Genomic DNA, 72,089 nt, shown 5'->3' on the forward strand with positions numbered 1-72,089 from the left:
ACTGCTCTGCTCAGCTCAACTCAGCTAGCTCAGCTAAAAGAGCTGACCACTCCCCAATCATTATACAGGTCACTTCTAAAGCATAACTACTTTGGCCTGAAGTTTCATCTGTTTACATATAAATAAAAGGCCTCTGAAAATCCTTTTCGTGTCTGTACAAAACCAGACTGATCGGAGCCCGTCCCGTTTATTGCCCCTCCGAAAACATCAAGGACAGAGTCTCCTTGAGCGAATGAACAGCTTTTAGCAAAAAAAAAAGGATTGGTTTGTGACAAAGAAGACAGGATAGTGTCCTGTATGGAGACCAGAAGCTGGTGGGAATGCCGAGCTCTGTCAGAGTGTGGCTGCTGACAGGTTGTGAACAACATTACGTTCAGTGCAGAGTCACACACCAACCGCACATCGAGTCTGTGAGAGTTCATTCAGAACCTGCAGCTCTCTCTCAACCAACATGGGGGATCTACAGAACTCTGTAAATGATCATAGAGTCACAGAATCCTATAGCAAAGAGAAGGCCCTTTAGCCCACACTAGTTCATTCTGACCAAAATGTCCATCCATGCTAACCCCATTTCTCTGTGTTTGGTCCATATCCTTCTAAATCTTTCCGATCTTCGTACTTGCCTAAATGTGAAGACACGTATCACGGAAAGCATGTTATATTTAATACTATGGAAATAATGAGTGGTGATTCATAATACTCAAGTGTTAATGCAATCACTTTTTATTCTTTTTCATCGTGTTAAAGATTAAACATTCATTTCCTTCACACTCTCCCCATGGTACCATCACCGCAGGGAGTCGTCTGATGAAACGCCATTACACTGTCTCTCTGTAGCAAGGAGATCATTCATTATAAAGGAGAGAAAATACTGTCTCAAATACACTCTACAACTGCAGGACGGTGTCTTCACACTTATACGTTAATCATTTTGCAATGAAGGACACTACTCATTTATTGTGCTGATTACTTGCTGAGTCATAGAGTCATAGAGGTGTACAGCATGGAAACAGACCTCCGGTCCAATCCGTCCATGCTGATCTGATATCCCAACCTAATCTAGTCCCACCTGCTAGCACCCGGCTGTTCCGTATGAATTCTGTTAGTGACTCATACCCATGGACATCCAGCTCCATTTCACAAAGAGCACTTCCCATCACCTCGCCTTCCCGTAAATACAAAATGAGAAGGATGGTATGTTTTGCCAAATCATTTATTTGACTTATGAGACAAAGTCACACCAACAACAACACCACTATTGCCATTCGAGTTGATTGGTGATGCTGAGGAGGCGATGGCTTAGCTGTTTTATCTCCGGAATATTAATCCAAGGAATCAGACTCCGGATCCGAATCCAACCACGTCAAATGTTGGAATTTAAATTCAATAAAATATCAGGAGTTAAGAATCAAATGAAACAATGAAACCATTGTCGATTGTCCGCGGCTTTTAGGGACGGAAATCTACTATCTTCACCTCGTCGGGCTTACATGTGACTCCAGACCCACAGCAATGTGGTCAACTTTCAGTTGCAGTTTGAAGTGGCCAAGCCAGCCACTCAGTTATATCACTCACTTCGAAGCCTCAAAGAAATGATATGCATGGACCTCAGCACTGACTACTTACAGCCCACGGACTGCAGTGGTTCAGGAAGGCAGCTCACCAACTCCTTCTCAAGAACAATGGGGAAAGGGAATTAAATCCAGGCCCAGCATCCCACTAATGAATAAAGGAAGATGATCATACTCAGGGAAGAGAGAAAAATCTACATAAATCACTTTAAACAGGGACTTTAATGTATACCTTACATGGTCATGATTTTCAGAAATATAGGAACAGGAGAAAAATAAATAAGATTAATCTCATTTTTAATTTCCATCCCAGCTAATCATCAACAATCCCTTTGTTTGCTCTTTCTCTCTCTATCTTTTTCCATCTATTCAACTCAGTCCTTCTCCCCTTCATAACAGATGTCGCAGTCACCAAATTCAATCACACTATTTCCCAATTGTGTTCAGTTCTGAACTATGGTCACTAGAATCGAATTGCCAATTCTGTTTTTCTCTCGACCCGAGGCTGCCAAATCTGCTCAGTTTCTCTGGCATTTTTCGTTCTTTATTGTTTCTGAACTATTGCATCACTCTTGGTTGTATTTAATCTTCAATTTTGATATTATTTGGAATGTCTGCATCGCTGACAGGGGCAGCATTGTTCACCTTACCAAATGCCCTTTACTGTGAGGTCATTCTTTCAGGCAGTACAGAACCAAGCACATTGCTGTGGGTCTGATATCAGTCTTACGCCAGACCAGGTAATAACGCTAGTTTTCTTTACCAAAGGACATCAGTGAAATAGATAAACGCATTGACAAAGTGCTGGAGATGTTATGGTTGTTATTCGTAAAACTTGCTTTTATTTCCAATTCCTGTCATTTGAATTTACTTTCTGACATCATCTGTGTAGGGTGTGGAAGAGTGTCTTTCTGTGCAATAACCTGTGCCTCTGAATTGCATTTCTTCCGACATTATTGCTCTGACACAGTGTTCCTGTCATTAAGTTAAATTAGAGACAAGAACAAGGTTGTGATCAAAATATTTGCAACTGAAAGTGTGCTTAGAGGAGACGTGGAACCATAACGTCTGAACTTTACCAAGGCATAAATAACGGGTTATTAAGCGTCAGCATTAATGCCATGATGGTGCCTGGGGATATAATCGAGATGATAGTGGATAGAATACCGAGACGTAAATGAATTCAGGGAAAAAAGGTACTTCGGTCTTCTGAACAGTCTCGTTCTCAGATGCTGGTGAGGGCGGAGGTGTGGGCGGTTCTGAAATTTGTGGGGAATGAATGGAATTTGCATTTGAAACTGAAGACAATAGTTGTCAAATATAGATAACAGAAATAGCAAAGAAGTTTGCCATGGTTAAAGAGATTAATAAATGGATAGAGATGAAGAAATTTACCAGGAACACTAACAATAGCGAGGATAGGATAGTAACCCACCTTAATAATCATCAGTGCACCATATATCCGATATGGTAATGTTGACCAAGGCCAGGAAAACAAGAAAAACCCAAGGATAAACTCCTGTCCATTGTTGAAGCTTTCCAGTCTAATGTTCTCAGATTCTGATCAATTAATGGATCATTCCAGTCTCTTCTCAGATGTTTATCTCTCCTTTTCGTGTCTCTGCAGCTGCAGATCCCGGTGAACGTTGAAGGTGATGCATCTGCTGTTTAATGGCATAAAGCATTGCAAGAAGCCCCTTACTAACACGAGAGGGATACCATCCAGTTGCATCATTTGGTGGGCGGCACGGTGGCACAGTGGTTAGCACTGCTGCCTCACAGCGCTGGAGACCCGGGTTCAATTCCTGCCTCAGGCGACTGACTGTGGAGTTTGCACGTTCTCCCCGTGTCTGCGTGGGTTTCCTCCGGGTGCTCCGGTTTCCTCCCACAGTCCAAAGATGTGCAAGTCAGGTGAATTGGCCATGCTAAATTGCCCGTAACCTTGAGTAAGGGGTAAATGTAGGGGTATGGGTGGGTTGCGCTTCGGCGGGTCGGTGTGGACTTGTTGGGTCAGAGGGCCTGTTTCCACACTGTAATGTAATCTAATGTAATCAAATCTAATTAGAATCCATGTAGTCCGCCATCAATTAGTGTCACTGAATAAACAGATCCAGGTAACACCTTTCAGTACGGTTCCTTCAGTTCACAAAAATAACTGGACTGGATTGATTGTTGGCATCGCTGACTATTGGTCAAATCATCAATTGCTTCCGTGAAGTTAGTTGTTAGAGAGAATAGTGGATGTTTACTTATCCCAGGCGAGATGATTCTGCTCTGTTGTCCGTTTGCAATACTGTAAGGGCCTGAACCTCCCACTATCACCACCCTCAAAAACCACAATCTGGATGTTGTTACCGTGCCGATCTGTCCTCGACTAGAACAGCCACCACCCAATATATTTACAGTGGATATATTTGCACTCCAATACACAGGAAATGTGGATTTGCCTAGGCATTCCTTTAATTGATCTAATGAGGCACTTTCGTATCTCCAACACTCAATATGCTTCAGCACTTTTCTTATATAAACTCACAAGCACTTTAACACACTCTCCCCTTCCTTCTGTCCTTCCGACCTCATAACCTGTAAGCTTTTTGTATCAGATTTACTGTTTGTGATAAAGCGTTTGTTTATTGGGATTTTTGCAAGTATTTTGGAACAATATCCTAAACTCGCGATAGTCTCTCGGTTGGATATGATACGTTAGTTGGGTATTCTAGTTTCAGTTCATGTGCTTCATTCCGTAATTTGGTGAATAAAGTCTGTTTGTTTAAAACTCAGCAGTCTGACCAGCTAATTCACTCTGTTAATATCCACTATACACCAACCTTCAACAAATACCAAAGTTACGACTGGTCTATCTGCTTAAAAATGTTTTGAGGGGTCGGGCCTGGTCCATAACAGTTTGGGGGGACTTTGCGGAATTAAGGCAGCGAGTGGAAGGTGTTAGTGTCTCTTTGTTCGTGTGTGGCTTTGGTGTGTAAATAGAGCTTCAGATAGCAATAACTCCTACAGTCACAAAGGATGTTTTGGAGATGGGAGAATCGACCTTGGGAGTTTCACAAAATGGACAAAAGTCCAAGCTGCGGGAATTAGTAGACAAGCTGGAGTTGAAGCTACCTCCTAATGTGAAGAAAGATGAGATGATTGCAGCAATAGTTTGGCATTCCAATTCGCTGGAAACTCCATTGGGGTATGTAGAAATGAGTAAACTTCAATCGAAAATAAAGCAGCTTGAGTCAGAAGCTGAAATGAAACAGTTTGCGTTACGACTAAAATTAAAAGAAAAACAAAGAGAACGAATTGGTTGTATCCAGGAAAGAGAAAAAAAAAAGAATGGCTTTAGCAGGAGAGAAACAAAAAGAGAGAGGGTTTGAGCTTCAGAGATGGACACTGAGAGTGGAAAGTCAGCTGAAAACGATGGAGATGAAGGCTGAATATAAGCTTAGTGAGGAGCAGCATGAGGATGAGCAAATCCATGATAGTCAAAAGCCTGGTGAGATACGTTTTAAGTATATTCACGCCTTGTCTAAATTTGATGAGTAGGTTATATAAATCTTTTGCATCTCATTTGAAGAAGTGCCTAAACAATTGTAGTGGCCAGCGGTAGAACTAGTGAAGTATCCGCAACAATATCAGAGGAAGGATCTAAAGGAGCTAAAAAGCTCTGATGTTTTCGTTGCAATCAATTAGGTCACAGGAAATCACTCTGTTGGTGGGCTAGGAAAAAAACAGACAGATGTAAGAAAACAGGATCAGCCTGGGAGTTTTATTGGAGCAGTAACAGAAAGCACAGTCGAGGCTAGAAAGCTGCATCACAGTGTACAAGTTGATCGGAGGTTGGTCAAGGAGGAAGTGCCAGATCTGCTTATAAAATATACCTGCAAAGGAAAGTGTATTCACATAAGTCAGGGTAGCAGATAAAGAGAATGCACTATTAAGAAACACAGGATCCTCTCAGTGTGGGATGCTGGAAGAGTCGAAGGTATGTATTCCTGAAGGACTATTTCCAGAAAAGGTACTGCTAAAGTGAATTCATGTGAGACAAAAAGCACACAGTTATGTAAAGCGGGGATGGAGTGTCCAGTAAAGTGTCGCGAAATTGTGGTGGGAGTATTGGACAAACTTTCAGCTCCAGGAATACAATTTGTCCTTGTAAAGTATATAGCTGATTCATCGGTAGAAGTGCTGTCTGCTCTGGTTGAAAGGCCAGTGGAATCACAGGCAACTGAAGCAATGCAAGAGCCTTATCATGGAATCTCTCCTGAATGTGGGGTAACAAGGTCCCAATGTCACCAGTTGAAACAGGAGAGATCATAAATGTAAAGACGAGGAAGCTGAAATGGCATTGGCAGAGACGTTGTTTCATCAGATAGTTGAAACAAAACAAGAATAAATATGTGATTATGGAAATATGTTTGCATTAGCTAAACTAATTGAGTTACAGCATTAAATTGAACATATAAAGCAGTTAGGTCCCATGGAATCCAGGGAAATTTAACCAATTGGATGTAAAATTGTCTTCAAGGTAACAGATTATTTTCCAGACTGGAGGCCTGTGGCTAGTGGGTGCTGAAAAAATCAGTGTTAAGCTTACTTCTTTTCATCATGTATATACACAACTTGGATGTGAATATCAGAGGCATGATTAGTATGTTTACTGATAACAGCAAAATGTGGTGCAGTGGACAGTGAGGAAGTTTATCTCAGAGTACAAGAGCATCCATGGAAGCGGGTATAATTACACATTAAAAATATACCTGGATAAATACATAAATAAGAATGGTTCAGAGGTATATTGGCAAAATGCTGGAAAATGGGACTAGATCAGATTAGGATGTCTGGTCAGCATGGACAATTTGGACAAAAATGTCTGTTTCCGTGGTGTCTGACTCTCTGATTCGAAAAGATGGATCAGGAAAATTTCTAAAGGCCTTTTGAGTGGAAATTCTCTTCCCCAAAAGATTGTGGTGCTTCTTTGTTTACATTTATTCAAAGATGTATTAATTAAGTATTTGTCCATGAAGTGAATCATGGATAATTGGATGCAGACAGGAAAGTGGGGCTGAGACCACAACCTGATCAGCCACAATCTTAGTGCCTGGTGGAGAAGGCTCACAGTGTGTAATGACCCACTACTGTTCCTCAGTCCCATGTTTTTGTGTTCCATTCAGCCCCTGAAAGCTGCAAGACAAGAGCACTGGGAGGCTACGTACTGCTATCACCTCGTGCACAGAAACAGAGGAGACCATTCAGTCCCTCAATACTTTCCCACACGGTTTAGGTGCTTTGAAAAATGTAATTGGAAAACCCAGACTGAGTATCAAAGAGGCCCCTCATCTCTCTTTACAGGGATTCCCCTTTCTGCAAAATGTGCTCCGTTTGTTGGTCACGTTATCGAACCAGGTTTACTGTGAATACAGCTCGAACACATCACCCAGAGATGGCTCAGAAAATCCTCTGGACACCCTGACTATAACATTCAATAACCAAACTTCAGGAAAATAACATCCTGTAACATTCCAATAATAGAACGTAGAAACTGAAACAAGTTGTTCGCTCCCTACCCTCACCCCTCAACATTGCCTTGCCCTTCAGTCAGATCATGGCTGATCTTCTCTCGGTCTCAAGTCCCCTTTCATGCCTAATTATTCATAGCACTCAATTCTCTGACAGGTCAAAATCCTTCTAAAGCCTCTTTAAATACTTTCGTAGAACAGAGAACATAGGACATTACAGCACAGTACAGGCCCTTCGGTCCTCGATGTTGTGCTGATCTTTTATCCTTCTCGACTCATCGACATACTTTCGTGCATTATCTTTCATGTGCCTATCCAAGCATCTCTTCAATGTCCCTCAGGTATCTGATTCGACTAACATTGCTGGCAGTGCATTCCATGCACACAAAACTCTCTATGTAAAGAACCGAACGTTGACATCTCCCCGAAACCGTCCTCCAATCACTTTAATTCTCGTTCCCTCGTTAGAGATATTTTTGCTGGGGGGAAAAGGTATCTGGCTATTCACTCTATCTATGCCTCTCATCATCTTGTACACCTGTATCCAATCACCTCTCATCCTGCTTCACTCCAATGAGAAAGGCCCTAACTCCCTCAATCTTTCTTCAGAAGACCTGATCTCCAATCCAGTCAGCATCCTGGTAAGTTCCCTCTGCACCCTCTCTAAAGCTTCCTCATCCTTCCTAGAATGAGGTGACCAGAACTGAACACAATATTCCAAGTGTGGTCTAGCCAAGGCGCTATAGAGCTGCAATGTAACCTTGTGGCTTTTAAACTCAATCCCCTGTTAATCAAAACTGAAGTACTATATGCCTTCTTAACAACCCTATCACAATTTGGGTAGCAAACGTAAGGGATTTATGGACATGGACCCCAAGATCCATCTGTTTCTCCACACTGCCAACAATCCTGCCTTTGACACTGTATTCTGCATTCACATTCGAGCTTGCAAAGAGAATCACTTCACACTTTTCCAGGTTGAACTCTATTTGCCACTTCTCAGCCCAGTTCTGCATCCTGTGAATGCCCATTGCAACCGACAACAGCCCTCCATACTATGTACCACTCCACAAACCTTCGCGTCATCGGCAAACTTACTAACCCATCTTTCCGCTTCTTCATCCAAATCATTTATAAAAATCACAACAAGCAGCGGTCCCACAACCGATCTCTGCAGGACACCACTGGTCCCTTTCAGTTATCTAGCTCCCTTAACTCGCTGTGTCAGAAAATTCCTGACAATCACGTTATTCTGTTTGAAGACACCAGTCTCTACTTCTACACCATGACCTATTGATATGAACAATAGAGGGAACACAGGGGCTTAGGAAAGAGAGACTGGCCCTGTACTCAAGGCAGTATTAGACTGAGGATGGCATCAAGGAGCCTGAGCAAAATCGCAGAAATCAGAATCGATTGTGACCTCTCCACTGCTCGGAGTTATTCACAGCACAAGGGAAGATATTTACTCTCGGTGGGCATCAATCATCTCAGCCGTGGCGTATCACTGCAGGAGATTCTCAGGGTATCTCCCTCAGCCCAGGCATCTGCAGTTGACCAGCGGGGAATCCCTGCAGTGTGGAAACAGTCCATTGAGTTCACAACAATCCGATGTGGGGATATTCACTGAAGACTACACAATGTTCAGAAAAAAAAGTCAGCACTCAGATTCTGAAGCCATCTGTGTCCATGTGCGACAAGACGCAGACAATATTCAAACTTGTGCTGTTAAAGTCTGGGGAACATTCACGTAACAGACAAAACACATTACCCTAGAAAAAAAAGAAAAAGGTCATTCAGTACCTCAATCTGGTTTCACAAGAATATGGGCAAGTCATTCAATCCATCAAAACTACTCGGCAAGAAAAGGGATAGCCCAATCAGTCCCTGCTGCCTATTCCATAGGAGGACAAGGAGACCGCTCACTTCCATGCATCATTTACATGGGATCAGAAAGAGGCCATTTCAAATCTGGAGCCATTTACAAAGCTACAGGAAGTGGTCATTCAGCTTCTTCGGTCACTGACACAGGAAGAGGAAGGTGTCAGAGATGCTCCAATATCACAAACAAATGGTGCATTGGCTGCACAGACAGACTGCTCTAACTTGTTCCACATTGCTAAATTACTCATAGTACATATGTGTTATTATAAAATGGTTTTCTGGCAGTGGGAATGAAGACAACATTTTTGCCCATTCACCAACGTGTTGTCTATTCCAAGAAGTTAGACGCATGGTCTCTATGGAGGTCAGAAGCTGGTGGGGAATGGCCAACTGTTTCAGAATGAAGGTATTGCAGATGCTGACAATGTTGCATTCAGTGCAAGGTCACACAGCAACTGTACAGTAAAGTTCATTCAGAGTCTTTACTTATCTGTCAATAGACATGGGGCTCTGCATAGGCATGGAAACTACCGGGACACAAGCATCCAATGAGAAGGATGGAGTCTTCACCCTATTCAGTTGCTGGGGACAGAAGGAGTGTCCAACCATAACCATCAAGTTTCAACTTCTTATTCCCTCACAGTGCTACATATTACACACAAGTTTCTCCTCATGGTAACACCATGCCAGGGTTTAGTCTGGTGAAATCCCTTTGGACTGTATCGCTCACAAGATCATTATTTATAAAGCATTTCCAACGTGTACACAATACCCTAAATAGTCTCTAAACATAACAATACCATTGGGAAAGATTCATTTACTCTGGTACTTTAATCATTTTACAAGAAGAGCCACATATCATTTACTTCTAGCTGATTAAACATTCTGTCAGTGATTTATGACCAAGCACATCCAGGTCTGTTTCAACAACAGCACTTCGCAACCTCTAACTATTTCATGAACATAAATGTGAATGATGATATTTGTTGTTCCCATCTGTAACATTTTATTTCTTCTGATCCTTCAGATACCCCAAAGCCTTCACTCCAGATAAAAACACAACTCTCTTCATTCTCTCGATTATCCAACTTTTAAGGCATTCGATGTATTCCACCCCTAAATACCCATGGCTGTAAATTTCTGTACTCACCTGTATTCAACCATGACAACGTCTGCTGAAAATGCAAATAGTCCACTCCCATTGATTCTCAATTGTCGATGTCACAACGCACAACCTCCACAAAATCCAGCAGGTTGATCAAAGATAATTTCCCTTTCCTGAATCAAGATTGACTCGACCAAATTATGTCATTATTTTCCAAGTGTCGAGTTGTCACATTCCTCACAAAAGGTTCCATTGTTTTTCTCACAGTTGATACCAAGCTAACTACAATTTAGTTTTCTGATTTTCCTCTCCGTCGTGTTTTAAATACTTAGGTTTACAATAGCTGCTTTCCAGTCTGCAGGATCCTTTTCAGAATCAAACCAGCTTTGAAAAATAATCAGTAATTCTTTCTTTAGCTCTACTGCCACCTCCTCATTACTCTGGGATGTAGCTCATCTGATGCAGCAACATACCGACCTTCAGTTCAATGAGATTTTCAAAGACACACCTTTTATTAATTGTAATTTCCTGCTGTTCTTAATTTAACCAGTCACTCTTTCCCTACTGTTTCTGGAAGTTTGTTTCTGTACCTTCTTCAGGGAGATGGATTCAATGTATTGCACTCAGCAGACAGGTGACTTCTGTCAGCCAGTGAATACATCGGAGGACTGCACTTCGGTGATGATGGATATGTTACTCACTCCTGCCTGGAAAGTTCTAGAATTTATCCAGTTTATTTCATGGTGAGCATCAGCACTGTCCTGTCCCTGGCTTGAGGCTAAATGGTAAACTGAAGGAGGAGACACAGCTCAGTGACCACCTCAATTTTGAAACAAACTGGTTTCAAACCTTACACCTGGTCCAGCTGAGACAAATATCCCGGGAAATCTCAGGGAAGATAGTGCACTGTCCTGCTCCACCTTATTTATAGAGCTTTCCTTCTGTGGAGTCTCATCTCCATTTGTTTACCATGGACCCAGACACTGTAAATGCAGTGCAAAGAGTGCGGTTACCAGATCCAGCAACTGACAATACAAACCTGAGATAAGCATCCACAGAAGCTCCACTGATTTTCCAATGATAGGAACAAGTCAATGTCCCACACGGAAGGTGCACGCGTTCAGCGTTGAAATCTATTTCCACTTCTGAGTTTCTTTTCCTGGCTGAGAAAGCCGTTCAAACTCCGTACAGCCCCACAGTAACAGTTTCTCTCTCCAAAGAAGCAGTTGACAGTGTAACATTACCTTTCTCTGTATCTCAGTATTGCCAATGGATTTGATCATAACACTCAGAGAAGAGAGATAGAGGGAACCGAACTTACTTTAAACAGGAATATATATAAATGGACGTGATATTCAGGAATATGGGAAATGGGGAAATGTGAGTATAACTTGCCATTTTGTTTTCCTTTCAGTTCATCATCAGCAATCCCTTTGCTCACTTTTGATTTCTTTTCCTCTCTTTTTCTGGCCATTTCTCTGTCCATTCTATTTAAACCTGGCTCCCACCTCTCTCTCCAACCCAACCATCCCCGATTACAGGATAAATAATATTATTTCACAGTTCGCTTTCAGTTGTGAAGCATCGTAACTGGACTCAAACCGTTACCTGCGTTTCTCCTGACAGAGGCTGCCATACCTTCTTAGATTCTCCAACACTTTCAAACGCCGGAGAGTTTTATTTTCGATCTCTAGCACCCACCATTCCTTGGTTTATTTCACCTTTAAAGTTGTTGTTTTCCAGGATGCCAGCATCACGGGCAAAGGCAGCATTTGTTGCCCATCACTAATAATCCTTGACCACGCGGCCATTTGTCAAGATAAAATGAAGCCAAGAATTTTGTTGTGGGTCTGGAGTCACACTGAGATCAGACTGGGCAATAATGTTAAGATTCTTTACCAAAGACTATCAGTGAAATAATAAAAATAAATCCTGACGGTTTCTGGTTTCCATGAGTGAAGTTAGGTTTCATTCCAATTTTTGTCATTCGAATTTAAGCTCTGACATCGGCTGTCGTAGGAGTTTAAACACTTTATGGGAAGCACAGCCCTTTCCATTGAATTAATCGTCTGGTTACATTATCACTCTGATACAGAGTCCTTGTTGCCTAGTCCGTATTCCCTCGTCCCTGCCAGAGAGAGATGGTGGGGAAATCAGTTTAGCTACCAACAATCAAAAGGATTTGGGGGGAAAAAAAGAAAGGGAGTTTGAGAGACACTTTCATGTAAGGCCATAGATTTCAGAATGCTGAAATGAAGACATTTCGACAGCATTCTGCAAGATGAGCCAGTATTCCTAGGAATGATAGCTGAAGGGTATATTGGTGCCAGTAAAGATGATGGAGAGTTTTGGATGAGCATTTGTTCTGCAACATTGTAACTGGATGTGGGGTCAGCAGAGTCTTCGATTCATTGGGCTGCATCTAACAATAATTTGTTTCAGTGACAGTTTTATTAATTGTGACAGAGGGATTGTCTGTACGAGGCTGACCTAATATCTTGGTGCTATCTTATCGAACTCACCTCATTAACTACCCACTCGATCTCATAGTATTCCTCTCATTCAATGCCAACCGTTTCTTCAACCCATCATGGCTGGAGTGAGTCACCATTGCACTGGTGCCCCGGATATTCCGTGATCACTGGCATTGGTCGCATCTTTCAAAGGTCAATGGGCACACTGTTGAACTTTCTCAGTTTCGAGGACTCTTCACAGTTGACCCCGCGCATGGCAGATAAGGGGAATTAACACGACGATTTTTCATCTCTCTCTCTCTCTCTCTCTCTCTCTCTCTACATATGCACTTATTTTATATCCAATCACAATTATTAATTCTGGCTATTTCACGTTGTCTCACGTTATAGTATTCAGCAAAAAACCGCTTCTAAACACTTGTCCCGTTCTGAAATACAATTTCTAATACGGGACTTTTTATCCTCAACTGTTATCTTGAACGTTATTTGAAATGTACCACTTTCTTTGTTATGAAGTTTCTTTTCCACTTTATCTGTGACTGTCTGTAACAATCACACAGTCTACCACTCAGTTGGCTGGACGGCTGGTTTGTGATGCAGAGGGATGCCAACATCGCAGGTTCAATTCCCCCAAACTGACAGAGGTTAAAATGAAGAGGACGCTCTCTCAACAATGGGCAATATAGCATAGTCAATCCACTCCGAGCTGCACACACCTTTGAACTCTGGGAGTAAACTGGAGCATTGGAAGGAAACCCATACAAATACGTGGAGAATGTTCAAACTCACCTGAGTTTGGAATTGAACCCAGCTCCTTGGTGATCTAAGCCAGCAGTGCTAACCACATATCCATCATACTCCTCAGTTAGTTCTATTAATTACTTGTAGCTGACTAACGAAATCTAATTGACTTGTTCTGATAATTGAACCTGACCCAGTCTTAAACCTTTATCTTCAGCCATATCACCAACCTGGTTACATTTAAAATTTGTTGTGAGCGGTGGAGCAGTGGGACTAGAAATTGAAACAGTGACATCCTCCGACCTCAGTCAGAACTGGAGTGAAGAGAAATTCACAAAGTGGGAATTCATTCTAGTGGGAATTCTCTTTCCCAGAAGGTTTGGAGGGCTGAATCTGTATATTATATCGAGGCTGACTTTGTCTGGTTTTCCATAGATAGGTGAATCAGGGATAATGGTGCAATGAGACGAAAGTGCAGCTGGGAACACAATGGGATGAGCCATGACCTTATTGACTGGACGAATAGTGTCAAAGGGCCTAATGGCCCAGTTGTGTCCGTCAGCCCTGTGCTCTCATGTTCCATTCAGCTCTTTGCTCCTGCAGTACAGGAGCAGACTGAGGCCACTCCGATGGTTTGATGCAGTTTGGGAAATGTACTTGGACATTCCAGGCTGGGTCAGGAAGTGACACCCCCTCCCCCCAAATCCCTGTTTCCAGGCTTCCCCTCTCTGGAACTTCTGCTCCAGATGTGGCTCATGTTACAGACCCAGATTCGCAGTTAATAAAGCCCCCATGCATCACACAGGGTCAACTCAGACAAATCATCTGCTGTCCCTGAATGCAACATTTTACATCATGAAAATAACCAGTTATTTTCCAAAAGCATAAATAAGAACGTAAGCAATAGGAACAGGAGCAGGCTATTTGGCCCCTCAAACCTTCTCTGACATTCAATAAGAACATGGCTGATCTACTCCACGGCTCAACCCCACTTCCCGCTAACCCTTTGCATCCCTCAACACGCTGAAATATCACAAACCAATCAACCCCGCATGTAAATACATTCAGTGACCCAGCTTCCACACAACTCTGGGTTAGGAAATTCCAGCCATTCACTAACTTCTGAAAGAAGACATTTCTTTACAGCTCAGTTTGAAATCGATATTGCTTTTTCTGTGTCTACATCCCTGAGTTCGAGACTCTGCCCTGGTGTGGAACCACATTCTCAAAACTTACCTTGTCAAGCCCCCTCTGTATCTTGTCCGCTTCATTAATGTCACCCTCATTCATTTAAACCACAATGAAGAATCGCCTCGGCATTTTTGCGTTATTCAGGAATTCTACCCTTTCATCCCAGGAACCAGTCTAATGAACCAACATTTCTGCATCAGCATGCTGACGTTACGTTTCATAGACAGGAACAGTCCAATCCGTTGTACTGCTCCTTTTTTGGGAGTCCTCTCCATGAAATAACAGCCTGCTTTTGGTTGTCAGTGTCATCCACAAACTCGGATGTATATTGCACTCAGCTCCCGCCGTCAGGTTATCAGTATAGATTGTAAACAGCTCTTGCCATCGGACTGATATTTGTGGTACTCCATAAGATACATTTTTTTTAATCTTTATTTTGTGATATCTTGTGGAAAATCTATGGAAAGCCTCATGTTTAAAGAGAGTTTAAAGGGAGTTTAAGGTTTACTGCGGATGAAATCTGCCCTAAATGCTGTTGGATGCGAATCTTATCAGATGGAGTGGATCGGTTGGAGAAACATACAGAAGCGATGAGGAATTTGCAACAGCAACAGGATATGATGGATGGCAATTATAGGAAGGGGGGAAAGTCTCAGATAAAGTCACATAGATGGACTAACTCCAGGAAGGGTAAGAGAGGTAGGCACCTAGGGTAGGAGTCTTTTGTGGATATACCCATTTCAAACAGGCATGCTGTTTTGGAAAATGTAGAGTGTAATGGATTATCAGGGGAACGAAGCACGAACAGTTAATTTTCTGGTATTGAGGCTGGCTCTAATGCAACGAGGGGTACGTCGGCTTCCAAGAGATCAATTGTGTTAGGGGATTCTGTAGTCAGAGGTACAGACAGACGTTTCTGTGGCCAGCAGAGGAAAAGCAAAATGGTGTGTTGTTTCCCTGGCGCCAGGATCAAGGATGTCTCAAAGAGGGTGTAGAATGTTCTCACGGGGGAGAGGGACCAGTAAGAGGTCATTGTCCACATTGGAACCAACGATATAGGAAGGGAAAAAGTTGAGATTCTGAAGGGAGATTACAGAGAGTTAGGTAGAATTTTAAAAAGGAGGTCCTCAAGGGTAGTAATATCTGGATTACTCCCAGTGATACGAGCGAGTGGGGGCAGGAATAGGAGGATAGAGCAGATGAATGCATGGCACAGGAGCTGGTGTATGGGAGAAGGACTCATATTTTTGGATCATTGGAATCTCTTTTGGTGGAGAAGTGACCTGTACAAGAAGGACGGATTGCACCTAAATTGGAAGGGGACTAATATACTAGCAGGGAAATTTTTAGAACTGCTTGGGAGGATCTAAAGTAGTAACGTGGGGGTGGGGTGGGGAGGGGTGTTTGGGACCCAGGGAGGTAGTGAGTAAAGAGAGCAGTCTGAGACTGGTACAGCTGAGAACAGAAGAGAGTCAGACAGTCAGGGCAGGCAGGGGCAAGGTAGGACTAACAAAGTAAACTGCATTTATTTCAATGCAAGGCGCCTAACAGGAAAGGCAGATGAACTCAGGGCATGGTTAGGAACATGGGACTGGGATATCATAGCAATTACAGAAACATGGCTCGGGGATGGGCAGGACTGGCAACTTAATATTCCTGGATACAAATGCTACAGGAACGATGGAAAGGTTGGCAAGAGAGGAGGGGAAGTGGCATTTTTAATAAGCGTATACCATTACAGCTGTGCTGAGGGAGGATATTCCTGGAAATACATCCAGGGAAGTTATTTGGGTGGAATTGAAAAAAAGAAAGGCATGATCACCTTATTAGGATTGTATTATAGATCCCCTAATAGTCAGAGGGAAATTGAGAAACAAACTTGTAAGGAGATCTCAGCTATCTGTAAGGATAATAGGGTAGTTATGATAGGGGACTTTAACTTTCCAAAAGTCGACTGGGACTGCAATAGTATTAAAGGTTTATATGGAGAGGAATTTCTTAAGTGTGTACAAGACATTTTTCTGATTCAGTATGTGGGTGTAACTATGAGAGAAGGTGCAAACCTTGCCCTACTCTTGGGAAATAAAGCAGAGCAGGTGACTGAGGTATCAGTGGGGGAACACTTTGGGTCCAGCGACCATAATTCCATTCGTTTTGCAATAGTGATGGAAAAGGATAGACCAGATCTAAACGCTGAAGTTCGAAATTGGAGAAAGGCCAATTTGGACGGTATTAGGCAAGAACTTTCGCAAGCTGATTGGAGGCAAATGTTCGCAGGTAAAGGATCGGCTGGAAAATGGGAAGCTTTCAGAAATGAGATAACAAGAATCCAGAGAAAGTATATTGCTGTCAGAGTGAAAGGGAAGGCTGATAGGTATAGAGAATGCTGGATGACTAAAGAAATTGCGGGTTTGGTTAAGAAAAATAAGGAAGCATATGTCAGGTATAGACAGGATCAATCGAGTGAATCCTCCGAAGAGTATAAAGGAAGTTGGAGTATACTTAAGAGCGAAATCAGGAGGGCAAAAAGGGGACATGAGATAGCTTTGGCAAATAGAATTAACCAGAATTCAAAGGGGTTTTACAAATATATTAAGGACCTAAGGGTAACTACGGAGAGAATCGGACCCCTCAAAGATCAGCAAGGCAGCGTTTGTGTGGAGCCACAGAAAATGGGGGGATACTAAATGAATATTTTCATCAGCATTTACTGTGGAAAAGGATATGGAAGATATAGACGGTAGGGAAATAGATGGTGACATTTTGCAAAATGTCCAGATTACAGAGGAGGAAGTGCTGGATGTTTTGAAACGGTTAAAGGTGGAAAAATCCCCAGGACCTGATCAGGTGTACCCGAGAACTCTGTGGGAAGCAAGACAAGTGATTGCTGGGCCTCTTGCTGAGATATTTGTATCATCGATACTCACAGGTGAGGTTCCAGAAGACTGGAGGTTGGCAAATGACGTGCCACTGTTTAAGAAAGGCGGTAAAGACAAACCAGGGAACTATAGATCTGTGAGTCTGACCTCAGTGGTGGGCAAGTTGTTGGAGGGAATCCTGAGGGACAGGATGTATATGTATTTGGAAAGGCAAGGAGTGATTGCATCTTGCAAAATGTCTAGATTACAGAGGATGAAGTGCTGGATGTCTTTGAACGGTTGAAGGTGGATAAATGCCCAGGACCTGGTCAGGTGTACACGAAAACTCTGTGGGAAGCTAGAGAAATGATTGATGGGCCTCTTGCTGAGATATTTGTAAAATTGATAGTCACAGATGAGGAGCCAGAAGACTGGAGGTTGGCAAACGTGGTTCCACTGTTTAAGAAGGGCAGTAATGAAAAGCCAGTGAACTGTAGGCCGGTTAACCTGAACTCGGCGGTGAGCAATTTGTTGGAGGGAAACCTGAGGGACAAGATGTACATGTATTTGGAAAGGCAAGGACTGATTAGGGATAGTCAACATGGCTTTGTGCGTGGGAAATCATGTCTCACAAACTTTATTGAGTTTTTGAAGAAGTAACAAAGAATATTGATGAGGGCAGAGCAGTAGATGTGATCTATATGGACATCAGTAAGGTGATCGGCATGGTTCAAACAAGGATTGCAGATGCTGGAAACCAGATTCTAGATTAGAATGGTGCTGGAAAAGCACAGCAGTTCAGGCAGCATCCGTGGTGCAGGAAAATCGACGTTTTGGGCAAAAGCCCTTCAACAAGAGTAGAGGCAGAGTGGCTGCAGGGTCGAGAGATAAATGAGAGGAGGGTTGGGGTGGGGAGAAATTTAGCATAGAGTACAATAGGTGAATGGGGGTGGGGGTGGAGGTGACAGGTCAGGGAGGAGGGTGGAGTGGACAGGTGGAAAGAAAGATAGGCGGGTAGGACAAGTCATGAGGACAGCGCTGAGCTGGAAGTTTGGAGCTGGGGTGAGGGGGGAAGGGGAAATGAGGAAACTGGCGAAGTCCACATTGATGCCCTGCGGTTGAAGTGTTCCGAGGCAGAAGATTAGGCGTTCTTCCTCCAGGCATCGGGCGGTGAGAGAGTGGCAGTGAAGGAGGCCCAGGACCTCCATGTCCTCGGCTGAGTGGGAGGGAGAGTTGAAATTTTGGGTGACAGGGCAGTGTGGTTGATTGGTGCGGGTGTCCTAGATGTGATCCCTAAAGTGCTCTGCGAGGAGGTGTCCAGTCTCCCCAATGTAGAGGAGACCGCATTGGGAACAACGGATACAATAAATGATATTGGTGGATGTTCAGGTAAAATTTTGATGGATGTGGAAGACTCCTTTGGGACCTTGGCTGGAGGTGAGGGAGGAGGTGTGGGCGCAGGTTTTGCAATTCCTGCAGTGTCAGGGGATGGTGCCAGGATGGGAGGGTGGGTTTTAGGGTACGTGGACCTGATCAGGCAGTCATGGAGGGAATGGTCTTTGGAGAAGGCGGAAAGGGGTGGGGAGGGAAATTTATCCCTCGTGGTGGGGTCCGTTTGAAGGTAGCGGAAATGTCGGCGGATGAATTGGTTTATGCGACGGTTGGTAGGGTGGAAGATGAGCACCAGGGGCGTTCTGTCCTTGTTGCGGTTGGAGGAGTGGGGTTTGAGGGCGGAGGGGCGGGATGTGGATGAGATGCGTTGGAAGGCGTCTTTAACCATGTGGGAAGGGGAATTGCTGTCTCTAAAGAAGGAGGCCATCTGGTGTGTTCTGTGTGGAACTGGTCCTCATGGGAGCAGATACGGTGGAAGCGGAGGAATTGGGAATATAGGATTGAAGTTTTGCAGAAGGTAGGGTGGGAAGACGTGTGATCCAGGTAGCTGCGGGGGTTGGTGGGTTTGTAAAAAATGTCTGTGTCAAGTCGGTCGTCATTAATGGAGATAGAGAGTCCAGAAAGGGGAGGGAGGTGTCAGAGATGCTCCAGGCAAATTTAATGGCAGGATGGAATGTGTTGGTGAAGTTGATGAATTTCTCATCCTCCTCGCGGGTCCACGAGGTGGCACCAATGCAGTCATCAATATAGCGGGGGAAGAGGTGGGGAGTGATGCCAGTGTAACTACGGAAGATGGACTTTTCTACGTAGCCAACAGAGACAGGCATAGCTGTGGCCCATATGTGTGCCCATGGCTACCCCTTTGGTCTGGAGGAAGTGGAAGGATTCGAAGGAGAAATTGTTGTGGGTGAGGACCAGTTCAGCCAAACGAATGAGAGTGTCGGTGGAAGGGTGTTGTTGGTGACGTCTGGAGAGGAAGAAACGGAGGGCTTGGAGGCCATGGTCATGGCGGATGGAGGTGTAGAGGGATTGGATATCCATGGTGAAGATGAGGCGTTGGGTGCCGGGGAAAGGGAAGTCTTGGAGGAGGTGAAGGGTGTGGGTGGTGTCCCGAATGTATGTGGGGAGTTCCTGGACTAGGGGAGATAGGACCGTGCCGATATAGGTAGAGATGTGTTCAGTGGGGCAGTAGCATGCTGAGACAAATGGTAGGCCAGGGAGGTCAGGCTTATGGATCATGGGAAGGAGGTAGAATCGGGCAGTGCTGGATTCCCGGACTATGAGGTTCGAAGCTATGGGTGGGAGACCTCCTGAAGTGATGAGGTTCTGTATGGTCTGGGAGATGACGGTTTTGTGATGGGGTGGGGTCATGGTCGAGGGGGTGGTAGGAAGAGGTGTCTTCTTTATGGCGTCTGGCTTCAGCGCTGTAGAGGTCAGTGCGCCAGACTACCACTGCACCCCCTTTGTCTGCTGTCTTAATGGTGAGGTCGGGATTGGAACATTGGGAGTGGAGGGCTGCACGTTGTGAGGGTGAGAGGTTGGAGTGGGGGAGGGGGGTAGACAGGTTGAGGTGGTTAACATCCCAGCGGCAAATGGAAATGAAATGGTCGAGGGCGGGTAATAGGCTGGCACGGGGTGTCCAGGTGGATGGAGCGTGTTTGAGGTGGGTGAAGAGGTCCTCAGAAGGTGGGCGGGAGTCCTGATTGCAAAATTGAGCACGGAGTTGACGGTAGAAGTGTTTGCCGCCTCAGCGTGTATTAAATTCATTGATGCGTGGGCGGAAGGTGATACAGGTGAATCTTTTGCCACGGACTGATCTTTCGTCCTCCATGAGGGACAGGTCTGAAGGGATAATGAAAACTCGGCAGGGCTGGGAGCTGGAAACCGGTGTGGGTGTGGAAATGGGAGTGGGGGCGGAGCTTGTAACTGGAGTGGATGTGGTGATGGGGGAATGGGGGTGGAGTCATTGTGTTCCTCTCAGGGTTCGGGGGCGGGGATGGTGACAAGATTCCCCATGGGAAACTGATTATCAAGGTTAGATCTCATGGAATGCAGGGAGAACTCGCCATTTGGATACAGAACTGGTTCAAAGGTCGAAGACAGATGATGGTGGTGGAGGGTTTTTTTTCAGACTGGAGGCCTGTGACCAGTGGAGTGCCGCAAGGAACGGTGCTGGGTCCTTTACTTTTCGTCATTTTCATAAATGATTTGGATGTGAGCATAAGAGGTACAGTTAGTAAGTTTACAGATGACACCAAAATTGCAGGTGTAGTGGACAGCGAAGTGGGTTTCCTCAGATTATAACAGGATCTGGACCAGATGGGCCAATGGGCTGAGAAGTGGCAGGTGGAGTTTAATTCAGATAAATGCGAGGTGCTGCATTTTGAGAAAGCAAATCTTAGCAGGACTTATACACTTAATGGTAAGTTCCTAGGGAGTGTTGCTGAACAAAGAGACCTTGGAGTGCAGGTTCATAGCTCCTTGAAAGTGGAGTCGCAGGTAGATACGATAGTGAAGAAGTCGTTTGATATGATTTTCTTTATTGATCAGAGTATTGAGTACAGGAGTTGGGAGGTCATGTTGCAGCTGTACAGGACATTGGTTAGGCCAAAATTGGATTATTGCGTACAATTCTGGTCTCCTTTCTATTGGGAAGATGTTGTGAAACTTGAAAGGGTTCAGAAAGGATTTGGAAGGATTTTGCCAGAGTTAGAGGATTTTAACTATAGGAAGAGGCTGAACAGGCTGGGGCTGTTTTCCCTGGAGTGACGGAGGCTGAGGGATGACATTATAGGGGTTTACAAAATTATGAGGGTCATGGATTGGATAAATAGACAAAGTCTTTTCCCCGGGGTCGTGGAGTCCAGAACTTGAGGGCATAGGTTTAGGGTGAGAGGGGAAAGATATAAAAGAGACCTAAGGGGCAACTGTTTCATGCAGATGGTGGTACGTGTATGGAGTGAGTTGCCAGTGGATGTGGTGGAGGCTGGTACAATTGCAACTTTTAAGAGGCATTTGAATAGGTATATGAATAGGAAGAGTTTGGAGGGATATGGGCCGGGTGCTGGCAAGTGCGACTATATTGGATATCTGGTCGGCATGGACAGGTTGAACTGAAGGGTCTGTTTCCATGCTGTACATCTCGATGACTCTATAACTCTATGTCTACCAGTCCCCATTTATCAAGGCCGCTTGTTACATTCTAATAGATCTCCAGAAAACTTTTGCATTATTTTACAGACAAAATAAAGTTCGCCTTTAACATGACCACGCTGACTCTCTGTGAAGTTTTTCTATATGCCCTGCAGTCCATTCCTTAATAACAGACTCTCACAATTCCCAGCAATAATGGTTAGACTAAGTGGTTCCTGCTTTCAATCTCGCTCGTTTCTTGATGACAGGAACCACAATGGAGGGCCTGCAGTTTCATTGGAACACTCCTTTAGTCCAGAGAGTTATGAAATATTTTACACAGTGCCATCAGCCACTTTGTGACCACTTCTCTTAAAACCAGCTATGAATTGCTGATGACCTGTTTACCCTTGGTCTTATCTGTTTGAGAAATGTCTTGTTCCTTTTGTTAGAGACAGTTCTAGATCTTCCCTCCTATTACTATTTTGTTTCTTCCATTGAAATATTTACAGCACCTTCACCTGTGAGGAACGATGTAAAATGCTGGTGTAAATTACCTGTCTGCTCCCTGTATCCAGTTCCCCAGTCAAACACTCCAAATGTCTTGAATATACTTTCCTGACTTCCTTTCTACCAAAGATCACACACACTCCTTAAACTCTTCTTACATGCATGGAAAAGCTCGTGCCGCTTGTTTTTATATTTCTTGCCAATTTGCTTACATCACATCTTTTCTTCCTTTTTCTTTGATTTCTATATTCATACAGCCATATCACACACAAACACAGTCTTTGGTCCAACTTGTCCACGCCGGCCAGGTATTCCAAACTAAACTATTCTCATCTGCTTGCATTTGGCACATATGCATCTAAACGGTTCACATTCATATGTTTGTCCTAATGTCTTTCAAATATTGGATCTATACTTGCATCTGCCAGTCTTCCTCTGGCAGCGCATTCCATAAACACGCGACCCTCTGTGTAAAATTAAATCCCTCATCCTTCCTTTTAAATCTTCCCTTTCCACCGTAAACCTATGGTTCTATGATTGAATTTTCCTATCCTGTGGAAAAGACCTTAGCTTTTCACCCTATCCATGCCTTCCCTGATTTTGTAAATTTCTATAGTGTCACCCCTCACCCTCCTACACTCCATCTGATACTAATTCAAGAACAAGAATTTAAAGATCAGCACTGCAAATTTGAAGCAATGTTAAAAGTGACAGGTAAACAACACTCAGCCCAAACTTAATACTGTTGTTTGTTTTCTTCTTTATGTTACAATACTGAGGCAGCATGAAAATATTACTAGTGCCAATAAGCCGTCAAGCACATGAATTCTTTTGTCTGAAAGCAGTGATGATCTCTCCAGTGAAAATTTATCTCTGGCCAGATCTATATAATACCACATGTTCAACATTCTCCCTCATAGCCTTCCTATGATATTTTGTGGTTGTGTCTTCTTTAGCTTTCACTCAATAGAGAGAACCCCTTTCCCCCATTCACATCTTAATTTAAACTCATTTTATATCATCTTCTCGTTCACCACTGCTTAAAGCATGTTTATCGGTTGTCACACCCTTCTTTCCCTGTCACCTACACCCGCCCCCCCCCGCGCCCCACCTCTGGCAAGGCACTTAAATGCCCAGTTTCCAATTATTTCAGTTCTGAGGAAGTGTCAGACTGGACTTGAAACGCTAATTCTGTTTCTCTGCCTCTGGAGATGCTGCCAGACCTGCTGAGTTTCTCCAGAAATCAATAGGCACAGCACAAATTTTCAATTAAACAAATAACTATGAATACTTGAAATAAAAATGCACAAATTGCTGTAGGAAGTGGGAGCTTTGTCGAAGGGTCACTGGACCCGAAAAATGAACTCAGCTTTCACTCCACAAGATGCAGCCAGACCTACTTAGTTTCTTCAGCAATTTCTGTTTTTGAACATTTTCCAAAGACGTGTGTTGAATCTGCTCAAACGCCCTGTCCAGCAGAGAGCGTTGTACATTGGGAAGGGAACAAAAATGCAAAGCGCACAAGTTCATTGGCTCTGAAACGACATAAGGCTTGCATCGCTGACACGACAGAGGCCTTAATCATGGTCAGGGAGAAAAACGGAGGAAAAAACATTCAATTCAAACACAGCAGATTGTATTACAGGAAAAGAAACGATTCAGATTAATATGTTAAAGTATCGGAGGAACGTAAGAAATTGGAGGCATGACGCCAGGGTGAAACCCTCATCAGAATGAGATTATGAAACTGGATGTGTTTGCACATCAGAAACCAGATTAGGTCACTGAGTACAGGGCTGATGGGTGAACGGGTCTCGGTGTGAACTAGGGGAAAGTCAGTAGAATTGATTTGCAGATATTGCAGCTCACATTGGGTTATCTTGTGATGCTGTAGATCACAGTAGCAGCCGCAGCAAAATTACGTTCAATCACAATCCAAAGCTTTTGCCCCAGGATAATCCATGACTCTACCATTATCATCAAGCCGAGTGATGGTTCAGTGACGAGTTTGGGTGAACATGCCAGAGTCAGAACCATGTGTATCTAAACCTGATGACAACCCATTAAAGCTACCGCACTTGACTGGTTACATTATAAACAGCGGAACTTCCATCTGGTGGAGTGGGGGAAATAATCCCGAGACAAACAGATAAGATCGAAACTCTCCAGTCAGTCCACATCCCGTCATCAATGTCGATGGACTAATATACAACTTACTGGAGGAGAGGACTCTATAAATATCCCCAGCCCTGTACTTCAGTGTAAAAGACAAGGGTGTAGTATCTGCACCATCCTCAGCCAAAAGTGTTGAGTCGATAATCCACCTCACCCTCCTCATGATGCCCACAGAATCACAGATGCCAGTCTTCAACCAATTCGATTCGCTGCACGTGACATGAAGAAACAGCTGAACAGAGTAGATATGACAAAGGCAATGGGCCCGGACACCATTCCTGCAATAGGAATAAAGATTGTGCTGCACAACAAGTCTTGTCGCTGGCGAAGCTGTTTCATTCTAGCTCCAACTCTGACATCTGTCTGGCCACGTGGAAAGTTCCTCAACTATATCCAGCCCCATAACAAGGGAATGACTACAGTCTGACCATATAACACGCCCTCAATCCCGTCGCGATAGTCGCATTGGTGGGAGTTCTTTTTGACAGAGCTGTCAAGCAGCACAAAAATAATGTGCTCAGTGTGGTTTCCGATAGGTCCCCATGTGGAGATGGTGCTGTTGTGCAAACTGGATTATTGATCCAGGCCAGAATAAATCTCCGGCAGCTGGTGGAAGTTAAAAACAATTAACAAAATATCCAGACATAAAATCTGGTACCAGTAATATTGTCCTTGAATCTAATGTCCATTGTAAACATCTGTTCCTTCCCCAATGTACTTTCAGGAAGTGAATCTTCCGTGCTTCCTGGTCTGGCCTACAAGTGTCTCCTGACAAACAGACATGTGATAAACTCTGCAATGGTCTCTGGAACGGCCAAGCAAGACACTCAATTGTATCAAATTGCTCTGAGTTCTTAAAGGATAAAACCAGACAGAACACCGGCAACGAGCTTTGGAAAAGGGAACGGGAAACACAAGCAGACAGATGCTGCCTTCCTAATGTTTAAGAGCTTGTGACAACAATGACAGAGCTTTCCCGCACACTGCACAGAAACATCAGGTATGGAGCAGGGCATTAGACACTTTTAGCTTTCCCTGTTCTAGCTTATGGAGACAAGTTCACTTTTATAACCCTAGTTAATGCATTCTTCAGAAACTCATCAATTTCTGTCTTATGCTGCTCAATGATTGACCATCCAACCCACACAATCACAGAAGCATTGGCTCTGTACTGTCATAAATACAGCACGATCTACATTCGTCCCACCTTCCGATACAAGGCCCATAACCATGTACGTTATTGCACTTTAAGGGCACGACCATGTATTTATTAACGGTTGTGAGGTTACCTGTGCCTACAGCCCTCTCAGGAAGTGCATTCCTGAGCCCAACAGCCTCTGGATGAAAGCCAATCCTCAAGTCCTCACTAAACATCAAACCTTTCACTTTAAAATGGTACTCCCTTGTTCTTCGCCCTTTGACTGAAAGGAACAGCTGCTGTCTATCCATCCTGTCCATGCCTCTGGTAATCTTCTCCTTCTGAAGCACGTCCCTGTCAGCCTTCTCTGCTTCAAAGTAACCAACCCGAGCTGATCAACTCCATCCAAAGGAACATCCTGGTGAATCTCCACTGCACCCTCTCCAGTGCAATCACATACTTCCTGTAATGTGACTCCCAGAAATGTACATAGTATTCCATTTGGCCTAACCAAAGTTCTACATAGTTCTTATAATCTGTGCCTCCATGAATAAAGGCTATGTTTATGGTCGCTATGCTTTGTCAACTTGTGCATTAACCTGTTTAATCACATTCAGGGATATGTGGAGAAGCACCCTCTGAGCCTCCTAGTGTGCTGCTATTCATTGAGTCCTCCCCTGTCTGGTTCCTTCCTCAAAAGTGCATCACCACATATTTGTCAGGGATGCATTCCACCGGCCATTGATCTACCAATTTGATCATTCCATCTGTATCTTCCTGTAATATAAGGCCTTCCTCCTCACTGCCAACCAACAAGCCAAACTTTGTGACAAACGCAAACTGATTTATCACACTCACCCCAACACCCTCCATATTCACAGCTGCATCATTTATGAATACTACAAATAATAAGGTTAAAAATCACACAACACCAGGTTATAATCCAACAGTTTTATTCACACGCACTAGCTTTCGCAGCGCTGCTTCCTCATCACGTGATTATGCTCTTTGAAAGGTCGTGTCTCCAAATAAACTGTTGGACTATCATCTCGTGTTCTGTCATTTTTAAATTTTGCCCAAGCCAGTCCAAAACTGGCACCTCCGAATCACAATAACATGGGACACAGGACTGATCCCTGTGGTACACGATTGGATACTGGTCTCCAGTCAAACAAACAGACTTCAACCAGTAGACCTTCTGTCTCCTACCACTAAGTTGATTTGGATTCAACTTGGCAAGTCACGAATGAGTCCTACCTGTTCTCTGGTTATTCTGTTCCACTTGACGGACCAGTAGAATATCTGGGGATTCTCATTAATCTTGTCCTGCCAGCAGGTTTCCATGTCGCTGTGTTAGTCAGTCCCCTTCAAATGAATACTTGCCTTCTTATTGCAGTCTGAAATGGTCTATCCTTTACCTGCCATTATTTGCCTTAAATGTAGAGTAGGCAGCCAGAGATAAATCCTGATTATTTCCACCTTGTCATATGTTTAGTGACTTTTTAAATTTCACTATGATCATCTCTCGTTCTTTGAAACACTAAAGAACACAGACCGAGTTTCCACATCAGGCAATCTCGCCATCTGAGGGATTAATCTGGAGAATGCCCATTGCACACCTTCCGTGGTCAGTATTATCTTTCTCAGAGTGAGTCACCAACACTGGACTCAATACTCTATGTACAGTTTCATTAGCAAGCTGTGCAACTGTTTCAACATGAACTTCCGACTATGTTGTGATTCTCTTAAATGAAGGCGAACCTAACTTTAACTTTGCACTTCTATATATTTCTCCAATTACCATTCACATTACTTTATTTATGAATTCGCTGCGTGAGTTCTTATAAAAAGCCTTCTGAAAATCGAAATATGCCATTTCTATGTTGCAATAAACAAGTTCAAATCATTCTGAAGTTTGTCAAGGATGAAGTCTCTGTCAGACTCTGTCAGTGTATACTGATTCTCTCCAATGTTGCTGTTAATTTCTAAATATCCAATGCCACATCCTACATAATAGATTCCATCGGTTTCCCTACAGATGTCAAGTTAATTGGTCTGCAGTTCTCCACACTATCTCTTCTTCCCTTTGTAGATGCTTGAATCCCTTCCATACATCTACAATGCTTGGAACACATTTATTAACTTCCAGCCTCTGCAGAATGTACAGGAAAATAAAACATTCATCGACAGCACAATTAATGATTCTGGATCAATGGTGCTGGAAGAGCACAGCAGTTCAGGCACCATCCGAGGAGCAGCAGCAAAATAGATGCAAAAGCCCTTCATCAGGAATAAAGGCAGAGAGCCTGAAGCGTGGAGAGATAAGCTAGGGGAGGCTCGGGGTGGGGAGAGAGTAGCATAGAGTACAATGGGTGAGTGGGGGAGGAGATGAAGGTGATCGGTCAGGGAGGAGAGGGTGGAGTGGATAGGTGGAAAAGGAGCTAGGCAGGTCGGACAAGTCCGGACAAGTCAAGGGGACAGTGCGGAGCTGGAAGTTTGAAACTAGGATGAGGTGGGGAAGGGGAAATGAGGAAGCTGTTGAAGTCCACATTGATGCCCTGGTGTTGAAGTGTTCCGAGGCGGAAGATGAGGCGTTCTTCCTCTAGGTGTCTGGTGCTGAGGGAGCGGCGCTGAAGGAGGCCCAGGACCTCTATGTCATCGGCAGAGTGGGAGGGGGAGTTGAAATGTTGGGCCACGGGGCGGTTTGGTTGATTGGTTCGAGTATCTCGGAAGTGTTCCCTAAAGCGCTCTGCGAGGAGGCGCCCAGTCTCCCCAATGTAGAGGAGACCACATCGGGAGCAACGGATACAATAAATGATATTAGTGGATGTGCAGGTAAAACTTTGATGGATGTGGAAGGCTCCTTTAGGGCCTTGGATAGAGGTGAGGGAGGAGGTGTGGGCACAGGTTTTGCGGTTCCTGCGGTGGCAGGGGAAAGTGCCAGGATAGGAGGGTGGGTCGTAGAGCGGCGTAGACCTGACCAGGTAGTCATGGAGGGAACGGTCTTAGCGGAAGTCGGAAAGGTGTGGGGAGGGAAATATATCTCCGGTAGTGGAGTCTTTTTGGAGGTGGTGGAAATTTCGGCGGATGATTTGGTTTATGCGGAGGATTGTAGGGTGAAAGGTGAGCACCGGGGCGTTCTGTCCTTGTTACGGTTGGAGGGGTGGGGTCTGAGGGTGGAGGTGCGGGTTCGGGCGAGATGCGTTGGAGGGCATCTTAAACCACGTGGGAAGTGAACTTGCGGTCTCGAAAGAAGGAGGTCATCTGGTGTGTTCTATGGTGGTACTGGTCCTCCTGGGAGCAGATACAGCGGAGGCGGAGGAATTGGGAAAACGGGGTGGCATTTTTGCAAGAGATAGGGTGGGAAGTGGTGTAATCCAGGTAGCTATGGGAGTCGGTGGGTTTGTAAAAAAATGTCAGTGTCAAGTCGGTCGTCACTAATGGAGATCGAGAGGTCCAGGAAGGGGAGGGAGGTGTCAGAGATGGTCAAGGTAAATTTAAGGTAAGGGTGGAATGTGTTGGTGAAGTTGATGAATTGCTCAACCTCCTCGCGGGAGCACGAGGTGGCGCCAATGCAGTCATCAATGTAGCGGAGGAAGAGGTGGGGAGTGGTGCCGGTGTAATTACGGAAGATCAACTGTTCTACGTAGCCAACAAAGAGACAGGCATAGCTGGGGCCCATACGTGTGCCCATAGCTACCCCTTTGGTCTGGAGGAAGTGGGAGGATTCAAAGGAGAAATTGTTAAGGGCAATGACCAGTTCGGCCAAACGAATGAGAGTGTCGGTGGAAGGGTACTGTTGGTGACGTCTGGAGAGGAAAAAACGGTGGGCTTGGAGGCCCTGGTCATGGCGGATGGAGGTGTAGAGGGATTGGATATCCATGGTGAAGATGAGGCATTGGGGACCGGGGAAACGGAAGTCTTGGAGGAGTTGGAAGGCGTGGGTGGTGTCTCGAAAGTATGTGGAGAGTACCTAAACTAGGGGGGATAGGACAGTGTCGAGGTAGGTAGAGATGAGTTCAGTGGGGCAGGAGCATGCTGAGACAATGGTTCGGCCAGGGTGGTCAGGCTTGTGGATCTTGGGAAGGAGGGAGAACCAGGCAGTGCGGGGATCCCGGACTATGAAGTTGGAAGCTGTGGGTGGGAAATCTCCTGAGGTGATGAGGTTCTGTATGGTCTGGGAGATGATGGTTTGGTGATGGGGGGTGGGGTCATGGTTTAGTGGGCAGTAGGAAGAGGTGTCCTCGAGTTGGCGTTTGGCTTCAGCGATGTAGAGGTCAGTGCACCAGTCTACCACTGCACCCCCTTTATCCGCTGGCTTGATGGTGAGGTTGGGATTAGAGCAGAGGGATTGGAGGGCTGCACGTTGTGAGGGTGAGAGATTGGAGTGGGGGAGGGGGGTCGACAGGTTGAGGCGGTTAATGTCCCGGCGGCAGTTGGAAATGAAGAGGTCGAGGGCAGGTAATAGGCCAGCGCGGGGTGTCCAGGTGGATGCAGTGTGTTGGAGGTGGGCGAAGGGGTCCTCAGAAGGTGGGCGGGAGTCCTGATTGTGAAAGTAAGCTCGGAGGCGCAGGTGATGGAAGAAGTGTTCGATGTCACGGCGTGTATTAAATTCATTGATGCATGGACGGAGGGGGATGAAGGTGAGTCCTTTGCTGAGGAATGATCGATCATCCTCAGTGAGTGGGACGTCTGGGGGGATGTTGAAAACTCGGCAGGGCTGGGAACTCTTATCTGGTGTAGGTGTGGAGCTGGGAGTGGGGTCGGAGCCAGTACCTGGAGTGAGTGTGATGGTGGGGGGAATGGGGGTGGAGGAATGAGCAGGGGTAGTGCTCCCCTCCGGGTTCGGGGGGTGGGAATAGTGACAGTGGGGTCTGTGGGGGGCATGTCAGCAGAATGCAGGTGAGTGGCGCTAGTGGGGGTGGAAGTGGTGGCAGACACGGCAGTAGGGGTGGCGGACGTCACTGAGCATGTGGCATCGGCAATGATGAGAGGGCCGGAAGTGGGTGTGGGAGTGGCCATGATGGGGCGGAAGTGACATCATCAATCAGCGTGGGGGTGGTAGCTGCATCAGCCGCATGGCTAATGGCGTTTCCGAGGCCAGGGCAATCTTCTGGAATGTTTGAGGAGCGCTGGTTATGGAGGTAGGTGGATAAAAGTTTGTTGCACTTACAGTTTTTGATGTTTGAGATGGAATTGAACCTCAACAAAGTCCTATCCCCCCTACTCCAGGAACTCCCCACATACGTTCGAGACACCATCCACGCCCTCCACCTCCTCCAAGACTTCCGTTTCCCCGGCCTCACCATGGATATCCAATCCTTCTACACCTCCATCCGCCATGACCAGGCCTCCAAGCCCTCCGTTTCTTCCTCTCCAGACGTCCCCAACAGTACCCTTCCACTGACACTCCCATTCGTTTGGCCGAACTGGTCCTCACCCTTAACAAATTCTCCTTTGAATCCTCCCACTTCCTCCAGACCAAAGGGGTAGCCATGGGCACACGTATGGGCCCCAGCTATGCCTATCTCTTTGTTGGCTACGTAGAACAGTTGATCTTCCGTAATTACATTGGCACCACTCCCCACCTCTTCCTCCGCTACATTGATGACTGCATTGGCGCCACCTCGTGCTCCCACGAGGAGGTTGAGCAATTCATCAACTTCACCAACACATTCCACCCTTACCTTAAATTTACCTGGACCATCTCTGACACCTCCCTCCCCTTCCTGGACCTCTCCATCTCCATTAGTGACGACAGACTTGACACTGACATTTTTTACAAACCCAACGACTCCCTGGATTACATCTCTTCCCACCCTACCTCCAGCAAAAATGCCATCCCGTATTCCCAATTCCTCCGCCTCCGCCGTATCTGCTCCCAGGAGGACCAGTTCCACCATGGAACACACCAGATGGCCTCCTTTTTTCGAGACCGCAATTTCCCTTCCCACGTGGTTAAAGATGCCCTCCAACGCATCTTGTCCGAACCCGCACCTCCGCCCTCAGACCCCACCCCTCTAACCGTAACAAGGACAGAACGCCCCTGCTGCTCACCTTCCACCCTACAAACCTCCGCATAAACCAAATTATCCACCGACATTTCCGCCACCTCCAAAAAGACCCCACTACCAGGGATATATTTCCCTCCCCACACCTTTCCGCCTTCCGCAAAGACCATTCCCTCCGTGACTACCTGGTCAGGTCCATGCCCCCCTACAATCCACCCTTCTATCCTGGCACTTTCCCCTGCCACCGCAGGAACTGTAAAACCTGTGCCCACACCTCCTCCCTCACCTCTATCCAAGGCCCTAAAGGAGCCTTTAACATCCATCAAAGTTTTACCTGCACATCCACTAATATTATTTATTGTATCCGTTGCTCCCGATGCGGTCTCCTCTACATTGGGGAGACTGGGCGCCTCCTCACAGAGTGCTTTAGGGAACATCCCCGAGACACCCGCACCAAACAACCAAACCGCCCCGTAGCCCAACATTTCAACTCCCCCTCACACTCTGTCGAGGACATGAAGGTCCTTGGCCTCCTTCAGCGCCGCTCCCTCAGCACCAGACACCTGGAGGAAGAAACCCTCATCTTCCGCCTCGGAACACTTCAACTCCCGGGCATCAATGTGGACTTCAACAGCTTCCTCATTTCCCCTTCCCCCACCTCATCCTAGTTTCAAACTTCCAGCTCCGCACTGTCCCCTTGACTTGTCCGGACTTGTCCGACCTGCCTAGCTCCTTTTCCACCTATCCACTCCACCCTCTCCTCCCTGACCTATCAACTTCATCTCCTCCCCCACTCACCCATTGTACTGTATGCTACTCTCTCCCCACCCCGAGCCTCCCCTGGCTTATCTCTCCACGCTTCAGGCACTCTGCCTTTATTCCTGATGAAGGGCTTTTGCATCTATTTTGCTGCTGCTCCTCGGATGGTGCCTGAACTGCTGTGCCCTTCCAGCACCATTGATCCAGAATCAGGTTTCCAGCATCTGCAGTCATTGTTTTTAGAACAATTAATGTGTCTATTGCTGATTTATTTCTAATATTTTGATACGAAGTACAACTGGCTCATCAGACTTAGCAATGCTCAATCCAGCTACAATACTACTATGCTAGCCTTCAACTATTACCTTGTTACTGATATGAATTGATTTTATGTCTTTAGTTCCACAAATTCCATGTGATCATTTGGTATTTCTCATCGATTTTCTGGATCGTCCTACGTGATGGCAGATGCAAAGTAATTGGTTACTTTCTTGGCCATTTCCCTGTTCTCCACAATAATCTCTCCTCTCCCAATTACAAACTTCCACATTTGACCTTGCTTTTATTTTGTTTTCTTTGCAATACAGATTGTAGATTTATGTAGTCTTCGTGTTCTTCTTTCACAGGATCATTAAAAGCCCACAGTGTGGAAAAGGCTCTTGGGCCCAACAAGTCCACCCTGCCCCTCCGAAGAGTAACAATCCAGACCCATTCCCATCCGATTCTACAATTTGCGACTGATGCACCTAATCTACACATCCCTGAACACTTTGCGCAAATAAGCATGGATAATTCACCTAACCTGTAAATCTTTGGACTGTGGGAGGAAACCGGAGCAACCGGAGGAAACCCACACAGACACGGGGAGAATATGCAAACTCCACACAAACAAATTTCTGAGAATTCTCCGGTTGCCACAATTTCTAAAATTCTTCTGAACTCACTTCCTATGATAAATATAAACTTTAATTTATTAAGATAACCTTCATTAAGTCAGTTGCCCTTTCTTTGGTCATTCTACCTTAAAGAAACCGACGTATTTTTCAGTCAGTGCAGTATTTCTATAGATTTCCTGGTCCTGACAAGGTGTATCCAAGAACACAGCAAGAGGCGAGAGAAGATATTGCAGGGGTCCTGGCTGATCTTTTTGCATCATCGCTGGCCACGGGGGAGGTCCCGGAAGACTAAAGGGTAGTGAACGTTGTGCCCTTATTCAAAGAGGGCTGCGAAGAAGAACCTGTGAACTATAGACCAGTTAGTTTAACAACTGTGACATTGTAGTTTCCTTGAGAAGGTTCTGAGGGATAACATATACATGCATTTGAAAAAACACTGTTTCATAAGAAGCAGTCAGCACTGCCTTGTGCATAGGATATCATAGCTCTCAATTCTTTTAGAGTTATTTTGAGGAAGTGACTTGGAATGTTGATGAGGGTAGGGTGGTAGACGTAGTCTATCTAGATTTCAGAAAGGCCTTTGATAAGGTTCCACATAATAGGCTGCTCTGAAAGCTTCGATGGCATGGAATCCAGGGGGATCTGGCAAATTGAATACTCAATTGCCTTGATGGTAGAAAGCAGAGGCTAATACTTGAAGGATGCTTGTTGGATTTGAGGCCTATGACTAGTGGAGTGTCTCAGGGGTCGGTGCTGGGCCTATTACTGTTTGTTATCTATGTCAATGATTTGGATGAGAATGGACAAGGCACGATTAGTAATTAGGCTGATGACAATAAAATACGCAATACTGTGAACAGTGAGAAAGGTTATCAGAAATTGCAGCAGGACCTTTATCAGCTGGAGAAGTGGGCCGAGAAATGGGAAATGGAGATTAATATAGACATATGTGGGGTGTTGCATTTTGGAAAGTCAAATCCAGGTTGGAGATTCGTGGTGAATGTTAAAACCTGAAGGAGTGTAGAGGAACAGAGGGTCCTTGGAACTGACGTCCGTTGTTCTCTGAAAGTTGCACGTAGACAGGGCAGTAAAAATGGCTTTTGGCACACTGGCCTTCATCAGTAAGGGCATTGAGTATAGAAGTTAGCGAGTTATATTGCAGTGTGACAGGACGCTGGTGAGGCATGCACTTGTAGTATTGTGTTCGGTTTTGTTCACTTTGCCATAGAAAGGATGTGATTAAACTGGAAAGAGGACAGAAGAAATTTACAAGGATGTTGCCAGTACTCGACAGTCTGAGTTGCAGGGAGAGTTTGGGACCGGCCAGAACATTTTCCTTTGAGTTTAAGAAACTGAGGGGAAATCGTATAGAAAAGTATAAAATCATGAGATGCGTGGATAAGGTGAATGCACTCATTCTTTTTCCCAGTTTTGGGAATCAAAGACTACAGGACATCAGGTTAGAGGTGAAAGAATAAAAATGATCCTGAGCGCCAACTTTTTTACGCAGAGGTTGGTGCACATATGGAATGAGCAGACAGCGGTTTGGTTGAGGCACCTACATTAACAACATTCAAAAGGCTTTTAGACAAATACGTGGATAGGGAAGGTTTAGAAGAATAAGGGAAAAGGCAGGGAAATAGAATTAGCAGGATGGACATTTTGGTCGGCATGGACCACTTTGGTCCAAAGGGCCTGTATTCATGCTGTAGGGCTCCATGAGTCTATGACTCTAACAACCATTGCGTGTCTACCACTTCATGCTCAAACGTTCTATATTGTATGCAGGCGCCGTGTAAAATACAACATATTAACGTCTCTAGTCCTCAGAGCAAGGTTACTAATGAGTCCTTCTGACCACACATAACCAAATCCAAAATTATCTGCTCTCTTGTTTGAGTCACAACATACTCTTCAACCAACCTGTTATACGCTTATGGAATTTATTTTTCACAACATTAGTACTCACTTAGTTAATGCAGTTTAGATGCAATTTGAGATCATGCAATAATACTTCAGCACCCACAATATTTGCATCTCTAATTGTCAGAGTATACAATGCACAGAATTTGCACGAGAGCATTGGTTTAGATACATAATACGCCAATGTTTGCTTCTCCTTCCTATTTGTACGATCCACCCAAACGGATTCTGTGTAATATGAGGGATAGAGTCTGTGGCGTTATTAGTGATAGACTTGGACAAGACATTCGGGGAGGGTCACCTCGATGCTGACATGATCTGAAGAAATGACCAGCAGCACAGGACAAGCATCAATATCCTCTCCACTCTGTCAGATAAACTATCACCGTACTCTCTCTGCGCCCTCACACTCACTACCTGTTATAGCACCTACACCCTAACAAGGCTCACACTTTTATCTCCAAATAAGGCTCACGCACTACCACTCTCACTATTGAATTCAGCACCCTCCCCATTCCGCGCACTCTCTCTCCCTCCACTATACTCCCAACACTAATAACCTGCATGGATACAACACTGTGGACTGACTCCCTCCGGACACCTCACCATTCCCCCTCCCCCTCCACTAACAGCAGGGCTACACACTCCCACAATCACTCCCACCCCCCTCCCCCGCTTTCTCCCTTTCCAGGTGAAACGGATTGTAATAGGAGAGAAAGGACCAGGCCACATTGTGGAGGACCCAATATCTGATCCCTCCTCCACACCCCACCCCCCACCCCGCCATGTGGGAAGGACCCTGGTCTGAGCCGAAGTGGACCGGGACGTGTCGTATGGAGATTCCGTGATATCCATGCCCCTCCAACTGAGTAAAAAACAATGTTCAGTGAAGGGCAATTCGTACTTTAACCACTCTATCTGTTCTCATAATTTTCTTCCTCCCAAAACAACAAATATCTCATTGCAGAGAGATACAGACACAAAAATATTCAGAGACATATGTAAACACGCTAATATACTGACACTCACAGTACTTACACGAAGATAGAACCGCACACAAGTAGTGGCATACGGAGACATAGACAGTCGCACACAAATAGACACAAGCACAAGTAAAACGCACAGGCTTATACACAGATGAACTGATGTCAGCACATAAATACACAAACACACTGACACATGAACAAACACACACAAGTGCACATACGGACCCACAAAGACACAGACACTAGTGCTTATAATGCGGAGATGGATAGGTTTTTGTTGAATAAGCATGTCAAGAGTTACAGAGAGTAGTCAGGAGAATGATGTTGAGAAATCTCTAAGCCAGTATTAAATGGCATCCAGAGTCGATGGACCGAATGTCCTAATTCTGCGTTTTTAATGCTCGTGTGGTATCATGCTATCAGTTATTTCCTTCCTGGGACAGGAGCAGAGAAAGAGTTTAATACATATTTGATTGAAAAGGATCAGTGGTCCTATTAGACAAGTTTAGAGGGCTGAATGGTTTATGTCCATGCCTAATTATTCTGTCCTTGTGTTTCAAAAGAGGTGGCGATTACATGTTAGGTTAACACAGTTTAAAATAACAGGTCCTACACTGAAATAAGGTCGCCCCTTTCACTTTGGTGTTGTACTATCTGTAGGGTCCTCATCCTCAGGGAGCAGTGAAGACTCGGTTTTTGAAGATATTCAACGCTGAGCTCGACTGATCTTTGCTGGACAGTAGAGTCAATATTTATTGGAAACAGACAGGAGATGGATGGTCAAATACAATCGGATCAGTCATGAGCATTCTGACTGGTGGCACCGAATGCCCCTACTCCATATGTTTTCCCTCAATCCACCCTCGAGGCTGTTACAGAGACATGCTGCTGTCCCTACGCCATGTGGTGCTTTCGTAATCCACACTCGATGTTGTTACAGTGATATATTGCTGCCCCACCCCATGTGTCGTTCCCTCAAACCACCCTTCAATGTGGTTACAGAAATATACTGCTGGCCCTACCCAATGTGTTGTTCCCTCAATCCAAACTTCGATGTGGTTACAGAAATATACTGCTGGCCCTACCCAATGTTTTGATCCCTCAATCCACCCTCGATGCTGTTACAGGGATATACTGCTGCCACTACCCTATGTATTGTGCCCTCCATCCACCCTCGAAGCTGTGACAAAGATAGGGGGCTACCTCATTCAGCCAGTCGTTATCGTTACCATGAGACTGGAGGAGACCATTCTGCATATTTAACGAGTTGCAGAGGAAAATAGAATTAATCACTTTAGCTCATTGAGTACATTTTACTGCACAGGACGCCATGTAAACATCTCAGCTGCTACACAGGAAGCTGTTGCTAACAGGAAATAGAGAGTAGAGATAAATGCTTATTTTCACATTACAAACCTGTAACAGGTGGAGTGCCTGAGAGATCACTGTGGGATCATCAACGATCAATATCTGTATCAAAGATCTGGAGGAAGGGACTGAATATATCAAAGCCCAATTAGCTTAAACACCAAGCAGGTCATCCAGTATGTCATCAAATGGAGGTCGTGTGTCATCAATGTGATACAGGCAAAAGGGAGGTTAGTGAGCAAACCTTCACCAGATATAGCAGAATACGAGTTGTCTATTTTCGATGGAACGATAAAACAATGGTAAACAATTTAAGTGGAGAGAGATTGCAGAACTCTGTGATACAGAAGGTTTGCATGATCCTGGTACACGAATCATATGCAGTTAGTCTGCACTTGCTGTAAGTGATATGGAAGATAAGTGGAATGATTGTGTTTCTGAAAAAGGGTACCAGGTTTAATCAGGAATGTTTTACAACATCTGTACCGGTAAAAGTGAGGAGTGCAGATGCTGGAGATCAGAGTCGAACAGTGTGAGGCTGGAAAAGCACAGCCAATCAGGCAGCATCCGAGGAGCAGGAGAATAGGCGTCACGGGTATAAGTCCTTCATCAGGAATATGCCCGAAACATCGAGTCTCCTGTTCGTTGGGTGCTGCCTGACCTGTTGTGGTTTTCCAATATCACATTTTTCATGTCTTCATCTGTACAGGGCGTTGCTAAGACCACATCTGGCACATTATGCGCAGTTTTGATCCCTTAACCTAAAAAAAAGTTTTAGAAGCTTATCAACAATGTTTTGTTCACACTTTCCTGGAATGAAGGCCTTTTGTTCTGAAACATTATCAGTTTTGGACTTGGGTGCAAAATCACTTAGAAGCCTGTATGATTTTGAGAAAAATCAGCTGGATGCATATTTTTGCTTCTCAGGGAGACAAAAACTATGGAATAAATTTTAAGAATAAAATGTATTGATTTTAGCACAGATATTATGAAAACGTCAAACGATTTTTAAAAATTAAGCATATGCATACCAACATATCATCAAATTATAAAGCAAGAATTTTCTTTTTTGCTAATGAAAGGCACTGTGTATAACAACAGCAATGATGCACTTACACATCGTCCATTATGATCCATTCTAGAGAATGTTCACGACGAGTGCACGCGGTCCAGTTTGGTGTTCAGTTGACATGATTCCATGCTTCAACACAGAGAGGGAGAACAATGTTCCCTGCGTGAGAAGCTACAGCCGATTGGTCCCCCTATCTTCTTTTGTTCCACCTGACAACAGTAAATGTCTGACTCACCTCTACCTGATGAGTCATGGAGAATCCCTGATGAGAGATTCATTGGAATCTCTCTACCGTCTAAAGCAAAGGGCATTCAGCTAACTTCAACTATTCCGGGGAGAAATCACACCACAAGTAACTTGTCTGAACAGAATTGGCGGTATGGCATCTCAGTGGTTAGCACTGCTGCCCCACAGCACCAGGGACCCAGATTTGATTGCAGCCTTGGGCGACTGTCTGTGTGGAATTTGAATATTCTCCCTGTGTCTGCGTGGGTTTCCTCCGGGTGCTCCGGATTCCTCCCACAGGTCAAAAATGTCCAGGCCATGCTAAATTGCCCATAGTGTTCGGTGCATTAGCCAGAGGGAAATGGCACTGGGTAGGTTCATCTTTGGAGGGTCGGTGTGGACTTGTTGGGCTGAAGGGCCTGTTTTCACACTGTAGGGAATCTAATCTAATAACTTCAGAGGACAGAATAACATTTGGGACAGTCTATCAGCTATCCACTTGTTATGAGTTCAACTATTATGAAACTCTGAAAGGCTTTCATATTTCTGTTTTGTCTTATGGTGTGTGTTTTTCACATTTTTGTAGAAGATGGGGCCAGGCTAACATGAGCCATATCACTAAACTTTGAAATTTGTTGTGGAGCAGTGTGAATGCAAAAGGAAATACTGACTCTGCAACATTGATTGGAGCACGAATGACAAATTCTAAAAGGGCTGTTCAAGTGGGAATTCCTTTCCCCGGAAGTGTGTGGTGCCTGGATGCTTACGTTTATTCAAAGTTGTGTCTGTTAAATATTTGAGAGACAAGTGAATGTAGGAAAATGATGCACGTACAACAGAAGTACTGCTGTGACCACAATCAGATCAGCTACGATCATAGTGCGTGGCAGAGCAAAGACAAAGTGCCTAATGGCCCACTCCTAGTCCTCAGTCCCGTATTCCTATATTCCATTCAGCCCCTCACAGCTCTTGCATAGATGGAGGCCACTTGTTGGAAATACCGGGTCCACATTAATACATGATCTTCTTCTGTCCCTCTCAATTGTCACACACAGTTTGGCGTGGGTTGAAAAATGTTAATTCAAAACCCAGGCTCGGCTCAAAAGATGCCTCTGGTCTATTTATAGAGTGTGTCCTCTCTGCAACTTGTGCTTCATTTGTTGGTCATGGTGCAGACCTAGATTCACTGTGAATTCAGTCCCCATACCTCACCCAGAGATGATTCATAAAATGCTTTGCTCTCTCTAACTGCAACATCCAATAATGGAATGTTCAGGAAAATTACAAACATTAACTTTCTAAGTACAGAATATGAGAACATAAGGAACAGGATCGAATGGCAATTCGGATGGTCAGGCCTGCCCTGCCATTGTATAATATTATGGATGATCCACTGTTGCTATCAACTCTGCTTTATTTCCCAATTCTTCACATCCCTCAATTCTATGGCAGGTCAAAAACCCACCTACCTCCTCTGTAAGTACTTGCAGTGAATTAGCTCCCCGAACTCTCTCGACCAGATAATTCCTGACATTCACTATCCTCTGTGAGAAAGTTATACACTTCCCAACCATACACAATAACCTATTTGTATGTTAAAAAGAGGTGAATACAGCAGCACATGTAAGAGTGACAGACCCTGATATCAAGGCCGGAGTTGACTCAGGATGGTATCAAGAAACGTTGATTACATTAAATTTAATACGAATCAGCCACAATCTAACCACTGGGTGGGGGGGTCAGCCATCGCACAGGGGAAGATCTTCATGGTTGGTGGACATCAATCCTTTCAGTCCCGGGACATCCCTACAGGAAATCCTCAGGGTTGCTTCCTCGACACAGTCATCTTCAGCTGCGTCATCAATGTCCTTCCCCATCATTACGTCAGAAATGGGGATGGTCTCTGAAGATCACACATTGTTCAGAACATTTTCCCCGCTCAGCTCCTGAAGCAGTCTGTGTCTATGTACAGCAAGACCTGGACAGCAGTCAGGTTTGTGCTGTTAAAGTGTCGGTAACATTTATGTAATAGCACAGCCAGACACTGCACATTTCCACAGTTAAAAGAGGAGCTTATTCAGTATCTCAAGCTGGTTACACACGAATATGAGCTAGCATTCAGCCCATCGAAACTACTGAACAGGAAGAGTCGCAGTACATTTGATACTCCTGCCTGTTACATAGGAAGAGGAGGGGTCTGGTCAGCACATCGAAGTGCTGAACTGTAACAGGTGGAGCCCAGACAGTCTCTCGAAACTGGTCCACGGGACCAGGAAGAGGCCATTCAGCCTCTCAAAGGCTTATACAGGAACAGGAGGATGTCACTGATGCTCCAACATGACAAATCACAGGATCAGATCATGATGTTCCTTTTGGCTCCATTGTCTGTGGAGATGTGCTACTTTAAAGTGGTTTGCTGGCAGTGAGAAGGGAAGCCAGATGTTTTCTGTCAAGTCTCAAGGAGACATCTTCCATCTCCGGGAAGGCAGATGGTTGGTGCCATCTCCGTGGGGGTCTGAAGCTGGTGGTAATAATTAACTGTTTTGATTGAAGGTATTGTGGCTGATGTTGGGATTATGGATAGCATGACTTTCAGTGCAGGATCACACACCAAATGTACTGTATTACCATGTGGAGTTTTTATTCAAAGTCTGGATTTCCTGCTCTCTCTCATTGATATGGGGAGTGGGGGGTGGTTTTGGGGGAATGTTCTCAGAGGTACTAAAAGTATTTAGAATTTCATAAACTTAGTAAAAAACAAGAAGCCATGGGATTTATCACCGTATTAGCGTCTGTTTAGAACATCATGTGTGATAGTCCATCCCCCTGAAGTTCCAACGCAATCCCATCTTATTCTCTCACAGTGCAACGGATTAATCTTCACTCACTCCTCATGGTACCATCGTCCTAGGGATTAGTTTGGTGGAACTCCTTTGCAGTCTCCCTGTGGTAAGGAGATCATTCCTTATAAAGGAGAGAAAATCTGTGGTCAATTCCCCAAATACTGCCTCACCAACACTCAGGGATGATCACAATAATTACTTTCACTCACTTCGCCATCTCCATTTCTTTCTTATGGCGTTAAAAAAATCATTTTCTATATACTGCCACTGATACGAAATTTACAACTTCCTTATATCTGTCTGTCAATAAAACCAACACCAGAGGTGCCTATCGAGGTGTACATCACTCTCAGGGACAGACTCAATGGGATGAAATACACCTAAAATAAGGAATAGTCACCTACCTGATGGAAATGAGCTGTAGGAATATGGAAACAGGAAGCAGAAGTGAGTTATCTTTCCTTTTGTTCTTTTTCACGAGGTATATGAAGACCTGGTCAGACCAGCATGTTATCCCTATCTTGAACTGAGTGGCTGGTTCATCTGTTCCATTGGACAATAAAGAGTAAACCACATTGCTGTGGGTTTGCAGTTACACAAAGACCTGACCAAAGAAGGATAACCCATTGCCTTCTCTAAAGGACATGACGCAAGCAGATGGGCTTCTGTTTATTATAAATGATGATGGTTTCTTTTAAATTGCATCATTTTGCTTCATGAGACATCAACAGATTATTATTCTGTGCCTCTACGTTAAGAGTCAATGACTTGAGCACCATGCACTATCTTCCTGTCTGACAGATTCTATGGAGAAAACAAGTTAAACATCTCAAGTGCAATTATCTTGTCATGGACATGTGGTTAGAAGGGACTGTAAACAGTTGAATCCAGATTCCATAGTGACACAAATAAAGACGTTTATTCAGAAGTTGCACTGAGGCTGAGGTGTAGACTGATGCATCGTAATGGTGGTACTGGGCAGGATTAGTGAGTGGGGAGGATATGGAAATGTAGATCTGTACAGAGCTATAAGGATTGTGGAGTTTAAGAATAGTCCTGTTCTTTCTCGCATATCAATGAGCAATTAATAAATAGTAATTTGCTTTATAGAATTTATCACGAAGGGAGTTTTTGATTGTAAGTGAAGACACTGATTTCCCCTTTTCCAAAATTTGCCTAACATGAGCAGAAACACAGTTCAACCCGGTTTAATACACAAAGAGAATGACTTACTAGGAACACCAACTATAGCGAGGATGGGATAGTAACCACCTTGTATAATCCAAAGGATATCTTCGATCCGTGATGCTAATGATATCCAAGGCTGAGAAAGGTAGTAGAGACCATCGAATAAACTCCTGTCCATTGTTGGAACATTCAAGTCTAATGTTCTAGATTCTGATCCGTTGTTGGAACATTCCAGTCTATTGTTCTCAAATTCTGATCTCTCCTTCCCCTCTCTCTGGAGCTGCTGATCCCTATTAGTGCTGTCGATGATGCTTCTGTTAATACAATCGGCCATCACATCGAAGCAGTCCTTATTTGATGAAGAGGCTAATCCTCCAGTGACACATCTAGGATCCATAGCGACAGATATTAATCACAGTTGCTGAACAAATAGCTCCAGTTAACCCCTTTCAATTCAATAAGGTTATTATTAAATTTCAAAATAACATATAAAAGTTACACATTCGGAAATGGGACATGTGAGGGTGACTGAAGGAAGAATGTTGGAGACGGTAGATTGATTGTGTGTTATCATTCAATCTGAATTGGATATGCGAGTAATGACGGAGGATTCTCAGAACATAATTGAGTTTCTCTGTTTATAATTGGCAACATACAGTCTGCAACTAGTGATCCGTCAATACAATATAAATAAAATATTGACAGAACTTTTATAGTCGATCATCTGACAGGAAAATGTGCCGAAAACAACATGGGGTTATAGTAGACAAACGGCATGGATATGTTAACAGAGAATTGTCCCTGACAAATGCAATTCAGATTGTTGCGCCAAGCTCAGAGAGGACAGGTGAGGGTCATGCTGTTGATTTATTAATGCCAATCAAATGCGATGAAGTGCCACTTATTGGACTTCAATGTGATTATGGCAATGGGGAGGAGAGAGAAAACAGATCGAATTGGGGGACGTGGCTGCTGATACGAGAGTGAGGGAACATTCTATTGCCCATTCATCAGTATTAGAACGTTTCTCTTCATAAATCATTTGAAGAAGAGATTCAAGTATAAATCTACAATGAGGACTGAGGAGAGCCAATATTACTAAAGTCTGTATGACCACAAGAAATAGGAGTAGAAACTTGGCCATTCAGCCCATCCAGTCTGCTCCAACATCAATCAATGCTGATGAATTTCTCAAACCCATTCTCCCCATAGCCCTTGATCCTCTTTACAATCGAGAACGTATCTTACGGAGGCTTAAACATACTCAATGACCTGGTCTCCACAGCCTTCTGTGGCAGTGAATTCCATAGACTCACAATGCTCTGGCTGAAGCAGTTACTCGTTATCTCTGTTCTAAAAGGTCTTCGCTGTGGTCTATGTCTGTGCCTCGGATCCTAGTGTTTACTAACAAAGGACACATTTTCCCAAAATCCATTCTGTCCAGGTCATTCAGTATTCTGCAAGTTTGAATTAGATCCCCCCTCATTCTTCTAAACCCCATCGAATATCGACCCAGGCCCTCAAACGTTCCTCATATGTTAAGCTTCTCATTCCTGGGAGCATTCCAATGAACATTCTTGGAACACGCTCCAGGGCCAGTACATATCTGCTGAGCTATAGGGCCCAAAGCTGCACACAATAATCTAAATGTGGGCTTGACCAGAGCTTTTTAGTGTCTTGTAAGTACATCCCTGCTTTTATATTCAATTTCTCTCGAAACAAATCCCTTCATTGTATATGCCTTCCTAACTACTGACTTAACTTGCAAGTTTACCTTGAAAGACGCCTGGACTTGGATTCCCAAGACTTTTTGCATTTCAGACATCTGAATTTTCAACCCATTTAGAAAATAGTCCGTGACTCTATTCTTCACACCAAAGTGCATGACCTCATACTAGCCCATGTTTTACTCCATCTGCGACTGCTTTGCCCATCTCCTAACCTGTCCAATTCCTTCTGCAGCTTGCCCGCCTCCTCAGTGCTACTTGTCCCTCTACATATATTTATAATGTCTGCAAACTTAGCCAGAATACCCTCCGTTCCATCATCTAGATCATTAACGTAAAATGTGAAAGGTTGACTCAACACAGAGTCTTGCACCGGCTGCCATCCTGAGAAGAACCATTTTATCCCCACTACCTGCTTTTTGCCAAGCAGTCAAGCTTCTATCCATGCTAGCACCTTGCCTCTGTCACCACGGCCCCTTATAATAATCAATAGCCTTGTGAGGCACTTGTCAAACGCCTTCGTGAGTCCGGGTAATAACATACATTGGCTCTCCTTGGTCTACGCTGCTCGTTAATTCCTCGTGCAGATGTGTCAAGCATGATCTCCCCTTAATGAAACCATGCTGACTTTGTCATATACTACCGTACACATCCAAATATTCAGAAATCTCATCCTTCCCGATCGGTTCCAGGATCTTAACAACGACTGAGGTTAGGCTGTTTGGTCTGTAATTTTCCGTCTTCTGCCTTATTCCCTTTTTAAACAAAGATTTTACGTTAGCGCTATTCTAGTCCTCTGGGATATTCCCTGGTTCTAATGATTTCTGAAAGATCACCACTAACGCCTCCACTAACACTGAGCCTTCTCCCTGAGAGGTCTGTGGTTTAGTTCTTCTGGTCCAGTTGATTTATCCATCTTCAGCCCATTTAGCTTTTCTACCCTGTTTGCCTTGGCGATGGGTGAAGTACTGAGCTTTGTCTCTTCACACTCTTGACTTTTTTGGAACTTATTTATATCCTCAGCCATTTCTTTCTTCCCCACTACGTCTGTCCGGTGCCATTTTCCAGCAGCTCAATGCCCACTTTTGTCTCGCCTTTGCCGTTTATATATCTAAAGAAAATCTTTCAGTTTTCCTTGATTTAATTGGCAATCGTACCCTCATATTTAATCTCCTCCTTCCATATTTATTATTTTGTTGGTCTTTGTGAGCTTCCAAAGTGTCTGGTTTTCCTCTGCCGTTCGTCACATTATGTGCTTGCTCTTTTGCTTTTATTCTGTCCCTGACTTCCGACACAAACATCTGATGAAAGAGTGGCGATCCGAAAGCTAGTGTGCTTCCAATTAAACCTGTTGGACTATAACCTGGCGTTGTGTGATTTTTAACCTGGTCAGCTATGAATGCTTCATCCACTCCCCCCCCCCCCCCCCCCTCCCTCACCCCCATACCATGCTTCTTTTTTTCTCAGGAAGAATCTCTGTCGTGTCTCCTGAATTACTCCCAGATACTCCTGTCATTGCTGTTCCACTGTTTTTCATGCTAGGCTCCTCTCCCAGTCAATTCTACCCAGCTCCTCCCTCATGCCTCTGTAGTTGCCTTCATTCAGCTGAAATACCATTATCTCTGATTCTATCTTCTCCGTCTCCAATTGCAGAATAAGTTCAATCATATTATGATCACTGCTGCCTGTGTGTTCCTTCACCTTAAGTTCTCTTAAATAGTCTGCCTCAAAACTAAATCCAGTTTTGCCTGTTCCTGAGTGGGCTCCACCACAAGCTGCTCCAAAAAAAGCCTATCGAAGATATTCCACAAAATATTTTTCTTGCAAAACACTACCAACCTGATTTTCCCAGTCCCCCCATGTATTGGAATCTCCCATGACTACAGTACTTTGTTTTTCTACGCATCTTTTCTATCTCCTGGTGTGTATTGTGCCGCAGCTCCTGACGACTTTTCAAATCCTGAACATAACACCAACTATGTTTTTCTTTTTCAATCTTTGGTGATACTCAATTCTACCCACACTGACTTTGTGCCATCTGACCCTACTTTAAGTCATACAGTCAGAGAGATGTACAGTATGGAAACAGATTCTTCGGGCCAACTCGTCCATGCCGACCAGATATCCCAACCTAATCTAGTCCCATTTGTCAGCATTTGGCCTATATCCTTCATACCTCTCCTATTTACATACCCATCCAGATGCCTTTTAAATGTTGGAATGGAAGCAGTGTTCACCACTTCCTACCAAGTTGTTTCCATACACACACCACCCTGTGCATGAAAAAACTTGCTCCTTTGGTCCCTTTTAAATCTTTCCCTTCTCAACGTAAACCTATACCCTCTACTTCTCCCGCAACTGAGGGAAAATACTTTGTATGTTTATCCCATACGTGCCTCCTGTGATTTTCTAAACCATGATAAGGTCACCTCTCAGCCTCTGATGCTCCAGTGAAAACAGCCCCAGCCTGTTCAACTTCTCTCTGTAGCTGAAGTAGTCCAATCCTGGTAACATCCTTGTAAATCTTTTCTGAATCCTTTCAAGTTTCACAACATGCTTCTGATAGCAAGGAGACCAGAATTCTTATGATTGATTTATTTTCATTCTTACTGATAAGGCAACCGCTCCCCACCCCCCCCCCCCCCACTCCACCTGTCTTTTTGATAGGATGTATGCCCTTGAATATTCAGCTGTCAATCCTGATCCCCTTGCAGCACGTCTCTGCCAATTTCAATCTGCACCACAAGTTCATTTACCCGGCATGCATTCAGATATAACACTCTCAGTCCTGTATTAACCGTCCTTCCTCTCAGTGTCATTTGTCTGTCCAGTGTGCTTGAAGTTTGATTGTTTACACTTCCAATACAGTCTGTCCTATTTGTGCGTGTGCTACAGGTTTTAATAACCCCTCCTGCGTTCTGCACTGTTACGTCATCTTTTAATTCGAGTTGTCTAATTTCTCTGAAAACTGAAACCCCACCCAAAACCAAAAAAAAAGTTGAAAGATCTGTCAGCAGCCCTAGTTATGTGATTTGCTCGCACTCTGGTCCCAGCATTGTTCAAATGAAGACCATCCCATCAGAACAGGTCCATTCTTCCCCAGTAATAAAATATGCTTATGCAACACGAAATACAGGGACAAAATGACTTTTCCTGCAGTCCAAAATCTGGGAAAATACAAGCAGATAAGATTGTTAAAATACACTCATGACCTTGAGCTGTATAAATTGAAATGTGAATTACAAAACCATGGAAGTGTTGTGCAAACTTTATCAATCATTATTCGGCCCACAGCTGAGATGCTGACTTCCCCTCTGTCAGTGATCCCCCTCACTGAGATTCTCTGGTCCAGTCCCACACACAATATCTCGTTGTGTTACCAGTTCCTGCTGCTGTTCGCCCAGTCTATTTAAGTTCATGCACCTTCTCCCTGTAACCAATCAATTGGTCTATTGGATACTGTTTAACTGTCAGCAACCCAGCTCTGTGATGTTATTGGTGATAAATGACCTGGGAAGACAGCCAGTATCAGCATGGTGCTCACAGGGTATGGCACCAGACAAAGGGATGCAGTCCAGGGGAATTTCTAAATAAAATTTCCATCTTCTGTCTATTTTTCTCATGCTGCATCCTGATCTATCCAGCTTCACTCTCGTCTAATACCCGTTCCGCTCACTCAGTCTGTCGCTCCACTTTCTATCCACTCTGTTGATCTCCCTTCACATTCTTTTTGTTTCATTCTCTCTCTGTCTCTCTCCCTCTCTCTCTCATTCTGTCTCAAATAACTCTCTCTGCTTTCAGATAGTGCAGTTGGAGAGTTTGTGGATGTACAATGGGCTGAATTGCCTCCGTTTGTGCTGCATTAATTTTGAGGTTCTCTGACCCACAATAAAGACTTTCAGCGCCTGGAAAAACAAGCTGGTCCTGCGAAGGACACAGTACACAATCATTCATTATCTCTTCCTGTTTTCTGAAATGTCGTGTCCTGGAAATATCTGTTCAAACAAATAGATTAAAATTCGAGCAGTTGGAAGGACATTTACCAGACGATATTGCAATCAGTATTTAATACACAGTTCCACCACTCAAAATGTGGATTTGCCTGATAACAGCTCCTCCCAATTAATAGCCCCTCGCTTCTGCCGTATGCTGGCGTAATTTGCCTTCTGCCAATTTATTAACTTCCACAAGGTCATGACTTAGTCCATGTTCGTAGCTATCTCAAACCTGAGGGCGTTGTGATTACTGTTTCCAAAATGATCTTCCACTGAATGGTCAGTCACCTGGACAGACTCATTATCTAATACGAGGTCCAGTATGGCTCCTCCTGTAGTTAGAATATCCACATACTGCTGCAAATGACTTTCTTGGATGCACTTAGCAAATTCTACCCCATCTAAGCCTCTTGCTCTAAGGGACTCCCAGTCAATATTGGGATGTTAAAGTCACTCACTATTTAATACACTTTTCCGTAATCGGCCTCCATATTTGTTCCTCAATCTCTTGGTGGCTGTTGGAGAGACTGCAGTGTAATCCTAACACAGTGATTACTTATCTCATCTTATCTTTGAGCTCTATTCATGTTGCGTTAATAGATGAGCTTTCCAGTATATCCTCTCTAAGTGCAGATGCAACATTCTTCCTGATTAGTAATGCAACTCATCCCTTTCTTCTACCTTCCCCTCTAGCTCATATTAAACAACAAAACCCTGGAAAGTTTAACAGCCAGTCCTGTCCCTTTTTCAACCAAGTCCCTAAAATGTTTCCAACATCGTAGTCCCATGTACGGATTCAGGCTCTATATTCATCTGTTTACCCATAATAATCCTTGCATTGAAATAAATACACTTCAGCCAAACACCGTGGGCGGCACGGTGGCACAGTGGTTAGCACTGCTGCCTCACAGCGCCAGAGACCCGGGTTTAATTCCCGCCTCAGGCGACTGACTGTGTGGAGTTTGCACATTCTCCCCGTGTCTGCGTGGGTTTCCTCCGGGTGCTCCGGTTTCCTCCCACACTCCAAAGATGTGCAAGTCAGGTGAATTGGCCATGCTAAATTGCCCGTAGTGTTATGTATGGGGTAAATGTAGGGGTATGGGTGGGTTACGCTTCGGCGGGTCGGTGTGGACTTGTTGGGCCGAAGGGCCTGTTTCCACACTGTAAGTAATCTAATCTAAACATCAGATACTGACGTGATATTTGGTTTGAAATTCTCTGATGTAAATTCTCTGCTGCTGTTTTCCGATGACAGGAGATTACAAAAGACTATCAGTAAATCAGAAAATATTGTAAACAGACAAATCGAGTTTCCTCCTTTGTCACTTCAATCTGTACATTGCATTACACATGGTCCGATTTCGACAGAGTGCTGAATAATTATTTAACTTTAAACAACTGTCTCAAGCCACTCACTGCATATTCCAACAACTATATCTGGACCCACTGGATTGATTGCTCTCTTGTCCCTCTCTGAAGAAATCTCTGTAATATGTACACTGTCAGTATATGTACTCACCCAAGCTCCAAGTTCTGACCTGCTAGATTCTTCACATGAAACTAATCACACTTCAGGTTGCAAGTCCCATTGTGTTCAGTGCCCTCTGCTTCTGTGTTGCTGGTCTTAGCTGCACTGGTTTTAGTCTCTAATTCCTCCTCAGTCACTGTATTGTGGACCTTCTGCTCTGGTTCTCACTCCATCTACCCCCCACCACCACCCCTACCACACTGACCACACTAATTTAAACCCTCCTGCGTTACAATAGCAAACCTGCCTGCCAGGAGATTGCTGTCAGTTCAGGCCCATTCCATCCTTCTTGTGTAGATCCTAGGTAAAAACAAGGACCGCAGATGCTGGAAACCAGATTCTAGATTAGAGTGGTACAAACGAACCGACACCTACAGCTACCTGGATTACACCTCTTCCCACCCTACCTCCTGCAAAAATGCAATCCGATATTCCCAGTTCCTCCGCCTCCGCCGCATCTGCTCCCAGCAGGAATAGTTCCACCACAGAACACACCAGATGGCCTCCTTCTTTAGAGACCGCAATTTCCCTTCCCACTTGGTTAAAGATGCCCTCCAAAGCATCTCGTCCACATCCCGCACCTCCGCCCTCAGACCCCACCCCTCCAACTGTAACAAGGACAGAATGCCCCTGCTGCTCACCTTCCAGCCCACCAACCTTCGCATAAACCAAATCATCCGCCGACATTTCCGCCACCTACAAACGGATCCCACCACCAGGGATATATTTCCCTCCCCACCCCTTTCCACCTTCCGAAAAGACTATTCCCTCCTTGACTACCTGGTCATGTCCTCGGCCCCCAACAACCTGGCACCTTCCCCTGCCACCGCAAGGAATTGCAAAACCTGCGCCCACACCTCCTCCCTCACCTCCATCCAAGGCCCCAAAGGAGCCTTTCACATCCATCGCAGTTTTACCTGCATACCCACCAGTATAATTTATTATATCCGTTGCTCCTGATGCGGTCTCCTCTATTTTGGGGAGACTGGACGCCTCCTCACAGAGCTCTTCAGGGAAAATCTTTGGGACAACCGCATCAATCAACCACACCACACTGTGGCCAAACATTTCAACTCCCCCTCCCACTCAGCCGAGGACATGGAGGTCCTAAGCCTCTTTTACTGCCGCTCCCTCACCACCCGATGCCTGGAAGAAGAATGCCTCATCTTCCACCTCGGAACCATCGAGCATCAATGTGGACTTCACCAGTTTCCTCATTTCCCCTTCCTCCACCTCAGCCCAGTTCCAAACTTCCAGCTCAGCACTGTCCCCATGACTTGTCCTACCTGCCTATCTTTGTTTCCACCTATCCACTCCACCTTCCTCTTTGACCTTCATTCCCACCCCATTCACCCATTGTACTCTTTTCTACCTTGCCCCACCCTCCTCTTTGACCTATCACCTCCATCCCAATCCTAATTCACCTATTGTACTCTTTGCCATCTTACACCACCCTCGTCACTGTCCTATCTCCTCCAATCCCACCCCATTCAACTACTGTACTCTCTGATTCTTTCTCCCCAACCGCACAATCCTCTCATTTATCTCTCCACCCTGTAGGCACTCTGCCTCTATTCCTGATGAAGGGCTTTTGCTGAAACGTCGATTTTCCTGCTCCTCGATGCTTCCTGAACTGCTGTGCTTTTCCAGCACCACTCTAATCTAGAATGTTGTGTAGATCCTACTGACCCGGGAAACCAAATGATCCATATATCGGAGATTGCTGCCAGTTCAGGTCCATCCATCTTTCTTGTGTATATCTCACCGACTCGGGAATTCCAACGATCCACATGTCGGAGATTGCTGCCAGTTCCGGTGCATCCTGCCCTCCTTGTGTAGATCCTACTGACCCGGGAATCCCAATGATCCACATATCAGATGTGCTGTCTCCCCAACCAGATATTTGGCCAGGTTGATTTTTTTCTCTACTACCTTCCTACTCCTAATATCACTGTCAAGTGACATATTCTAGTCTCTCCAAAATTCAAATATCTTTCAGCATAACTCCGTCAAGATCTTTCCTTTATTTTGGTAAATATATTTATTCGCAATTTTTAACTTTACAAACATATAAACTTATTGTAAAATACAATTAATAACAATTATCATTATAATAAAAAGAAAATTACAATACAACAATTGTCTCCTAACTATTAACCTACCCTCTAATACAAAACAAACCCTAACACTGTGCAAAGCAACACCAAAAAAACACACAAAATACAGAACAGCTATGCCCGGCGAAAAGCTCCCAAACAGAGGAACAGGTGCTATATATATATATATATATATATATATATATATATATATACACACACAGGGCCCAGGGCTTAACAAATCTAACCATTCTGGTTAAACAAACACCATAGTTAAGGCAACTGGCAAATTCGTTTCCATATAAATCAAGTAGTGCTGCCATGCCTTATAAAAATGGTCTGTTGTGTGCTGCACAATGTTTGCAAATAAAAGTCCAAGCGAATGTCCTCCATAATTTATTTCTGCCATCCAAGCATGCCCGGTTGGTTCTCAGACACAATTCATCGGAATTTTATTCCGTGCACAGTCTGCAAGAATATTAAATAGTTTCTTGCCATGCCCATCTAAAGATGGTAAATTCGGTAGATCTCAGAGGAGAGATATCTGGTCTAGTTTGACTTCAGTCCTCAATACCCTCCCTAACTCTCTCACCACAGCGCTCAAGTAAACACTGAGCCTATGGCATGTCCAGTAGCAATGGGTAAGAGTACTTGCACTTATTTTACATTTGGGGGAAACTGAAGATGCCCCTTTTTTAAACTTCGCCAGATGTTCTGGTGCCAGATGAGCCCTGCGCAGAACTTTTAACTGTGCAGCGAATGAGCTGTTACATATTGTGATCTTTTGACTATTCTCCCATATGTTCTCCCATGTTTCAGAAGAGATCTGCACTCCTAGCTCCACCTCCCAGACCTCACATAAACGGATAATATCCTGCCAGACCCTGCCACCCAGCAGGCAATAGAGAGCACTAACCGAAAGCGTGCTTATGGAATGTAGCAACATCCTCTCTGTATCGGGCTTATAGGGCTTCGTGAGAAGCGTAGTCCTCTTCTGGATGAAGTCCATAACCTGAAAAAAAACAGAAAAGCTTCTGCTGGGCAACCCGCATTTGTAGCTCAGTTGCTCAAAAGACATCATAACCTCCCCGTCAAACAAGTCTCCCAAACTAGAAACTCCTCTCGGTGTTCATAGTTTGAACCCTGAGTTCATCATCCCTGGTCGGAACCCTGGCATGCAAGTATAGGTGTAAATGGCAAAGTCATAGATCACTCTGACGCATTGCACTCCAAGTCCTGAATGTCATAATGGGGTTCCGGAAGTGGTCCATAACTGACCTCATCTTATCCAAGATTAATAAGAGGGCACTTTGCTTGGGAGGCCTCAATATCCAACCATATTGAGTCTGGATCGTTACCCATCCATTCGCAGACGCAGGACAGCAGGGAACTTCATTGATACCTTCTGATGTCTGGGAAATCAACTCCTCCCCCTCCATGTGTCAACTGCAAGTTTGTAAGTTTGATGAGGGGCCGCACATGATACCAGACAAAGCAACCAAACCACCCCATAAGTTTCCACAGCGTTGACCTGGAAAAAATATAGGGAGCATACACATTGTATAAAGTAAACGAGGAAAAACATTCACCTTAATGAGAGATATTCGGCTCGGCCATAAAATTGGAAGAGCCTCAAATCTCTGAAGATCTCGCCTGATATTGTCGAGCAAGTGAAACCAAGTTAGTCCGGAATAACAGATCAAACTTGGGGGTAATAAAAATGCCTAGGTACGGGAACTATACCCGTGACCACTTACGGGGTGGGCGACACGGTGGCACAGTGGTTAGCACTGCTGCCTCACAGTGCCAGAGACCCGGGTTCAATTCCCGCCTCAGGCGACTCTCTGTGTGGGGTTTGCACGTTCTCCCCGTGTCTGCGTGGGTTTCCTCCGGGTGCTCCGGTTTCCTCCCACAGTCCAAAGATGTGCAGGTCAGGGGAATTGGCCATGTTAAATTGCCCATAGTGTTAGGTAAGGGGTAAATGTAGGGGTATGGGTGGGTTGCGCTTCGGCGGGGCGGTGTGGACTTGTTGGGCCGAAGGGCCTGTTTCCACACTGTAAGTAATCTAATCTAATCTAATCACTTAAAAGGGAACTTAGGGCCACCTTCAAATTCTGGCACATCCTTAAGGTTCCCCAAAGGCATATCCTCCGATTTTGCAAAGTTATCCTGAAATAGCCCCAAATGAATTGATACAGTGTATCAAATGAGGTACGGAGGTCATCGGGTTCGATAAAAACAGAAGGACATCGTCCGCATACAGTGTAATCTTGTGTGCCCTGGATCCCACTCCGGAGCAGTTATGTGGACGTTCTGCCTCTGCCAGCGGCTCTATCTCCAGCATAAACAACAACAGTGAGCCGGGGCAGCCTTGCCAACTACCCCGACAAATCGTAAAATTCCCAGACTTCACCCCATTGGTGATGATCACGGCCAGAGCGTGGCGATATAAAACCTCCACCCACCTAGCAAAGGCTTCACCCAACCCAAACTGTTCTAAGACATAAAAGAAACATCCACTCCACCCAGTCGAATGCTTTCTCTCCACCGAGGGAAATCACCAACCCCTGAATCGATCGTTGCTGACAAACCTGGACCACATTCAGCAGCCTTCTAATGTCATGAGAGGACCTACTGCCCCTTATAAAGCCGGTCTTGTCCCATTTAATAATATGAGGCAACACCATTTCCAATCTCAGAGCCAGGATCTTGGACAGAATCTTGCAATCTGAATTTAATAGAGAGATGGTCCGTATGAGGCACAATCCTCAGGAACCTTCCCCTTCTTAAGAATTAAGGAAATATTAGCTTCTCTCAAAAATGGTGATAGTCATTTATGCATATAGGAGTGATTGGACATCTCTAACATCGGCCCTGACAAAATCCCTATAAACTGCTTATAAAACTCACCCGGAAGACAATCAAGGCCAGGTGCTTTCACACTCTGAAGTTGCCTTGCTGCCTCCTGTATTTCCCGAACTGTCAATGGGCCATTAAGGAGAGCGGCCTGTTCTAAGGTTACCCCTGGGAGGACAAGGATCTTAAAAAAGGTCTCCATTTTAGCCCTCCTGTCCTCGCAACTTTAAGACCAATACAATTCAAAGTAAAAGCACTGAAAAGCCCCATTAATCTTTTTAGCATCGTATGTAAGGACCCCAGCGCTGTCTCTGATTACACTAATGGATTTGGGAGCACGCTTTTTCCGAGTCAGGTATATTAAATATTTCCCTGGCCTTTCCCCATATTTGAACAGCCTTTGTCTAGGCTGTCTTACTTTCCGTTTTGTGCCGGTATTGAATTCAAGGCAGCCCGAAGGCGGTGATCTGCTGTAGGTTAGTTACCAAAGGCCGTGCAAAATGTGCCGCCTCCGCAGCTTTCCACTGCGTCTCAAGTAGACGCTGCTGTTCCTCCTTCTGTCATTTCTGGCTAGCCAAATAGGAAATACCTAATCCCCTAGCAAAGGCCTGAGCACTCTCCCATAGCATGGACGGACTACGAGCCATGCCTGAGTGGATAGTCGAGAATTCCTGAAACTCCTTCAAAAAGGATTGCTCAAATTTGGGATCCTTAAGGAGAAAAGGGCCCAAAGGGCCGAAGCTGCAAACCTAGCCCTTCACTCTTGGCCGTTATCTCCAAATATACTGCCGCGTGATGAGAGATAGCTATATTCCCAATTTTACAACCCATAATTGTTTTCAGAAGAGCCGAGGGAGCCAGAAAAAGGTCAATTCTCATGTGGCATTTATGTGGGTATGCGAAAAAGGTGATGTCCCTGCCGGTAGTGTGAAGATATCTCCAAATATCCAACAGCCCCAACTTCTCGCATAAGTCAACCACCTGCTTGTCTTCCAAAGAAATATTTGGGGGACCTGTCCACTGTCGATCCAAAAGACAATTAAAATCCCCCCATAATAATGTGCCGTGTTCCAAAAGCACTCAAATTAGAGAAAGCGCTAATCAAACATTTGAAGGGATGCACTGGAGGGCAGTAGACGTCTAAAACGCTATCTTCCTTCGAATGTATCAGGGCTTTAAGTATCAGAAACCGTCCCTGCTAATCTTTCACTGGCTCTAATAATGTGAACGGAAGAGTTTACTGGATAAGTATATCCACTCCCCTGCTTTTATTAGTAAAGGATGAAAGGAATATCCGGTCATAACCCCTCTGTTGTAATTTCAGGTGTTCCCCAACATCAAGATGGGTTTCCTGCAACAAAGCGATATCAACCCTTTCCCTCTTAAGGCTATAAACACTTTTTCTTTCCTTTTAACAGGTGAATGACTTCCCTTAATGTTCTAGGTGCACCATTTAATAGTGGGCGGCACGGTGGCACAGTGGTTAGCACTGCTGCCTCGCAGCGCCAGAGACCCGGGTTCAATTCCCGACTCAGGCGACTGACTGTGTGGAGTTTGCACATTCTCCCCATGTCTGCGTGGGTTTCCTCCGGGTGCTCCGGTTTCCTCCCACACTCCAAAGATGTGCAAGTCAGGTGAATTGGCCATGCTAAATTGCCCGTAGTGTTAGGTAAAGGGGAAAATGTAGGGGTATGGGTGGGTTACGCTTCGGCGGGTCGGTGTGGACTTGTTGGGCCGAAGGGCCTGTTTCCACACTGTAAGTAATCTAATCTAATCTAAGACCCTTAGCCATATCCCCTTTCAGACAACCTTGAACCCCTCAGAGGGAGAACCCCGCTTCCAAAACGCTGAACATAAGTAAATAATGATTCATAGAATTGAAAAACTATATATACAAAAACTACTCTATCATAACTATTAACAACTATTCATACCAAACAAACTACAAAGAAAACCAACTATAAAACCTTGAATGGAAGACTCTTCCCCCTGCCCATAGGGAGCACTCACCCTGCCCATCTCCTCCTTCTCATCTCCTTCAAACCTGGACTGTGCCCCAGCCTTAGTCCAGAAAAAAAAACAAGAAGATGATCCTTAAATCAACAAAAAAAGGAAAAGTCAGGATGAGCATTCCACCCGTCCCTGGCTGCATGTCACCCCTACTTGTGACTAAAAGAGAAGCAGAACAAACAAGAAAGGGGGAGAGACAACAAAGAACATCCACAAAATTTCCCATCAGAAAATCTAGTTATTAAAAAAAGTAACAACTTATTCCAAAGTCTTTTGCCCCCTTTCCAAAAAGGAAATTATTAGGGAGAAAGGAAGGAATAAAATTGGGAAGGAAAAACATGGGGAAAGATAGAAATAAGAATAAACACTAACCGTATTTTTCAGGCCAATCCATCTATTTTAAAGAGTCCACAAAGTTTTTAGCCTTACCCGCTGAGTCAAATGTACAAACTGAGCCCTCGTGGCTGAAACGAAGTAGTGCGGGTTATCTCATGGAGTATTGGATGCACAGGTTCCTCAGCCTCTTTTTAACTTCATTGAAGGATTTCCTCTTTCGAACAACAGCTGCAAAGAAATTCTGGTAAAGCATGATTTTTGATCCCTTGTACAGCAGCGCCTGTGGATGTTTTCCCACGGATCTGGTAACTTCTATGACTTATGACTTTTCATATGAAAAGAAGTGCACTAGGACCAAGCGGGGCGCTGCACCGTCCCTGCCCTGTGCACTGTCACCCAATAATCCCTTTCAATCTGAAGCCTGCTGGACTCGACGTGAAGGCCCAAAAAGATTGACACCCAGCTTTCAATGAAAGGCTTCTCACCTTCCTCACCGTCCAGGGGCCTGGCAATTTGGAGATTTATCCAAATTCTTGCTCCAGCACCTGAATCCGACTGGATGAGGACTCCATCGCAACTTTCGAGGCCTTAGTTGGACCCTCCACTTCCTGCAGTCTCACTCCGACCCATTGGATCTCCAGCTCATGCTTCTGCAGCTTGGATGAAATGGGTTGGACCTGGGCAGGAATCTCCCCAAGGATTTCTTCAATCGCAGCGCCAACTTTCAAAGTAACTCTCTCCATCGTCGCAGCCAATTCCTGTGAGTCCCCGGGGGTTTCAGGAGAGGCTGCTGCCTTTGCAGCAGTCTCTGGAATGCCTGGTGCTACAGGGAAGGGTCTTCCCTGATGCTGTTTGCTTGCTCCTTTTCCCTTTGGTATCCTTCCCACTCCCAAATACTAACAAATATGTGTTCTGTAAGGTTTTAAACTAATAATTCCACCACATAAATCGGCCAGGGATGGCAAAAAAAAACACCACTTTGCCTTGGCTGTTAGGCAGAGCTGTCCACAGCAATTCAGGAGAATCGCCGCCATTTGCCGAGTCCCATTAATTCCTCTTTAATGTCCCATTATTCATGCCCCTCTGCTCGCTGTCAAGTGAAAAATCTTATCTATCTCTTCTTTAAATACTTTCAGTGATGCAGCTCCCCTAACCCCTAGCCCAGATAATTCCTAACATTGATTTCCCTCTGTGAGAGGAAATCACTCCCGACGCAGACACCATCACCGATTGATTGAAACAAGAGGCAAACACAGGGGCTCAGGGAAGAGTGAATGATCTTGATATCAAGACAGTATTTGACTGAGGATGTCATCGGGACCACCTAATTATTTTAGCTTAATGGGGATCAGGTCTAACCTCCCCACTGGTTGGGGTCTTTCAGAGGACAAAGGAAGATGTTTGTGATTGGTAGCCATATAATGCACATTTCCACAGTTAAAAGAGGAGCTCATTCAGCACCTCAAACTTGTTGCACACAGATATCTAGAATTCGTTCATCACATCGAAATTACTGAACAAAAAGAGGGATAGCCCATTCAATCCTTCTGCATGTTGCACAGTAAGAGGAGGGGTCTGGTCAGCACATTAAGCTGTTAAGCGGGAACAGGGAGAGAGCTCAATTAGACGCTTGAACCTGCTCCATGGGACGAGGTGAAGGCCATTCAACCCCTTGAAACACTTATCCAGGACTAGAAGGCTGTCATTGATGCTCCATTATAACAAACCAATGGAGCAGAGACTGCACTCAGAGATGGCTTCACGATGTTGCTCGTGGCTCCTTTGCCTGTGGTACACATGATACTTCAATGTGGTACGCTGGCAGTGAGGAAGGAAACGAAAAGTTTTGTGTCTAGTCTCAAGGAGGCATCTTCAATCTCCGAGAAGACATGTCCATGTTCTCCATGGACGTCAGAAGCTGGTGGGAATAGTTTACTGTTTTCGAAAGAAGGAATTGTGGCTGCTGTCGTGATTATGGCTAACGTGACGTTCAGTGCAGGATCACATACCAACTGTACTGTATTAATGTAGGGAGAGTTTATTCGAAGACTGAATTACCTGAGTAAAAAAGAAGACATGGAATTTATCACCGTATCAGTGTCTGTTTATACATCGTGAGTGACTGTCCCTCCCACTCCAGTTTCAATGCAATCACCTCTCATTCTCTCACAGCACTAGAGATTAATCTACCCTTACTCCTCATGGTACTACTTTCCCAGGGATTAGTCTGGTGAAACTCCATTGCACTCTCTCTGTGGCAAGGTGATCATTCCTTATAAAAGAGAGAAAATCAGCCCGCAATATCCCATAGACTGCTTCAACAAGACTCTCAAGGTTGATCACAATAACTATTTTTCCACACTTACTCATCTCCATTTCTTTCCTGTGCCATGAAAAAACTCATTCCTTCTCAATGCAATGCGAACGATGTGGAATTAAGAAATTCCTTACATCTGTATGTCATCATCAATAAAGGCAGCACCAGAGGCGAACATCATGCTCTGGGAGAGACGAAGAAAGAATGCACTTAAAATGGGTAATGGTCATCTACCTGAATGGGAATGAGCTGAAGGCATACAGGAAAGAGGCAGAGGAAGGGACCTACTTTTTCTTTTGTTCTTCCCTCACGAGATGTGTGCAGCCTTGGTCAGGCTAACATGTTATGCCGATCTTGTACTGAGTGGCTGGTTCAGATGTTCCACAGGACAGTAAATAGTAAAACACTTTGCTGTGGGTTTCCAGTCACATAGAGGTCTGACCAGGGAAGAAAGACCCATTGCCTTCTTGAAAGGACATGAGGCAAGCAGATAGGCTTTCCATGGTTAATGATGGTGGCTTCATTTCAATGTCACCAATTTCCTTCATGTGATGTATCAACAGAATATTATTTTGTGTCTCCTGCCATTAAACAGATTTACACAGAAACGCACACACACCACCCTCCACTACCACCCTGTCTCCTGCAATTAGACAGATGTACACACACACACGTACAGACATATGGCTACACATCCAAAGCCATGTCTTTAATACAGAGGTAGTTTTTTTTATTAAAACATGGATCCAGAGTTACAGTGAGAAGGCGGGAGAATTGTGTTGAGAAACATGTCAGGCAGGACCGAATAGCAAAGTAGAGTTGATGAGTGAAATGGCCATATTTCAATTTCCTATGCTGTATGGCCTTAAGATGGCAGGAATCTTTTTCCGAGGGTGCGATGGAGACTGACTTTGATAAATACTTGACTGAACAGTCAATGGGACTGTGGGATAGTTTTGAGGGGCTGAATGGTCTATGACTGTTCCCATTTTCTTTGCGCTTATTTCTGAAAAGAGGAGGTAACTTGCTGTGAGGTTAACACACTTTCAAATTAAAGGGTCTCCCATTAACATTTGAGTTAACGTTGTTCCTTTCTCCTTCAGACTGTGTGACCTATGGCGCGGTCATCCCCAGGGAACAGTGAAGACTGGGTCATTGAAGATATTCAAGGCTGATCTTAAGTGACCTTTCATGGACAGAAGAGTCAATATTTAATGGGAACAGACAGGAAGGGGGTGGTCAGCTACAGTCAGACCAGCCATGATGCTTCTAAATTGTGCAGCAGGCTGGAGGGGCCGAATCGCCTACTGCTGCTCCTATCCCACGTGTGGTACTCCCAGTTCACATCTCGAGGCTGTTACACACAGAGAGAGGAAGACCCCTTTCAGCCAGTCAGAATTGTTATAATGAGACAGGAGGAGGCAATTCTGCCCCTCTATGGAGATTGAAAGGGGGTGGGGGGCGGCGGGCTGTGGTGGGGGTGGGTTCTTAAAAAATATCTGTACAAGATCATGAGAGGCATGGATATAGAGAATGAACTCAGTCTTTTTTTTTCCCAGAGTTTTGGAATCGAGGACTGGAGTGCATTAGTTTACGTTTAGAGGGTAAAAAAAAAAAGAGACCAAGAGAGGCAAATTTTACACAGAAGGTGGTACGTATTTGGAATGAGCTGTCAGTGGAAGTGGTTCAGGCATTTACATTAACAATTTTTAAAAGGCATTTGAACAAATGCATGGATAGGAAAGGTTCAGAAGCACATGGGCCAAGTACAGAGAAATAGGTTTAGCATGGATGGACATTTATGTCAGCATGGAACAGTTTGGGCCAAAGGTCTGTTTTCATGCTGTAGGACTCTCTGACTCTACAAGTAGGATAACATTTTGGCCAAAATCGTATTTTTCCTTTTGTCATGAGTTCCAGTAATATTTGGACAAAGTTCTTTCAAGTTAACATGGCAGAGATTTTCATTTCCAGTTTGTTATCAATCACGTGTGTGTGTGTTTGTGCCTCAGTATTTTTCAAAGGGAAATACCAATGTACATATTTGCAATATCCACTTATCATTCGTCTTTACATCATAGTTTGAGTAACTTTGATTTAGTCGTAAATATCTTGTTGGAGCAGATTAAAGACATCTGTCTGACTTGTTCCTTACACTGACCCTGACAGTCTCTGAGAACTATATCATTGGCCATATCACCAACATAATTATAATTGAATTATTTTGTGACCAGTGGAGGAGTGGGACTAGAAAAGGGAATCGTGATCTAAAAGACAATTAATTGTCGATTCAGTGACCCTAACGTCAGTGTAGTGTAGGTTGTTAGAGGGGTATCGGAGGGATAGGATTTACGTGCATTTAGAAAGACAAGGACTGGTTTGGGGTAGTCAACATGGCTTCGTGCGATGGAGATCATGTCTCATTAATGTGATTGAGTATTTTGAGAACGTGACACAGAAGATTGATGAAGGCACTGTGGTATAATTTGTTTACACTGGCTTCAGCAAGGCGTTTAATATGGTTACTCATTGCAAGCAGGTAGGTCACATGGAATCCAGGGAAAGTTAACCAATTGGATACAAAATTGTCTTGAAGGTAACAAATTGTTTTCCAGACTGAGGCCAGCGGCGTGCTGAAACAATCAGTGCTGAGCTCACTACTTTTTATCATGGATGCAAATGACTAGGATTTGAATATCAGAGGCATGGTTAGTAAGGTTCCAGATAACATCAACAAAGTGGTGCAGCGGACAGTGAAGAAGATTAACTCAGAGTACAGCGGCACCCTTGTCCCCATCAAAGTCCCAAGGACTGGCAGATGGAGTTTAATTTAGATATTTGTGAGGTTTTTGCATTTTCGGTAAGTTAAACCATGTCGTGCACTGGAGAATGTTGCTGAACAAAGAGACATACGGGTACAGCTTTACAGTTCCTTGAAAGTAGAGTCGCAGATAGACAGGATGGTGAAGAACATGTTTGGCCCGCTTGCCTTAATCGGTCAGAACATTGAGTACACGAGTTAATGTGGCACGTTTACCCTGGACAGGACACTGGTGAGGCCACTTTAAGAATACTGTGCACAATTCGGCTGGCTCTCCTGTTGGGAGGATGTTGAGAGGACACAGAAAAAGCTTACAAGGATTTTCCAGTACTGGAAGGTTTGAGCTTCATGGAAAGGATGAACAAGTTGAGGCCTCTTTCCCTGGACTGGCGGAGGGTGAATGGTGGCCTGAAATTGTTTTTTCAAATCCTGTGGGGCATGGATAATCTGAATGGCCAATGTATTTTTCCCAGGGTAGGGAGTCCAGAACTATACGGCATAAGTTGAAGGTTTGGGGGAAAGATTTAGAGCGGACCTTAGCAGTTACATTTTCATGCTGAAGATGGTGAGTGTAGGGAAAGTGCTGTCAGAAAAAATGTGGACAGCGGGTCCAATTACATGTCTAAAATACATATGGATAGGTACATAAATAGGAATGGTTCAGAGGGATATGGAGAAAATGATGGAAAAATGGGACTAGATAAGATTGGGATAACTGCTTGGCATGGGTAAGCTGTAATAAAGGATCTGTTTCCATGCTGTATGACTTTCTGATTCTATCAGAAGGATGGGGAAAATTCTAAAAGGACCTTTCAAGTGGGAATTCTCTTCCCCAGAAGTTTGACATTCCTCTTTGTTTACATTTATTCAAAGCTGAGTTAGTAGAGAAGTAATAATGGGATACCGACAGGAAGGTGGGACTGAGACCACAACTTGATCAGCCACAATCTTTGTGTCTGGTGGAGAAGCCTCAACGTGTCTAATGACCCACTCCTGCTCCGCAGTCCCATGTCTCTGTGTTCCATTCAGCCCCTAAAACCTGCTATTCAGGAACAGTTGATTTCCACTTACTGTTCTCACCTAGTACACAGGAACAAGTAAGACCATTCATCCCCACACGGTTTGGGAGATTAGGAAAATACAACTGGAAAACTCAGACTGGATATGAAAGACGCCCCTCATCTCTCTTTACAGAGCTTCCCCTCACTGCAACTTGTGCCCCATTCGTTGTTCATGTTGTAGACCCAGATTCACTGTCAATACAGCCTCCAGACCTCACCTAGAGATGGCTCACAGAATTCTCTGGTATGCCTGACTGCAATATTCAATAACATTCCTTCCAGGAAAGTAACACTCACTAACCTTCCAGTAACAGAATGGGAGTACATCAGAAACAGGGGCAAATCGTTCAAACCCCAATCCTGCCTTGCCCTTCACTACGATCATGGCTGATCTGCTCTGGGTCGCAAATCCTCTTTAATGCCCGATTCGTCATAGCTCTCACCTCTCTGACAGGTCAAAATTCATCTACACCACTCTTTAAATAGTTTCAAACAAGATAGAACATAGAACATTACAGCACAGTAAAGGCTCCTCTGCCCTCGATGTTGCATCGACCTTTTATCCTACTCTCAGATCAGACTAGCCTACATACACTACATTGTACTATCCTCCCATGTGCCTATGTAAGAGTCGCTTACATGTCCCTAATATACCTGACTAAATACCACTGCTGGCAGTGCATTTCACGCATCCACCAATCTCTGTGTAAGGAACCGACCTCTGAGATCTCCTTGAAACTTTGCTCCAAATGATGCCCCCTCCTGACAGCCATTTCTGCCTTGGGAAAAGGTCTCTGGCTATCCTATATATATATATATATATGTCATCTTGTTTATCTCTATCAAGTCACGTCTCATCCCTCTTCACGCCACTGAAAAAAGCCCTAGCTCTGTCAACCTTTCTTCATAAGACCTGCCCTCCAGTCCAGGCAGCATTCTGGTAAATTTCCAATGCACTCTTTCTAAATTTTACGTATCCTTCCTATAATTGGGTGATCAGTACTGGATACAATATGTCAAGTATGGTCTAACCAGGGCTATATAGAGCTGCAGCATAACATCGCAGCTCTTAAAAACAATCCCCCTGTTAATGAAAGCTAACACACCATTCGCCCTCTTAACAACCCAGTCAATTTAGATCGCAACTTTGAAGGATCTAAGGATATAGAACCCAAGTTCCATCTATTCATCCACACTGCCAAGAATCCTGCCTATAACCCTGTATTCTGCATTCAAATTCACTTTTCCAATTTGAACTCCACACTTTTCCAATTTGAACTCCACCTGCCACTTCTTAGCCCAGCTCGGCATTATTCAATGACCCATCGCAACTTACAACAGCCCTCCACACTATATACCACGCCATAAACATTCGTGTTATCAGCAAACTTGCTAACCGACTCTTCCACTTCCTCATCTGAGTCATTTATAAAAGTCACAACGAGCAGAAGTCCCAGAACTGATCCCTGCAGAACACCACTGGAACTTTCAGTGATTTAGCTCCCCTAACTCTCTCTGTAAGGGAATTCCTGACTTTCACTACCCTCTGTTTAAAGAAATCATTCTCTGCTTCTCCACCATGACCTATTGATATGAACAGAAGAGGGAACACATGGGCTCAGGTTTAGAGACTGGCCCAGAAGTCAAAGCAGTATTAGACTGAGGATGACATCAAAGATCCTGAGCAAAATCGCACTTAATGAGAACCGATTGTGACCTCTCCACTGTTTGGAGTCATTCACAGCACAAGGGAAGATGGTTATCACCAGCGGACATCAATCATCTCAGCCATGGGATACATTTGTAGGAGATCCTCAGGATAGCTCCCTCAGCCTAGGCATTTCCAGTCGGTCATTATAGAATAACTAGAGTATGGGAGGAGCCCATTCAGCCCATTGAGTCCAAACTGAGCAGAAGTGGGGATATTTGCAGAAGTTTACATCATGTTCAGAACAAGTTGTCCCTACTCAGCTCTTGAAGTAGTCAGTATCCATGTGCAAACAGAACTGGACACCATTCAAGTTCATGCTTTTAAAGTCTGGATAACATTCATGTAACAGCAATGGCAGACACTGCATATTTCCAGAGTAAACGGAGGTGCACATTCAGCACCACAATCTGTGTTCACAAGAATATGGGGAAGTTATTTAGCCCATCAAACTATTGGACAGGACGCATGGTAGCTTATTCAGTCCCTCCTGCCTATTGCACAGGAAGAGAAAGAATCTGCTCACTCCCACACGTCACTGAAATGGGATCAGAAATGGACCATTTCATACCCGGAGTCACTTACATAAGGAACAGGAAGACGTCATTCAGCTTCTCAAGTCACTAATACAGGAACAGGAAGGTTCAGAGATGCTCCAACATCACAAACAAATGGAGCAGTGACTGAACAGATGGACTGTTCCAACCTGGTCCACATGGCTTAATTACTCATGCTACCTATGAGCTACTTTCACATAGTTTTCTGGTAGTAGGAATGACGCCAACTTTATTAACCATCTTCAAGAAAGCAGACCCATTGTCTCTGTGGAGATCCGAAGCTGGTGCAGAATTGTTAACTCTTTCAGAATGAAGGTATTGTGACTGCTGACAGGATTGTGTACAAAGTGACATTCAGTACAGTGTCACACATTAACTGTGCATTCAAGTGTCCAGAGTTCGTTCAGAGACTGTAACTTGCTGCTAATCGAAATGGGGGCTCTGCAGAGACATTTACATTTTGGGAATCAAACACCCAATGAATATGTGGAATTTTGACCCTATTCAGCTGTTTGGGATGTAATGAGTGTCCGTCCGTAACCATCAAGTTTCAACTTCTTATTCTCTCACAGCGCTGCAAGTTAAACACATAGATCATGCACTCTCTCCTCATGATACCATCATGCCAGGGTTTAGTCTGGTGAAACTCCTTTGCACTCTCTCTGTGACAAAGAGATCATTATTTTAAAAAAACAGACCACATCTGTAAAAAATGCACCAAATGCTCTCTCAACAAAACACAACCATTGGGAAAGATATACCAACTCTGGAACATCAATCATTTTGCATGAAAAGCCAAACTTACTTCCTACAACGTTGGTGACTTATGACCAAGGTCATCCAGGTCCTTTTCAACAACTGCAGCTCCCGATCTCTCACCATTGAAAAAAAAGTAAATGTGAACGAAAATGTTTGTTCACATCTGATTCAGTTTTTATACCTTGTGAACAGCTATTGCCCAAACACTGATCCTTCTGATACCCAGCAAGTCTTCAGTCCAAAGAAAGATCCTACTCCCTTCATTATCTCCAATCTCCAATTATTAATCCATATGGTATTTATTTCACACCTACATATCCAAGGAATTTAACATTCCCCACTCAACAGTATTCAACTGTGTCAAACCTCTGCTGAAAATTTAAATACTCCATTCCCATTGGTTCTCAATTGTCGATGTCACAGCGGACAATCTCCACAAATTCTAATACGTTTATCAAAGATCATTTCCCTTTGCTGAATCTGGGCCAACTCTACCAAATCAGATCACTATTCTCCAAGTGCCTCGTTGTCACATTCCTTATAAAAGGTTACAATATTTTTCTCACATCAAGCTGACATCAAGCTATTTAGTTTTCTGTTTGCCCTCTCCATCCTGCTTTAAATATTTAAGTTTACAACAGCTGCTTTCCAGTCTGCAGGATCCTTTCCAGAATCTAACCAGCTTTGAAAAATAATCAGTAATTATTTCACTAGCTCTAATGCCACCTCCTCAATACTCTGAGATGCAGCTCATCATCTTCAGTAACTCATGAAACTTCAATTCAATTAGATTTTCAAAAACATACTCTTCATTAATTCTAATTTCCTGCAGTTTCTCATTTTTACTAGTCCCCCATTCCCTTGTATTTCTGGAAGTTAGTTTCTGTACCTTCCACAGTTGAGATGGAACCAATGAATTCCTCCCAACAGGCAGGTGGTTTCTGACAGCTCGTGAATACATCAGAGGACTGCACTTCAGAGATGGTGGATGTATTACCCACTCCTGCCTGGAAATTTCCAGAATCAATCCAGTTCACTTCATGGTGAGAGTCCGTACAGTCCTGTCGCTGGTGTGAGGCTACAGGTTATACTGAAGGAGGGGACACAGTTCAGTGACCACCTCATTTTTGAAACAAACTGGTTTCGCACTTTACACTTGGAATGGTCCAGCTTAGACAAATGTTCCTGGAAATCCCAGGGAGGAATGTGCAGTGCCCGGCCCCACCCTGTTTACACAGCTTCCTTTCTCTGTAGTCTCAGCTCCATTTCTTTACCATGGACACAGATACACTGAAAGTGCAGTGTCCAGAGTGTGGTCAACAGGCCCTCGGGTCTCCCTGAATGAACGCAGCAACTGACAATACAAACCTGAGAACACCATCCACAGAAACTCCACTGACTTTCCAATGACAGCTGCAAGTCAATTCCCCACACCCATGGTGCACCCATTCAGTGTTGAAAATGCCTCTGTCACCTCAGTTTCTTTTACTAGCTTAGAAAGCCGTTGCATCTCACAGTAACAGTCCCACTTTCCAAAGAAGCAGTTGACAATGTAATATTATGTTTCCCTGTATCTCAGCACTAGTATTGCCGATGGAGTTGATTACCACACTCAGAGAAGAGAGACACGGGGCACATTACTCAATTCAAGCAGGGACATCCCGAGATGGATGTGATATTCAGGAATATGGGAAAAGGGGAAATGTTCGAATAACCTCCCATCCTATTTTCCTTCCAGCCCATCATCAGCAATTCTTTTGTTTGTTTTTCCTTTCCCTTTCTCTACCTCTTTCTCTACATTTTTCTGTCTCTCTCTCTCTCCCCCCTCATGCTGGACATTTCTCCACCCATTCAACACAAACCTCCCATTCACCCTTCCAACCATCCCTGATATAAATAATATTCTTTATTAGTTGCATTTAGTTTTGATTTGTTCAATGAAGTCTAAACATTATCTGTTTTTCTCCAGTCCGACAGACTGCCATACCTGCTGAGAATCTCCAACATTCTTTCAGATGCTGGAGAATTGTATTTCAGAACTCCAGCGACCACGTTTCTATGGTAATGTCACCTTTAATGTTGTTGTTTCCCGGGATGCCAGCATCACTGGCAAGGGCAGCATTTGTTGGCTATCAGTAACTGCCGTTGACCACGCGGACATTTGTGAAAGCAATATGGAGCCAACTACATTGTTGTGGGTTTGAAACCACACTTAGTCCAAACAGGGCAAAAAATTTAAGTTTCTTTACAAAAGGTTATCATGAAAATAAGAAAAGAAATCCTGATGGTGTATGGTTGCCATGAGTGAAATTAGGTTTCATTCCAACTTTTGCCATTCGAATTTATGTTTAGACATCGGCTGTGGTCGGATTTCAAACCATGTTTTTAGAGTCATAACCTATGCCTCTGAATTACACGGTCAGTGACACTACTACTCTGATGCAGAGTCCCTGTTGTGAAGTAACTGTAGAGGCAAGAAGAAGCTTGTGGTCAAAATATTTGTAACTGGAAGAGTGGTCAGAAGAGAACTGGCGCCGTAAAATCTGTCATTAATGAAAGAGTAAATGATAGCCAATTCAGCAAAAGCACTGAGGCATAGCTGTAGACTGGGGTGTCGGCATATTTGATGACAGAGAGAATATAGAGACATAAAACAGTACAGGGCAAAAAGGAGATTCAAGTTTCCGAACAGTCTTGTTCCTTCTTAGATGTTTATGAGTAAGGAGTTTGGAAATGCATGCAAAGGAAGTGGAATTTGTGACTAAAATTTCATATATTTGTAAAGCATAATTAACTGGAATAGCAATAACCTTCATCAGAGGTTATAGAATTGACAGAGATAGGCTTACCAGGAACACAAATAATAGCGAGGATGGGATAGTACCCAGCTTGCATATGGCTTGTATCCGCAACTGTAACCATGCCCAACCCAGAGAAAGATAGTAAAGACCCAACGGGAAGACCCAACCCAATGTCCCATTGTTGGGACATTCCAGTCTAATCCTTTCAGACTCTGATCCATTGGTGGAACATTCCAGTCTAATGTTCTCAGATTCTGATCTCTCCCTCTCTCTGTAGCTGCTGACCCCAATCGTGTTGAGGATGATGCTGCGCCAAATACTACGGCATAACAAGTTGAAAGAAGCCCCTAATTATGGAAAAGGGAAGCCCTCCAGTGACCCAGTTAGGTCCAGGAAGACTGATATTAATCACAGTCATTGAACAAACAGCTCCAGTTAACCCCTTTCACGATAACCCTGATATGACACAATAATACTTGGTGTGGGTGGGATGTTGACATCGCTGACTATTGAGTTATTGGCACATCTCCAGTTGTAAAAATAGAGCTAAGGGAAAGAGATGATGCTTTCTCTTCACAAGCTTGATGATTCTCCTGTGTTTTGGCAAAGTAGAAATTGCTGGGGTCCCGAGGTCGTCTAAGTCTGATCACCAGGCCTGCTGCATCCTTTCGTTTGATTTATTTATGTTTAATTTGACATTTATCATACAATAATTTAACGGCTTAGGTGGGGTTAGGCATTTTTGAGAGGCTCCTACAGTGCCATAGACAGTGTAGATACGGTCCATTCCTTGTGGTCCTTTCAACCAAACAGTGTTTGAATAAATTGTGTTTTGGTAAATTTGAATATCTTTACCAAGCGATTTGTATCTGAAACACAGCCCCTCACATTTAACTTCAAAATATTTATTTAAAAAAATTCGGTCCAAGTCACCTTCTCCATTTTCATAACAAGACCGACAGATATTCACGTTTTACTTGGGTAATTACTTAATCGACAACGTGTTGCAGATATATGGAGTTAAATAGCGGAATGGGCCGATCTGGAGGAGTGATAGTTATATCAGGAATCATATTGGATACTCAATCCACCTCACAGATCATGACCACACACGTATAAGCCCAGATGAGATATCTGTTCATTATTAAGCGTAAACCAGGCCAGTGAATTGCTCAGCAATTCGTCCAGGATTGAACAATGTTCAGAGCTCACCAGTCCATTTCTTATCCGTCCAACAGTGCACTGATATATAAACCTGCAGAGCACACAAGTGTATTGTTCTATAAACAAGGACTGGGTATCTTTCCAGCACAGGGAGCTCTGCAGTGAATAGTAATGAAGTTATCCGTTAATCTAGAGCAATTACCTTCCCAGCATGTACAGCTGTCCACACCAACCACTGCATTGCTGAGTAACACTATGTTAGATCATTGCTGTATGTGGGGAAACTTGCAGCCAATGCTGGAAGTGACAGGATGTCGCCTACAGGTGTCCCACATATAATTTCCTGCCTTTCTTCCAAGGGTCACACACACATCATGAACGCATTTTTAAATCGATTTGGAAAAACTATTGCGGCTAGTTTTAAAAGAGAAATATTTCTTCCCAGTTTTGGAATGTTTTGTTTATATTTTGCTTTATAGTAACTGCTTCGGGTTCCGAAACTAAGCATCCCAAATGTGGCCGATGCTGGAGCTCACCAATCTGAATTCGTTAGCTTGTGATTGATTAGTTATCCTTCAGAGCTTAAGTGCATCATGGGTGGTTCATCTTCACATCTTCATACCATCTTCTTTTTGACCAGAGTCCATCAATGCTGAGCGTTATGAAGTATCTGCTTACATGTCTGCCCCACACATCTACTGACTTTCAACTGCGTCTATTTTCACATTCTGTTTTTGACCAGAAATAAGACATAATTCTACAATTGAAATGCCTTGCTCTTTTCAATCATTTTGGGGGACCTCTGTATGTGGCTGAACACATGATCAGCTGAGAGTGAAGCCATTCTCACAGTTTCTCTGGCTCTATCATTTCTATTCGATAAAGCAACATTCCAGTGGGAAGCGTCATACATTACGACCTTTTCTCTCAAACGAGAAATCCTCTAACACTGATGGACCGATCCTTCAGCTGTGGCTGTCCCATCTCCCTCGCTCCTCCCCTTACTCCGTCCCCTCCTTCCCCGAACAAAGATTGTCCTCACTTCCTACTGCACTAGAATCCACATTCACAGAATCATCCTCCGCCACGTCCATCACCTCCAGCAGGACATCACCATCAAACACATCTTCCCTTCCCGTCCACTGCTAACATTTCACAGGGACCATTCCCTGTGTGACACCCTCCCAAACACTTCCCCACTCCTCCCATGGCACCTTCCCATGCAATTGCAGAAGTTGCAACATTTGCCTATTCACTTCTTCCCTCCTCACTGTCCAAGGTCCAAGGTCCCAATCACACCTTCCAGGTGAAGCAACATTTCACTTGTACGTTTTCCAAACAGTCTCTTATCATTCCTGCTCGAATGCAGTCTCCTTTACACTGGGGGGAACG

This window comes from Chiloscyllium plagiosum, unplaced genomic scaffold (assembly GCF_037043375.1).
Source record: "Chiloscyllium plagiosum isolate Xiang-an unplaced genomic scaffold, Cpla_swu_hap1 HiC_scaffold_33, whole genome shotgun sequence".
Lineage (NCBI taxonomy): Eukaryota > Metazoa > Chordata > Chondrichthyes > Orectolobiformes > Hemiscylliidae > Chiloscyllium > Chiloscyllium plagiosum.